This window comes from Eleginops maclovinus, chromosome 2, assembly GCF_036324505.1.
Source record: "Eleginops maclovinus isolate JMC-PN-2008 ecotype Puerto Natales chromosome 2, JC_Emac_rtc_rv5, whole genome shotgun sequence".
NCBI lineage: Eukaryota > Metazoa > Chordata > Actinopteri > Perciformes > Eleginopidae > Eleginops > Eleginops maclovinus.
In genome coordinates this window covers 9,577,613-9,638,560 of record NC_086350.1, presented here as the reverse complement: position 1 = coordinate 9,638,560, position 60,948 = coordinate 9,577,613, and the positions used below count along the sequence as shown (strand labels likewise).

Here is a 60,948-nt window from a genome sequence, read left to right as displayed (position 1 = left end):
AATCTAAGAAATTCCCTTTCATAGGTAATTTCCACTGCGAATCTCTCATGGTGATGTCCGCTCTGTGTTTCTGACCACGACACAAGATGTTCTTAGATCAATGGCAGCCATCTCCTGAGGGTTTATAGGCTGTTTTCAAAATCTACGTGCTTTGCTGGCAATCACTCTCCACTTTCAGGCACCTGCATCATGCATTCCTGTTCAAAATTGCTTTCTGCCTGATTCCCCCTCAAGAACCAACTCAATCCCATCTTTCTCTATCTACTTTTTGTATCCAGTGAGTTGACCTCTTCCTCTCAATGGCTGCTGCTAGACATGTCAGCACTTGTTTATGTCTCAAGGTTTATCGTCCTTGAGACTGGCTACACCCTTGCAAAATGCAACATTTTTGGGAGATGAGAGCACGTCGTGAAGTGTTTATACCATTAATCAAATCCTTCATGCCCGACCATTGTTTGCCTCTCTTGCTGTTGTTTGCTCAATTTAGGCTGTACCATGTGTAATCCAGTGAACAGTACACAATAATATATCATATTGACTATTTTGGCAGATTGCATTTAGAGACAAATAATATGTGAATAAATGGATGGAAATGAAAAGAGAGGAAGATTCAAATTTGTTGAAAATCTCTGGCAAATTCACAAAACACTTACAAATGGAACATTAAGATGGAACACCTTTTTAGGAGATGGAAAAATGGAAAAGCATTTTCGGAAAATGAATTAAAGCAGGCCAATTTTAGAGCAGATAAATCCAAAGTCACTTTGAGTCTGTCAGGCTCATCTTATATTCCGCTGTTAGAAGTTTGGGCAACCTCAGCTCATCCAAGATGTTCTGCACACATTGATTTGTCCCATATCCTGCTGACAGGCCGGTTGTTGCATCGATGAGGAGAGAGAGAGTACTAGGAGTCCTGTCTCCGTCTTGCATGTCCAGGAGGTGAAATGACACCCTGGCTGACAATATCGAAGTCTCCTCTGCCTCGTCAAAATAAGACTGGACTCCAGCAGGTGAAATCACATAATGACCTCTCATTCAGGTATATGAAATATGGACATTTGTCCCCCGAATTAAACATTTGTAATGACCTGACATGCTTCAGTCACATGTCTTCTTAAACTGGGTCTGTATTTTATTTGTCACTAAACTGTATCGCTTTGCAGATGCTTTGAGTACTTATTCCTTCTTTGTCATTTTAGTGTGTGTTTTACAGAATTTTCAACATGAAGTTGCTTGATAAAGAGAAATACATAGTTTGATCATTTTTACAAAGCAAACTTTTATAAGCTATGAACTTTTTTGATACAAACTGGAGCCAGACTGACCGGTGAGACAATTATTATGAAGATTGCATCAGACTGTCTATAAAAGGAGACTGTTCCGCTGATTCTGGTTTCTGACAGAAGATGCCCTTTGCTCTCTGGAGACAAAGACACAGGGACAGCTGTCTTCTCTTACTTTCAGTGCCTTTTCCATGGATGAGGAAATGGTTATTTTCTCGAGTTATTTCAGGTCAGCTATGTCTTTGTACAACGTTAACAGAGAGGAATAATTCCCAGTTTCTTTTCAGTAAAAGTTTGTTATTGAAGTACTTTTCTCTGTGACTCACTAGATGTAACAATGTGAAAGTCACAGTGAGTTGTAATTGCAGTAATATTGATAAACCCTCAGCATCAGCAAAGGCATCATGTGACAATTTTAATTTGACCAATTCCTGCCAATGAATGACATGAGTTTTGTGCTAGTTAGCAAAATGTTAACATGCTTGAACACAAAAATACATTGTGAACATGGGGAATATTATATCTGTTAAATACCAGCATGTTAGCATTGTCATGATACGAATTTAAGCATGCTGAGGTTAGCATTAAGCTAAGTACAGCCTAGCATGGCTGAAGTTGGAAATGTACCACAATGACAATATGGTGGATGAAACTCTTTAGAGTATTAGCTGCGTATTGCTGTTTTGGACATAGTTGTCATTGTATAAGTAAGTGCAGAATCTTTATCTAAAATCGTAATATAAATTGGCTGCACATGTAGCAAATTTAGAGTGCCTACAGAGTGCCTACACTAAAAGATAAAAAACTCTTCAACTTTAAGCCTAAAGCCTAATTTGGAGGTAAGTGTTTTGTTTGATAAGTGCAATGTGAAGTATATATTTTTAAGCGCCAAATGCATTTTTAAGGGGAACACTTCCTACAGACTTGCTGTATCTTTCAACAAATAGGCCATGTAACTTTTTTTATTTGTCTGCAAAACTAAAATGATTGAAACTGTAGAACATTATTAGTTTGATAATATTATTTGTCTTCGTAGAGTTTCCAGTTAAGTAATCTTTTGGTCAAGATAATGAAAAAAAAAAGTATGCCAAGGGTAGGCAGAAACAAAGACAAGTGTATTCAGGTGTGACCCTCCTGCTGCCCCAGGGACATATGGGAAGGTATTTACAGTTTGCCTTGAGACTCAGTTTAAGATGAGAATAAATCACTCGAGTCGGCAAAAGCTTGGAGGAGACGAATGACAAGTTTTAAGGGGAACATGAACTGTGTACATTTATAATGTGCCTAAATAAAGGATAAAGGAGGAACAAGCGAGTGCGGTGAAGATTTCATTTTAATGTGTGCTTCATTTGTGGGACTCATCAGAATCACGCACAGATCATATTTGACAGTTTTCGTAATAGAAATAACATCTGCTATAAATTACGACCTGACAATGAATACACCCCGTACGTGTAGCTTCTGAGAAACAGGGATATAATATACCCCAACTGAAATATGTGGCATAGTTAGTTTTAATGAAAAAAGCAATGACTGATTCATCTGAAGGCTCAAACTGCCACATACCAATTATCTTGAAAACCGAAAAAGCCACCTTTCTTGCTTAGTGATAGAAACCCATTCAACACGACTTAAAGTAGTCCCAGGAGAGAGGCAAGGAAAATGAAATTGTTGGATGATTACACCGAGGATACAATGCACTACCAAACAAGACTGATTGCTGTGGGCTGAATTGATGGTCTCAGGCCTGCTCGCTTCATCTCTAGGTCAGAAAACTGCTGCGGGGAGAAATGCCAAGCGTTTCCTGGTTCTCTATAGTTCAGCGCCTGTGCCTCCGCTCCGGGTCAACAGGTCTCCTGGCTGACATTTTGATGAAGTGGGTGGAAGATAAACGTGATGACACATCTCCCAGATTCACAGATCCAGATGTTTAATAAATTAGTTGTGTTGATTGTTTCCACAATGCAGTTACTCCATAGCCTTGGCTGTCCGTTATTGATTTATCAATAGTTTTCTAGCCAAGAAATAACATGGCCATTCTTCTAAGTATCTGCAATGTGCTCTGCATATGAGAGCAATAACAAGAGAGAAAAAAGCCACCATCCAGCATCCATTTAAAATGTTAAGTTAAATCTCAGTTTCTTTGGTGAGTGTGTGTTTGCTGAGCAACCTCCAACACCAGAACAAGTGACTACGTCAGGGGTGAAAGCAGAAATCGAAAGCCCCCCCCAGCTGTGTCTGTCTGAAAAGGGACGTTTCAGGATGACTAGAGCCAGAACTGGTTCAGTTAATATACTCCTATCGGGAGTCCAGAAAGACAACTAAAAGGAGCTAGAAATTTAGAAATACCCACGAATGGTATTTTGTTTGACTAACAATTGAAATAGGTGCATCTAAATTACCCTGCTGGAATAACTCCAACACGTTTATCATTCCAAAAAAAGAGTGGTCTGTATTGTGCCTCTACTGTGACATGTTTACATGCTTTAAAGTTCAACAAGTGCTTTATTTTTTGCACACTGCCTGTGCTGTAGCACCTCTTTATATCCTCTGTGTGAAACCAGAGCCCAGTCTGCTCTGATTGGTTAGCTGGCTCTGTTGCGATGTAAACCACTTAGAATAGTCCTGCCCCTTCGTGGCAGCCTATTGCGTACAATGTGTTGGTGCGCTAGCCAATAGAAGCACCAGTGTTTCATAGTGATGTCCCTATAGGGAAGTAAAACAAAGGAATCCAATGGAGGTGTTTCAGGCAGGGGGTGAGTGTGTGGGAGGGAAACTCCCTCTGGAGGAAACACAGGGATGTTAGTCTTTGCAGACCATTTACATGCACAAAAACTAATAAACACTATAGGAAGTGGGAAAACCCCCAAAAAGCAAAATGGGGCATCTTTAAAGTCATTATCCATTACTGTTAAGGGATAAAAGAGATTGAATCTGTTATGGGAAAAAACTAGTTAGAAAATGAGATTGAATCTGCGGCATTGTGTTGAAAAACAAGATTACATTTCATTCACTGAGATAAAAAAAGGGATATTTTCTAATCATATTCTGAATTTATGACAATGAAGGTTTTAATGTTAATATTGTTTGTTTTTGCGTTGCATTCACACTGCTTCATTCTTAAAGCCTAGAAGAAGGAACCCTTAACGGTCCCACAGGGGAAATTTACCATTCTGCATTTGACCCATCTTATTGTTAGGAGCAGTGGGCTGCCATATGTACGGTGCCTGGGGAGCAGTGTAGGGAATGGTGCGTTGCTCAGGGACACCACGGTAGCACTTGGTCTTTCGGGGGACTGGAAGTGGTGACCTTCCAGTTCCCAGGCCAAGTCCCTATAGACTTTGCCACCACCGCCCAACATATACACTCACAGTCCATCCAACCATGTACTGGGTTAGATAAGATGGACCTCCTTATAGTCCTTATGAGAAACATCTTCTATAATCTGATGGTTCTTTATTACCTGATGTTTTTATGATTCATGTAACTGTTTTGAATTCCATGTTATTGTGAAGCTATAAATAAAAGCAATTATATGAAATAAAATACAAATAAATAAACAAGTCACTGAATCCCAGCCACCATGTGAGGCCCTATCTACCTCTGACCGTGCACTCTGACCCCCCCCTGCAGAGGGGCCAAGTGAAAAGACCAGTAAGTAGGCAGACAAATAAACATACATGAGGCTAATGACTGCAGAGGAGAGATGGATGGGGGTACAGCACTTGGGATGAAGGAGGAGGAGGAGGAGGAGGAGGAGGAGGAGGAGGAGGAGGAGGAGGAGGAGGAGGAGGAGGAGGAGGAGGAGGAGGAGGAGGAGGAGGAGACACAGGCACCATACAGCTGCCAATAGTGACTTTGAAATAGACTCTTAATGTGCTGACATATTAATAGTTGAAGGGTAACACCACTTAATGACAGATAATTAAACACAAAGAGTGATATATATTTATGTCATTCAAGTAATTAAAGTTCACTGTGCATGATCAGGGTGGTGCAAGCTTTGTATGCATTACAAATTACACATTTAATAATTACATTCAATTAAAATGGGATTGAGTGTAAGTACCGACAGATTTGAGATTTGTATTTTATCCAATTGTATTTTATCTATTCAGCGCAGGATGACAGACAGACAGCACAGATAGAGTCGCTCATGAAAGTCATGAGGACGTTTATTTTTTTCTGTGAAACCCAGAGTAAATTGATTTGCCTGGGGAGAGGTGAAGTGAAAGAATAGGGATGTCGCTCAGCAATAGGCCCTATACACTTCTTGTGTCTCAGATTTCCGTGGACCCTGCCAAGCCTGGCAGGTGACCGGGTGAGACATGCAAGACTCCCCGCTCACCTGAGCTCACCCACTGTTTCCATGCCAACAGGAGATGTGGCCACAAGGCATGAAGTGTGCTTGTGCGTGTGTGTGTGTGTGTGTGTGTGTGTGTGTCAACATATGGTAATAGTCGCACAGGCAGTGTGCTTACAGTGTCACTCAGTGCTTCACAAAACAAGCTGTAGAAAAAGACACATAAATACAGTGTAGAGTTATGGTAAACTCAAGTGAGTAAAATATAGCCTCAGCACCTCCAATGTGAAATGCATGCAAACTGGCTGCAGGGGCCCTTACTCATTTATTTTAGGGACTGACCTGATTATTGGCTTGAGTAATTAAACTACTTTTTGGTGTGTGATTAACACAGATGTATTCTTGGCAGTCTTAAATTGTTCTAATATGACATAGAATTAATAGGTGGTGTAGTTGCAGCCCAGAAAAAAATGGATAAATAAGGTGGGTTTTTTTATCATTCAAATGGAGCACAGACATGTTTTAGGGCCTATGATTGAGTCTTCAGTGACATAATAGTATATGTCACCAAAAATCTGCCTTTCATCGATGCATAACTCTTCTTCTGTAGGCTTGAGAGGTAAAATACACCGCTTAGACCTAATATGCTTTCTTTATAGAGGGAAAATGAAATGCAAACGACTGCCGGATTCTTGAACAGCCTTACTCTTGGAAGGATAAAATAAACATGGAGGAGAGAACATCCTGTCCTCTCTTTTTCACATGGGTTTGAATATTAATCCAATGTGTAAAGTTTAAGACTGGTGTGATGCATGAGCCGTGACATCTCTAAAGCCTTGCGTTGAGAAGCTGTTGAAGTGGATACGTGCTGATTTCCTCCCTCTGGATGAAGATGTTGTCCCACTGCTAATAAGTATATGCCTTCTAATGAGCAGAAACATTGATTAGCATATGTCCAATTACTTCACAGCCAAGGTTCCAGGCTCTATTCAACAACTACTTGTTGTGGGAGCAGATGAAATACTTAAATGGCTGGTAAGTGCTTAACTAGAACCATGCTTGCTGTTGTAAATAAATAGTGCGAACTCTGTCATGCTTGTTAATTATGTATTTTTGGTGATAAAGCGTCATCTCTTTCTATAAAATGATTTAAAGTTGTTACTATGCAACCCACATATGTACCGTTCATGTATCCAGATGATCAGAAGAGTTTTTGAGGACTCCTTTAGAACAGCTTTAAGTATTGAATGAAGATTGATGGGTGACTCTTTTCCTCGATATCTGACACTGTGACTCGAAAGCAATAATGATGATGTGCAAATTTGGGCTATTAAAACAGTTGATGGTGTTCTTGGTTGACTATAAATGTAACATTTGACATGTTCAGTGACTCAATTTGTGCTGCACAGCTACTTTTACCTCAGCATGTGACAGAAAAAGAGGTGTTAGTGTTCAGAGGCTTTCATCAAATGGCAGCATATATCCAGTCAGAGTGAACTGGAAACTTGATGGTTTTTTAACCATCGGACACCTTTGACTTTCATCCACCGATAGAAAAAGACTTACATTATGTGAAATAAACTGAAAGGCTTGCTGTTTGAATGCTGATATTTTATGCCAGTCCACTTTTCATCCTGACCATAATGAGTGGTAAAAGCATGCAGTCTGGGAGAGTGCTGCAAATGACACCCACTTTGACTCATTTGCTGTACTGTTCAGTACGCAGTGACAAGGGAAAGGAATTATCTTTGCATGAACAAATTACATTTTTGTTTAAAAAAAAGTCTCAATAGTTGGATGATTCCAGATTCTTTTCATAAAGTATCAGTTTAAAAAGCAAAATAACACCTTCTTTTACCTAGCTTTCCAGTACTGAGCTGTACTTGATATGTTTTTTTTTTCTTGAGAACATCAGTGAAAAGAAAGTATATATGACTGTAAATCCCAATTTTTTACTAGATTCTTACGTCATTTTATTTCAAAAGCAGCTGCAAGGCAAGGCCATGTCCTCCGAGTGTTTTTATCAATGTAAATCATCTTGCCAGAGAAAAATGTATTAAGGGTTTTCTTCTTTCATATCCCTCTGAGACACGAACCATTTTCACCTCAGCACTCATTGATATGGGTATATGATGACAATTACACATTAGTGTTGTCCCATTGGCTGCCTAGTCATCCAGAGCTCTCAATATTGTATTGGTAATCTAAATACAATAGCTATCCGTCACATAGATATCTGCCAACATGCTACAAGCCCTTAACTCTTCATTTTTTAATGGTAGTCTAGAAAAGGTGGAAGAGCCTGACTGGGAGACCGTTGGATTGACATGGAGAGGAGAATTTAATTATTCTGAATCCCTCCCTCCCTCCCTCTCAGACATGTCTTGCCTTCATGCACCAGCTGGAGCAGGGAAAAAGACGAAACCCACTTAGGATTTTCGACTACCTTTGGATCATGTATCTGCAAGTAGTGAAATCGTTGCCATGGCTGACTGGTGCACTTCTGAAGTGTCAGAAACGATGCCCAGTAAAAGTATGTTAAGAGTGAAAGACATTTAGGTGAAATTAGTTAGTTTGAAAAGATAATTAAAGGTGTTGATTAAACCTTGTTATACCCCCCCCCCCGCTCTATTTCAATCAGTCTTTTTCACTTACACTACATTTACTTCTGTCGATTGTGAGGTTTTCCAGCTGTTCAACAAGTTTGGATAAACCTTGATCCAGGGCCAGCTGTCCCTGCACGACTGGCATGCTAGTGCTCTACCAATCATCCAGAAGTTTATGTAAACACCACTTTGATCCCTCTGTGACGTCAAGCACACAGACCTCCAGTCAGAATAAATGATCCCTGGAGATTGGAAGGAAGGGAGCAATTGAGCAACTGAAGGGATCTGTGAGGCTGTAGATGAGTTTGAGCCCAAGGCAGTGTTTGTTGTGGGTAAAGTGCTGCGGGCCAGTGGGAGTTCAAAGTTAGCACACCAACTATCACCTGTTTGGAGGGAAACACACCACCCAGTCACCCACCTGTGTTTCTATTTAATGATATAAAGACGAGTCGTAATGCTGGTTTACTTTTGCTTTTGAAGCTTTTATTATTGTAAAAAGACAAGGGAAAAATGATCAGATCAATGTATCTGTTTGTTTTTTCCAGATCTAAAAGCAAACGCATGAAGATAAAACATGTACAAAAGATATGCTGCATTTGTGTTGTACAGTGAATGGTATTCCTGGTATGTAATGCTTCCAGTACTATCATGTTATAAATGTAACTTTGATCCCCGAGAGTTTTAAAACATAGTGGTTTTCACATATCTAAAAAAGGCACATAATAACATGTACATTTTCAGCACAACTGACATGGCAGTATGGTTTATGATTGGAAAAGATCACAGATGGAGAGTTTGGTTTTAGACACAGACAAAGCTGGGAAGAGAGGATCAGTAAACCTGTGCTTGTAGGAATGCATCAAAGTTAGACTGCCCCCTGGTGTCACATTGAAGAATGACAAAATCCCCTCCTCAAAGTCGAGGAACACTCCCACCCGCTGCAGCCCGTCTGCATCCACAGGAACCGCCACCTTGTTGTGCAGAGCTTCCACCTTTTTTCTGTCAAAGGCCAGGCACCAGGAGTACGAGTTGAAGCCCAGACGAGAGTTGTCCTTTTGGCCTTTCCTCTCTATCTGACCCTCACACAGCCCCACCTTCCAGCGGCCCTCATCCTCAGGCACATTCACCTCCCAGTACCAGCGACCACCCTCCATGACAGAGGAGGCCAGGACCTGTGGGAATGAGCTGAAGCGAGCCTCGTGATCAGTGTAGGCCTGCTGGGCTTCGCTGTATGTCACCCTCCTGTTGTTATCAGACAGCTGCAGCTTGGGGTGGGCTGTTTCTGCATCCAATATAGGGACGGTGCCATCTGTAAACAGTAAAATACATTTTAGATGAGAAGACTAACTGAATATGCCAACTTTGGGCCTACAGGATGCATCTAGTCCTTTTGATTTAGATGTGATTGGAAAGTAAATAGAAAATCATAAGAAAATAACACTTGACTTACAGAGCAGTCTGTAGAGGTCTCCATATTTGCCTGGCACAGTGATGACGACTTCTTCCAGGCGTTTCTCGGTCCACCTCTGCAGGCATGCCAGCCGAGCCTGATCCACTTCCTCTGGAGTCTCTAACTGTCCCACACAGCTCCCCATGTTAGCAGCCCTGGTGAAGAAAAGAAGAGGGGGTTGAGAGCATAAAGATTTAAGACTGTTACACTTCACTATGCCTTGATGACCAATCAGAGGCATTGGAACATAATTACACATAAAATAAAGATACATTTAACAATTAAGTGGACAGCAGCACTTCTAAAGGGCAAATACAAGTCATTTTAAAGATAAGTATAACAACAAATTTGCAAATGAGCCAAAATCCTTCTGTAGTAAATATTCAACAGTAATAATATATTGGCATAAGTGGCATGTTTATCAACTTATTTATCTTCATGTATTGGAACACTTTCATACAGAAACTTAACTATTAAAGGGTTTTTCCCTCGCCTCGTTTTCATTTATCTAACAATGCAGATAGTTTTGATTTACTTTGCAAAAGATTTAAGAAATACATCTTTAAGATCTTTAAGTATTTACTTTTAAGGGAAGCTACCCTTTAGGTCTTAACAGCCTGTCTACTTAAGCTTTGTTATTTTGGAAGCACATTTTGACATAGTAAATCAATTCTGTAAAAGAGGAAAACTTACAGGTGGGCTATCTTGCTGTATTCCTGTCATGTGAAAAAGAAGAAAAAACACATTTCAGTGAGTTAGTGTTCATAAGGCAGCATTAGATCTTATATTTAACCAACAAACGGACAGGTTCTTCTCCTAACATCCATCTCACCACGATGAAGACCTGGTCCTGAATGCGTTGGTCTCCCTTGGCATCCGCTAGATCCTCCAGGCCGTGGAGGCCTTGCTGGATGGATTGCAGGGAGCTCTGGAGGTGGCTCAGTTTCTCCTCTAGCCCCCCCAAAACCCTTTTCTCCTCCTTTGCCACACACTGGAGAGCTGACTGCTCCTCCTGCTCCAGGGCCTCTCTGATGGCTCCGTATTGCTGCTGCACCCCTGCTCGAGCCTTGCCCAAAACCACCTGGAGAGACAATAACAACCAACGTCTTGTAATGCAATCCTTTCAATTCCTTAATATCTTCTCATTGCAGTTCGAGGACTCCGATGTCCATTTTTTTCTCTACAATGCGAACAGGTGTTTATTTCTAAAGCAACTATTCCTCGATTGAGAATGTTATTCAAGATGTACCGTGAGATTGCCATATATAAGTTTAACTTTCTGTAATTGAGGATTGACCTCAAGGAGGAGGACAAGTCAGAGGGAATTGTGAGAATGGTACACCTGACTTGAAATGAGTTCGATTTGTAGCTGATAATTTCATCAAAAAACTATAATCTCAAAGCAATGCTACATGTATGGTTTAAGGCAATGAATTTATTCTATAGTAAAATAATCTTCAAAATAGCCTTCAGTGTATGTGTCCAATCCTGGAGTGTGCATGTTTGAGATGCGAGAGCGGATCTGTGAATTTTCACAACCCAATTTTAGGTTAGGATTGTGAAACTCCTGTTGTCTGAGCCCAGCGTTAGAAAGCAGAAATGATTTAAGTGAGAACTTAAGAACTAAATCTCTTACGCTGAAGGTCTCTTTCTTCTGTGTGAGATCAGCCACGTTGTTCTTCACTTCCTGTTCAGCCTGCTGCAGTTGTTTGATTTCATCTTTTAGATTTCCCTGTTGCACAGAAATAAAAAAACAACACTTATTTATTGCTCAGGCTATATTTAAAACTACTGCAACTTTACCAAAATTGACAGTGTATCTACAGTTTATATGGTGCTGTATAGAGACCACCTACCCTGAGCTCTCTCTCTGCCTCCCTGATGCTGACGCAGAGATGGTCACGGTGGGAGCCGATGACCGTACACACCGTGCACACGCACACTCCACACTGCCGACAGTATATACGGTTCATCTCCTGGTGCTCCTGGCACCTCCAGGGGGAGAAATCATCCATGGCAGGAACCAAGGTGTGATTCTGGAAGACGGGGGAGTCCAGGTGGGAACGCAGATGCTCTGAACACATGGAAGCTCCGCACACCAGACAGGTCTTTACAGCGGTCTGGGGCCTCATTTTAGGGCAGTAATGGCAGGGCACAGGGATGGTCTTTTTCCCCCCTGACAGCGGGAAGATCCCAGCACGACCTGGGGATCCTGCAGCTACAATAGGAGGTTTGGTGGATATCAGGGGAGACCTGCTGACGTTGTGTACAGGAGACTTACCTGGAGTTGAGACCCCAGGGAAGGAATCAGAGTTGGCAGACATGGCAGGTTTCTTTGGTGATGCATGAATTCCTGTGGCTTGTGTGTCTTTCTTGGGGGTTGCAATAGCAGGTGCATCACATATATCTACTTCGTCGGAGTTGTCCGAGTCATTCAATGAGACAACATCTACTGATTTATGCTGGTTCCACTTGGTTGAGATGTCATCATGTGGCACATCACTATAAGGTACTGCGTTGCTGTCAGAAGTGTCACCGGAGGATGCACCTTTACCACCATTAGACTGTGTGGATTCTGGTTGCACTGCTTTCTTGGATGTCTCCACACTAGTCGACTGTGCAGGTGTATCTGAGAAGGAAGTGCTGGGAGTCGCTGCGTCATTGGACCACTCATGTGGAGACGCCACAGTTGATCGCTTTGTGTTAGGTTGCTCTGATACAGGTGTGCTCGCTTTTCTCTTGCCAAGAAGTCGGCTGGTGAGGGAGGGCCGCCGCAAATTGTCTTTTGTATTTTGTTCAGCAGATCTCGAGGTGCCTTTTTAAATAGCATACAAACAAAGAAACATTTGTTAGAGAGAGGGTTGACTAAGTATTACTGAACAAAAACAACTGCAAGCTGCCTTCTGCCCAGCACAACTCTACACAACTCATACTGCCTACTGAGAAGTTAGGCTACACTTTAAGTAATTTGAGAAATGATCATCTAACTCAATTTTTTTGTGAGTTACTATGCTGCCTTGTTAGTCTACGGTCTGCGATAACTGACTAATGAAACTGGTATAAAAACACTATACATAAGAAACTGTTAGGTAATGGCATGGCTGGTACCTGATCCACTAAATAAAGTCAGTATCAACATGGATACTTATATTGAATTTATGATGGGTGTAACTTTTAAGATTGGTATTCAACTTAAAATGACTCTCAGTTAAACGTTAGTCATAAGCGGTAAAACAAAAAGTAACTGTCACTCCGTCTTTAGTCCACAATAAAGACGGAGAGGAAGTGAAGACGATAGTGTATCAGCGTGCCAAAGTTATACATATTTTATTAGCTTTTGACAAGCACTTAAAAACGCTATTCGAAACTAAATAATGTAACTAGTTTGTTCAACAGGGACATGCCAGTTTAAGTTATCTTACGTTGCCTTACGTTTAGGTAACATATGGGAGGGAGACCTCTAACGTTAGCTAAGTTAGCTAGCTTTAACTGCTGCATTCGCTTCTTAATTATCCTTTATTCTAACCGCGTGTTTACCGCCATAGTTGCGATAGTTTCAACTGTACCTGCAGCGTTTTGAGGCTGAGGAGCCCAGCGGAAGTTGCCGGGCAGCAGTTTCACATCAAACGGCAGAGTCTGGTACACAGTGTTACACCTCCACTCCGGACAGTGGTACGGTCCGTCCGGGGTTACACTCCACAAGTCTCCGATGCACCGCTGGCAGAACTGGTGGTTACATCTCAGGGTGACGGGTTCCCGGGTCAGCTCGTTGCACAGGGGACAGGTCGCCGGGGTGTCCAACGACGCTCCCATTTTGTTTGGATTGATTTTGGATTACGTTTCTGTTTCCGCCTCTGTCGAGGCGCAGGGGGCGGGCCTTCATGTTTGAATCCCGCTCCCCCTCCTGGTAGTGCCTTGTCTAAAGGGACATTCCATGCATTTGTAATCAGTGGGGAAGGAAGTACTGTAAACTATTTTAATTTTGCACTAAAGCACTACTATAAAAATACCCCATTTCAGATACAAGTCCAGCATTCATGTAAAATAGTACCAACGTGTGGCAACAAAATGTACTTAAAGAGTGAAAAATAAAAGGTAAAAATGAGCTGCAAAAAAGAACGTCTAAATGTGGTATTTTCTTTTTTTCCCTTTCTCCCCCACAGCATTCCTATCTTTTTGGTGGTCTAGACATGTGACTTGAAGTAAAAGCTGTTGTTACTTTTGAGTTAGAGGTTAATCTTTCATAATCTCAAAGAAGTTTTATCTTTCAAAGAGATTCTGTTCTTGCTTGTGTGGCCTGGATATATGAAGAGTTGTGACCAATCACGGAACAGCTACATTCAAATGCTGTGCAGTATAACGTTAGGCTCATGGAATTTGAAGTTTAGCATTAAATAAGAAGTGCATTTAAAAAATGTAATGCCAAAATTAATAATAATCCCTTAGGGATTACTTAAAGAGCATGCTTTGCTATTCCTCTAACAGGACTGGACTGATTTCTATTGTTATGGAACAATAAACATTTGCAACAGAGGTTAAGATATTCTGACCTTTGGTTCATAGTGTCAAACTGGTCCAAAACACAGGATCCTACATTTCCCAAAATGCAACTTGATCAATTTACAGAGGACTTTACTTTTCACAGGCTGAGTTGTACTAAACATTATCAATAATATAATAATCATTTGGAAATATCTCGTTTGTCAAAAAAAGACACACAAAAGCGATTTACAGTGAAAACCTTTATTAAGTGTTCATATATTCTTAAAGGAATCTCTTTACTTGTTCTAGATTAACCTCCTCCATATTTGCTAATTGTTTGGTATCTATAGAATATTTATTTACACAGAAAAATATCCACAGGTGATGCTGGGACAGGCCTTACTTATCCATTACCAACACATGTTACTCCTCAGGCACACCAGTCACTATACATTATACTCGAACTCCATCATGTTACCCTGTATGTCCCAACAAAACAAAGCGAGTAAAAGGGGAGTTAAAGAGAGAAAACGGAAAGAGGGAGCTGGAGACAACGACAGAGACACACACATTAAGCTACACAACAGGACAATTGTCTGTGAGGCTGGTATATTGGTTCTTTAGGCCAACTATAAGAGCACATTCACACCAACACTCACATGTGCATGCACTCACTCACACTCACTCACTCGCACACAAACAGACCTTCCATACACACACACATACAGAAGCACACTCACACAGCAGCCATGGGTCCTGCAGCACACAGTCCTGATAGCCCCATCACAGTGTAGATACCACAGACTATAAAATATTAGATTTCTTCTCAAACTGAAGTGCTGTGCAAATTTAGCTAGCAGGGCATTGAATGGATTTAGTTAAAATTCCTAGAACATCTTTAATATTCACTGTACATACTTTTAAATACAAGTTTTTTTCTCTTTTAGATGATAATATTCTTATATAAAATATCTTAATTTTTTTTTTCTTCCATTAAATGAAGTAGAACAATGGGGTGTATGAGCAAAAGAAAAAAGAAACTAATATCTTTAATTGTCAAACCTTACAAATGAAACACAATAGATTTACATCAACTCGATAATATCTGAAAATGAGCAGTTTCTTTTTTTTTTCCACAAATAAAACATGACACACATTTTGACGGTGGTTCACACGGCTAAGTGTTAACATAGTTTAATACTTGTAATTACAGAGTTTCTCGACGTTTTCTTCAAATGGACTGTATGTGCGTTGAGCTGTGTTTGTGCATATGAGTGCGGTGGCGTGTGTTTTGTGTTTGTGTTTGTCTGTGTGTGTCTGTGCTCGTACTGCAGGTGTACAATGTCAACCCTGTGCCTTCTCAGGTAGGTAATGGGAAGTCTGTATACTTCTCGGTAGAATAACAGTCTCTGCCCCTGCCATGGTCTATGCAATGTTGTGCAAGGGTGAGGTCTGTAGACACATTGGGGTAGAAGTGCATCGGGCTCCATCTAAGTGCTGGGGACGATTCAGGGACGGCAAGCAAAATGGATGGACTTTGAGGGTAGGGTACACTGGGTTTTTGGCAGGTAGATGTGAAAGGCAGGCTGGCTGGTTCCACAGTACTCCTCTCCTCCACAGAACTGGATGGCCTCTCTCCTCTAAGCTGATGTTGAGGGTTGACGGGTACTTCATGAAAACAGACACATGGAAATTCAGGAACCTGAGAGAAAGAGAAAGATAGAGGATTTATTTTGTAGGTGCTGAAGATGCCATCGATTTTTTTTCTAGTTCATGCTTCTTTAAATGCCTACTGCACTCAAATCATAAAATGTTTGTTTACATTTGTCAAAAGTTTACTCGACATTTTTCTGAATTCACAATTACTTCAACATTATTCTGTATTTAGCAAATGTACTCATAATAGAGTATTTGTTTTCACATCAGTGTTTTTACTTGAATAGAGGATGTGGAAACTTCTTCTACCTCTAATATTAATACTTTTATTTGAGTATTTAAATGTTATACTACATTTCAGGGTAAAATACCATTAAATCTACCTGACAAAGTTGCTACATTGATGACTATTTTACATTGTCAACCTATGATAAGCTCACACATTGTTATATGATATTCTTTAAGGTCAAACTACTCAACATTCTAAAGTAATTTGAATTAGCTCCACCTCAACACTAAAATATCTCGATAATTATCGAATAACATAAAATAACACCACCAGGGGCCACCATTATGCTGCATAATAAATATTTTACCGGTAGTACTTAAAGTAGATTTTGTTGATAATACTGTACTTTTAATTAATGAAGATAATCACTGTATGAGTTTTCCAGCATTGTGGTATTATAGTAAGTATCTGACTACTTGTTTTATTGTCTGTTGAAGGGGGCTACAGGAGTAAAAGAGTGATGAAGAGTGTAAATGATTAAATCAATTTACATTTAATTGATACTGTTGTACTGGGAATGTGGACACACAATGCATTCCATGGTAATCAAATATGAAAGAACATTGATAATGATGGCTGACAAAAGGTCATTGACTGAAAGATGGACATATTTAAAGATGATTATGATGACGATGATGTTTGCCCTTACTTACCTTAAGATTTTGGTTAGGCATTGCCTCCCTCTGCAAAAACATAAACACAGAGTAAAAGATAAAAGTGCTAACACGGTTCTCAAGGTCAGGCTATAATAAGACTCCGTGTTCACGTCCTTCACATTGACTGGTTGGTTGTATTGCAGACAAACACCAGTAGATGGCACCAGGGATGAGCTGAGGAGTATTTAACTGTAGTCAGATATTCATAAATGATATTTCCTAGAGCCCTAAACTAAGGAATGGTTAATTGGTGCAGCAGAGAGGCTTTTTATTGACTTGGTCTGTTACTGAACATAGCATTCAGAGTTTTACCTTTTAGATCTGCATCTCCTTTTATTCTCTCAAATGTGTCATTTGAATATACCATAATTTACAATAAGAAAATATAAATTGTACTTAGTGCCAGTGAGCTTTGGTTATATTACTCTGTAGTGAATAGTTGCAGCTGCATGCACAGATGATTTGACAATTAACCTATCATTATGTTCCATATTTGCCTCTCTTGTAATAACAGAGTGACATTACAAGCACCTTCTACCCCTTTCAAGTATTGTCGTATTTTCCTTTTCTCCTCTTCATTCTTCTTCTTTCTCCACACTTCAGTTTGATGAGTTGTTGTTTGCATATGCCTGCCTGGTTCCATTAAAATATACACGGCATCGTCAAACTAATCCAATTTCCCTCTGGGAGACATACCTGGATCAGGGCCTTGTCACAGTACCTCAGACCTGTGATAGTAATGCAGTCATTACATATGCATGGACCCATGCCTATAGGCCAGGCCATTTCCATGATTCAATCATGAAAATGGGATTTGATGGTTCTATAGTCAGATTTCCAACTATGTTTGGATCATAGTAGCGAGCAGATATGTGACTTGCAAGGAGATATTTAAAATGAACTTTAAAGGATGTTAAAAACCCCTTCACTAGCAGAAGACCAGTAAAGCAGTTTGTTACCTTAGATTGGATGGCGTCTGCTTGAATCCTCTCAACCTTGACAAAATATACATTGTTTGACAGCACATTGCCCTGTGACTCAAACTGTGTAAATGCATTTAATATTCCAATATTTCGCTGACAGCTGCTATTTTTTGCAAAAGAGCAAACAAAGTGAAATGGTAAAGTAATTTCAAATTAGGTTCAAATTATTCATTGCATATCTTGCGGTTGCAAAACAGTGCATTTTGTCAATGCCTCAATATTAGTGCACATCTGATCTGATTTATTTTAGTGTAACTAACACATTATTCAAAAGTTGGCTCATGCAGCCTCATTTTAGTTATGCACAAATTCATTTATAGCTTTCTAAATTTAGTTATTTTGTTTTTATAAAGGCTGCATCAAAACCTTACTCTCAGCTGTCATAAATGAAAGGACATTCAAATGATAAAGTTTGCCAGGCTGAAATTCACATGGTTTGTGTAAATTAGATTATTATTCTTAAAGCAAGATAATCATTTACATTAAGTGTACGCTTTTTGCGAGCGCAATATCGCGTGCACTTTTAGGGCAATTTGTCTTGTGGCCAGCCAAAAAAACACCTTAACACACATAAGTGAATCTAAGATTTAAACCGTTATGCAATTTTTGAAGGAAAAAATCTGTTTCTAGATATACAGATATAAAATCAGTTTATTTTGTATATGCAAACATATATAATTGCGTACAAATATTTAGGATTCCATGGAATTAATTTCAGGAATAGGAAAATAGATTTGGTGAGGAAGGCAGTCTTTCCTACACTATACATTACGGTAATCATTTTAAGTGGTAAGTAGCAGACTTGTTAAAGACATTAAATCCCAACATGTTCTGAACCTGGCTCTGACTTTCAGCACAGTGCTCATGCCAAGAGCACATTTCCTAAAGGAGTTCAATAAAATATCACATTTTGTCAGATTAGATAGTATATTCTCACCCTTGCTCTCAGCCAGCAGCTCTTCTGACATGAGTCCGTCCTGCCGGTTCCCGAGGACGAAGGCCAGGAAGGAGAGGATGAGAGCGTCCAGGATGCCCATGATAGCCAAGATGTAGGCCCAACGCACTGAGCAGGCTCCCAGGCTGTATTTGTCTGTCTGCTCCCCGCACATCTTCCGTACCTCATCACTGTCCCAACCATCAGGATAGATCATACAGCCCAGCACCAGACAGACACCTAGTGAGAGGCAGAAAGAGGGGAAAACATGGAGGAAAAAAGGCCAAGAGAGTTAGCATCATTAGTGAGGAGGAACAAAAGGTATACACAGAACCAAGATGAGTTTGGGGAGGGGGGTGCAGTGTAATAAATGAGATCAGAGATAATGAGATTTTGTGGGGGAAATGAGAAAAGAAGAATGATCATTTCAACAGCTTTTAAAATCTTTACCCAAATGTTTTCCTCTCTGGAGGGTTCACTGCTTTTGTATTGCACTTATCACATTGATTTTCATTCACTCCCTTAAGTAGAGATTATTGTGTAGATACAATGTGTGCAAGTGGGAAAGCAGTAAACAACCACAGCCACAGACAGACACAATAACAGCATGATTATTTGAGTGTAGTCACTGTTCCGATTACATTAAATGTGTTGAAAAATGCCTTGAATTTCATCACATTCACACAGTTTGCTTGTATGGTAACACAACGTCATGACTGCCTCTCTCCTTGGTTTTTAAGTAGTGGTAATATTAGATTTAAATGGCTGCTCCCCATTCTCAGTTTTTGCCCAAAGGGTAAAGCCTCTTTCATCTTCAGTTTGAAAGAAATGCTTCTCTGAGGTGATGCTGCGGCAGAACAGTACACGAAAAAGAAAAAAAAAGCTCATGCAGTCTTGCAGCCTTTCTCTCTCCCTCTTTAGATTTTTAACTAAGCTCCTCATTCTCAGTTTTTGCCCAAGGGGTAAAATCTCTCTCATCTTCAATTTGGATTAGGTCTTCCTTTGAGGTGATGTTGCAGCAGAACAGCAGAGGACCTGGAAAAAGCAGCTGACTGCACAATTATCTGGAGTGTATAGGACATTAATAATAAAACATACACTCCCTACTTCTAATCCACAACTCTTCCCTATAATCTTTTTCCCTGTACACTGCTTGTTGGTGTTCCAGGCTTTTGAACATTATTTTGTTACTTTAATGAGTTTGCTAAACATTTAATCTGCATTTTGCCTTTTTACGTACATGCCGTTAAACAGAAATGTATGTGTATATAACTTATGGATCATTTTCCTGTTGTACCTTCTCCCTACAACCTAAATAGAAATCAATATACTCTTTACTCTCTTCTTATGTGCATACACAGACTGCTCACAAATATGCATTAAAGCACACACACGCTGCGGTTTGTACAGTAAGGCTGCAGTCTATAACAGCGCCCAAAGATATCAGTGGGTGTTGAGAAATGTTACAGTCAGAGAAAGAGAGTAAGAGTGAAATAACAGAGCGCTCTATGCTGCAGATTCACTGCATACCTAACAGAGTAGAGCATATCCAGTCCTCTTATACCTTCCCCCCGTGGCTCTAACTGTCATAACAAATTCATATGCACGCCGAGGTTCAGAGAGCAAGGACTCAGGTTTTTATTTAGCCTCAGATGGACGGATGGTGGAGTACTGCAGTGACCTATTTCACATATTTCTTTGCCATTTGGCAGGGGAAATATTAACAGAAACTTGATTTAGTGAATTTGGTGTTCCCTAGACGTATGTCATTCGGATCACTGTGCACAGTTTATCATCACAGCCTGTCAAACATCATCGAGAGACATGATTCAGCTCCTGAGTGAGAGTCACTGAGGCATTGATGTACATTGTCGCCAGTGACAGGGTCCACGTGTGCCTGTGTCCTCTCGCTAACATGTCTCACCTGACAGTTTATTAGAGTATGTCTGCAGAATGTTCTGAACAATCTGAAAACATCTTCTGAAAGTGGCTCAGGGCAAAGCAGAATGTCTCTGGTCCCACTACATAACTGAGACATTCCTCACCAGTGTAGTTATGGTTTGTTCAGCCTTACAAGATCTGACAGTTGACACAACACCAGCTGCACTGTCTCTAATGCAGAATAAAGGAGAAATAGCTGCCTGTGTATGTCCTTGATTGCACCCACAATGACCTTCAACACAAACGGTGTTTAAAGGCCACCAGCCATAGCATTTTAGGAGTGTTTTGCACTGATTTGGAACTTGAAGTTAGGTTTTCTTGTTTAAACATGTTATGCATTTGAGTGGGGTCATTTTTGTAGATGCAGAAGTCAAATAAAATCAATGTTGAGGGTTACATCACCGAGCACCCTAACATGTTCAGACTGGGTTTGATGAAATGTGAGGAAATCAGATAAAACAATAGAAAGTTTATTAGAAATATAACATGATAGTAGAACTGACTTTGACATTTGCACTTTTAAAGGGAGCTGTCCATTTTTGGATGGTGCTGAAAGCTGAGTCACCAGTCAGCTGTCATGTTATCAGGCAGGACTGCGTACCTAAATGTAACATCAGGTACAGGAACAGGTACCGGTACAGGTGCGGACCTGTACCTGTACCTGATGTTACGTTTAGGTACGCAGCCCTACCCTGAAAGCTTTGTTACGTGATCCCAGACCTTACTGGTCTTCCCACGTGGCATGACAAACAAATTCACTCCACGCAGTCCGCAGGCCTTTAACTAACACAGCAAAATTACACAAGGCAACACAGGCCGCCAATGCCAGCAAAGGAAAAAAGGCTGACCTGCTTTTGAGTCTTTTTGACCAATCAGAACGCTGGATCAGCCAAGCTCTCGCAATGTCTCGTGAGACTGTTGCGAGAGGATCTCAAATCAAAGATGGCTCTGATTTTGAGTTTCAGCGCGGCATTTTATGTCTTTTCCAGTGCTAAAGTCTTTGTGGTAGGATTTACGCATCTTCAGTCACAAAATAAGCATATGCTTGGTGTAAATTTGTATCGATACAGTACCGGTACTTTAATGATCTGGTATTTTGGACCTGTACCGAATCGATTTTCACGGTACAGTACCGGTACCGGTACGCAGCCCTATTATCAGGTGAGCTGAAGGGAAAGCTGTCTTTGAATGGGGGTTTGAGAAATGGTCAATCATGGATAGTGGTGCATGATATAAATCATTTATTTTCAACTTGGAACAATGGGATCCACCCAACTGTGGTGTAATAACTGCATGAATGCTTTGCATATTATGGGGGTTTATGTAACAGCTTAACAGAGGGAGTGCCTCGGTAGACCGTGCAGCTTTTGATATTATGTAAGTCAATACATGTTTATTTCCTCCCTCCCTCATGATGCATTTACTACAAAGGTAACAAAAGCTTTTTCTAGATCCTTCTGGGCATCTCCTATACTCCATCATGAATATTACATTGGAGCTCAGGAGGAGATAGAGTAGGCGCACACAACGCTTTGGAGCAGGTGCATGAGAAGGGTGCAGGAAAATTATGAATAAAGGAAAATGTACACTGACAAATGCTGAAAGAATAAAGGTGCAGATATTAAAGTCATGTCCTAGTTCTAGATGCCATAAAAGAAATCTACCCCAATCCACTGGAGGGGATTATACCAACAGAGGGTGCCACATATGCTGCTCCTGTTTCAAGAAACAGCTTGTGGGTAATTTAAGTTTTGGGAACCCCCCCCTGACAGAATGCAGTTGTCAGTCGGTTTGGAAACAAGATATTAACTGACGACATTATCATACTCTTTCAGCTTTGCCCTTCTCTCTGTCAAGCTGGAGAGCAGCAGACAGGCTCGGAGAGAGGAGAGACCGATCATTAGGGAAGGGCGAGGCAGAGAGAGAGGAGAGGTGGGTGAGAGACAGCACCCATGTAGGGTGCCTTGTTCCAGCCCTGTGTGTGGCCGCCAGCAAGTACCCAGCACCTCACGTCTTCAGCACCGGCTACCGTATGCTGGAACCCCTCGGCGGAGCTATTCTTAGCATCTACTCCTTTTAGTTTTTTCCACAAACTATCAGTATGTCTCTTTTTCTCACTGAGAACCCTGGGACTATGTGAGTGGAAACCTGGACTGTGAAATGCGTGTTGGCTCACCACAGCTTATGTAAGAGACGATACGTAGGGCAGATTAGGTGCGAACAGCTCGACAGGGGAGTCCGAGGGCAGACCAGCAGATGGTTTGGAGCCGTTTGATGGCAGTACGTTTGTCAGAAGCACATGGGCTCTTTTTCCGTAAAGAGACTAAATCCCATCGATACTAAAATAATCCCATTGCCAAAGTGTGGCATTTGCATGTAGGTGACTAGGGACCCAATCTAACCACCAAAGCAGAAGATAGTGTTGTTATTTGGAGAAAACTAAAATAAAACACAGTTACTGCCTCCATAGCATCTTGTAATTTGTTTCACTATAACTGCAGTCGCATGTCTGGGTGTGTTGTCAGTGTTTCAGCATGTCATTGATTGCACTGGGTGGCAGATCCATCTCTTACACATCTGCAGTACATTTAAGCAGCCATGAAAAGGGATTCACATTTTGTAACTCCCACAGTCCTTTTTGGATCCATTTCTTCTCCCCAACTGTGACACACTAAATTATGCATACATACGTCCCAAACTGCAATCTCGCATGGATCCAGTTGTATCACACACACACACACACACACACATACACACACATACACACACTGGTAAACATGCCCCTCTTTGTGTAAAATATACACTGCAGTTGAACATAATTTGTCACTTTTCATAGTGACCCATCTTGGCGCTGGTGAGTAAAAGAGTGTGTTTACTGAACTGTCAGCCTCTCTGGCTCATGAGCCCAAGGCAGTGGCATTTAAGGTAAAAACTAAAAGTCAGCTCAAAAAACAAATCAGCACAGATGCTCAGGGAACAGCTTTGAGTGTTTATCCCAGTAGGGTGTCTCATGAATATGCATGAATAAGTTTGCTTTAATCTTTCACTCCCACAGGTGAAATGGTGACCTGAATGAGGCGCACTCTTACTAGTTTAGTTCAAAGGGTTCTTTGTGCACTGCAGTCTTTTATGTATCTTTAATGAGATACAAAAAGACAGTCGCATCCAAAAAGAACAAAATAGCAGCATGTGATTGTTATTCATTGGGTAGTAGTGTGATCCATAACCCCTAAAGACATGATTTATCTGTGTTGCTGTTACCAGCATTGAGACTGCCAGTGCTGAGGCCTGGTGTGGCTATGTGTTTGGATGAGTCGCGTTACTCAGACTAGAGACGAGCAGCCCCAACACCACTTAGAGGGATCGATACGGCATGTAACCTAAAGATTCAAGGATCAACGGTTGGTTCTGCATGTTTTAACAGCAAGGTCAATGGCGTATATTTTGCACTCTGCTAAGTTTCCTCCAAGTACTTGAATGCACCAATAATTAAGAATGTTAGAAAACATTGCATGCTCATCACTGCCTTTATAGTATTGTTCAATGGTTTTGGGAAAAAGTTAATCAGGCTAATCATGCTCGTTTTCTTAGTTGGCAACTAACTTAATGAGAATGCTTTCTAAAATTGTTCACTATGCCTTGGAAAAGGCCTGACAATAGCATCAAGCACACTTGTTTTTGTAGTAGAAATATACAAACTGACCAAAAGAAAAAAGTATTGTCACTTAAAAAGACATTATCAATTTACATTTTTAGTCTGCAATTTGGATAATTTAGTCCGGTGAGAAGTTATATGCTGTGTTTTCTGGGATTAAATATGAGGAGTCTGTCGGAATAGAAAAGGACTGTCTGAATGAATCTTGCTCTGCTACTAACCCTTATGTTTTAACCCTCAACTCAACATGTTTTCACGCTCTAATAAGCTCTGCAGTTATTTCTGGTATTCTTCTGTTTGCACTTACAGGCTGTGTATTATGTAGGCTTTCATAAGCGTAGATTTTCTGGTCGGTGATTGGTCTTCCTCCTATAATTCTCATAACCCAATAAAGAAGCTATGGTTCTTTCCTCTCTTTTGTGAGCTTTATGCAGTCAAATGATGGGGGTGTAGTATGAGACTGATTAATCAAATCTTTCCCCTGACTAGTCTCGACTAATGAAGTGTGGTCTGCATCAACTCCCTCTTCTTCACGCTGGACGATCAAGACTGCTCTCTGGTCCCGAAAGATGAGTCAAGGAGATGGCCTAAGACTATGACAATGATATGCCGTAATTGCATCAAGATAAATGAGGCAGTTAAGAGTGTATAATCTATATAGAGTAATGGAGTGAGAAATGTGTCGCCAGTAAGTCTATTTCTTGCCCGTTCTTTATGGGGTCAAAAGGGAACAAAGAAAGAGGATTATAAATGTGGGCATATCACAGAAACAGTGTTACTTTGTAAGTGTTATCATATAGTCAGTGTTATGGCTATACTGTAAGTTCAAAAATAATAATAGTACAACTTATATATAGGAGTGAGAGTTTCAGTTTCACACAAAATAGACCAGAGATAAAGATTTGTTTAGACGACCGGCTGGACACAAGCTGAAGATAGTTCCCTAGTGTCAGGAATACAGTTGAAAGTGGATCAAATTAAACTTTTAAAACAAACTCTTAACTGTCTCCCCTGAAAGATAAGAAACATGCTTCTTGAGATGAGCTGTCTGCAGTCCAACTCTATTTCTGGCTCAGTTGCTGGCAAAACTTGATGGTTGCTGGAGGGGAGTAAGGAGCTTCCAGGCATCCTCTTTATCCCACTCTGTCAAAGTCTTTAGCAATTTTCTGCACAACAATCACAAAAAGCCAACAACCAACTTATCAATTCAAAGGATAAGAAGAAGCAGTAAATGAATTTTAAATCATCTCTGTTCTGTACCATAATGTGTCTAGGAAAATGTTTCCACATGAACATATTGCATAGTGTGCTGTTGGAATCGACTTTTCCACAGGGAATAAAAGTTAAGAAGAACAACAGCTTTAGATATTTATGTACTACAACACACCGATAAAGAGACTTCTCTATGTAACTCAAGAGGGTGACATATTGTCCAAACTGATGACTTACTCAAGGGTAAAAATGAATAAATAAAACCTTTATGTAATGCAAGTGAAAAGCAATCATCAGTCTAAACAGGAAGGGATGTTAGCATCAGTAGCGGTAGCCTAATGAAGAATACATGGAGAAAAAGCTAACCTAGCTGGTGTTATTAGCAAGCTAACATTAGCTTTATCAGTTAGCTTAATTGTCAACATTACAGCTATTCGAAAGTTGGTAGATGTATCTGATAAACACTAAAAATCACTTTTCTTCTTCCCCCTCTTTTGCATTGTCTCTTTCATCTTTAAAAACCTTTTTGGAATTAAATCATGTGGCCTAATGGTGTATTTCCAGACAGTGTGTGTGCTCTGACTCTTAATGTCCACACATAACATCCAGTGAGACGTCGTCTCTTCATAACACATTGATTAAAGCTGGCCTCAGAAATGAGAACAGGTGAAGGAGGACATGTAAAGGAAGGACACAGTGTGCTTTGAAATTATCCAGTGTCTACACTAAAGTGCTATAAGGTTGACACAAGAGTGAGACATGTGCCTCTTTAATGAATGTAGCACTTCAGGTTAAAGCAGAGGTGTTGATGCGGAGGTGGAGGATGGAGGGAGGAGTGCAGCTTAAACCGCAGTGAGCAGGCCGGGGTAGAGGGCTTATGTAACAGGTCCAGATGCAGCCTGTACCTAGAGGATAAAGATTGGCAAGGGCAATGGGGATCAAAAGAGACCTTTTGAATTCCCTATGAAAATACTGACTTGGCCCACGGTTCAGCGACGATGCAACAAACAGCCGCTGCTTCGGTAGGGTTCTCTAAGTACACAGTTTACTCGCGATTCAATGAGCAACAACCAATGATGACTGAATCATTTCTACAGCAAATGGCCACATGCATTTCAATTTGAAATGCACAATTCCATTAATACTCTCTCCAGCCACCATTTTCTAACATGAGAGCGTTTTTTTTTTTTACTTAAGCACAAAATACTAGCCAACATAAAGCAGTTTATTGTTCTTTTATATGTTTTGCATATGCAGTGGTGGAAAGAGTAGGTTATTTAAATTGATTACTATAATTATTGAGGGACAATGATTATTAAACCCCTGTCAATTACATATTATCATCTTAATCAATCATTATTATTGATTGTAGTGGGTTGAGAGGCTTCAATTTATAACTATCTGTTGTGTTTTATAAACTGATCTTATGTTTTGTATGTAAAATCACGATTTGAAGAATTTCTTGGAACAATAGCTGTGTTAAATACATGTAGAGGAATTCAAAAATGAAATTCCCTCTGAAATGTATAAGTAAAAATCTTAAATGGAAATCATCAACTACCTAATCATTTTACTTAAGGTATTTGCAAAATATATTTAGTTGCTTTCTGTCACCGTATTTCTACAAACGTCATAAAAAAAACATGGGAAGTAATTTTTTCATGGGTCACAGTGTCCTTGCCACCCCTTCCCTCCCCATGTGGAATAAATCAGCAGCCTCCACAGCCCGAGCGCCGGCCACTCTGAGATCACAGCGATTAGTTCAAATCTATAGTCCGCACCCTGCAAGGCTACAGGGACACGAAACACAGGGGAGTCATCGTGATGACTCGGCTGGCCTTTAGAGTTTGTATTTCACAGCGCTACACACAGACTCACAGGCTCACAGGCAAGTGCAGGCTAATTAATCAGCATTGATTTGTTTGGTTTGATGTCCAAAAACATGATCTCAGGGTGCTTAAATCAAAACGAATGAGCATAACATCAACAAAAGTGCAGAACAGCAGCATACTGCAGCCCTCCCTGTGAATCTCTTGCTGTGCGAAAGAGACTTAACCATGGTATGTAATTACTGGAGGGAAATACATGTATGGTACATGCATATAAATGAGTGTGTGTTCAATATGCATGATGGTGTATATCCATCAACTGTCCTCCCCTCCTGCTGTCCACCAGCAGCAGGGCTGTGTGCTGCATTGATGATGTGTCCCCTATGCCTCCCACCAGCCATAATTAGATGGTTCTACTACATGTATGTGTTTCTAATTACTAAAACTGTTGAAAGCTGTTAATGCAGAGTTATTTTGAAACAGATTTCCTGTGAACTAAGATGTGAGGAAATTTGGCAAGAAGCAAGATTGATAGTTCGTTCATTGCCATTGTGCCAAGTCAGGTTAAAAGACAGATACACATGTAGACAGAAAAAAGAGCAAAGGACAGCCACAGAGATGAGTTAGTACTCCACAGATCCTCCCTGTATCATCTTTTGATGTCGAGCAGCCTGCTGGGAATGTGTGTTGATTAGTGCACATGGCAGATTTGAGCATCCAGTTGAATTGATTGAACAAATGTTGTGGGTCAGCACATTCAGTTTCAGCCCCCTAAAAAACCTGTGGGAAAACAGATCGGCTCTAAAATTATCCAGAACAAATTGTCACCACTTTTACTTTACCAGCTGACTGCCAGCCGCCGTGGTAGTCTTAATGACCACATGGATGTATGAAACCTAATTAGATTTGAAAGTCTAATGTTGTTTTCTTTTGTTGACATTCTTATGTTTTTGTTATCTGGTGTCACTGGCCTGCTGGGTATCTGATCTGACGTGCTGTAGAGAGGCATTACTCCTTGCTCTGGGTCTGTATCTAGCTGCAGCATCACAAGTGACTGGATGCTTTAGACTGTTTCTAACATAATGATGCCCACCGGCAGCCCCCAAACTGTCAGACTGCTGCAAAACAACAAAAGTGGTCAGAGGTTAGATTTACCTACTGTCGCGGCCTGCAGTTTGGATTTTTTTGTTAAACATTTATGAATGTTTTAGCAGCCTGCATGTTAATACAAGTGGACAGATTCAGAATACTCTGATTGTATAGAGGGGAGGTGCACTTACTGAAGTTACTTTGACAGGCTGCAGGATCGGGGGGGTTACCTTGAATTGGTAGGCACTTGAAATGGTGAAATCTCTTAATTTATTTTTTAAATATAATGAAAATGATGTTGCAGTTCGACAGGGTCACTTGTTTATTGCTCACATTGTCCATCCACTTACCATTAGTCCCGTCACACTGCTTTCTAAAGTTATGAATATCATCATTGTTTATCCGGCAGTTTAAATAATGTTGATGCAGATAAAAACGTTGCTTGACTGCATTAACATTAGGCTTCAAAGTACTTCACAAGGTCAAACCAAATTGAGTTGAACTACGGATAAAAATAATTAACCGGCATTTATGGAGTGGTCATCTTTTAGCATGCAGATCAATAATGTGCATCTATCTTGTAAAACAAATTAACTCAATGTTATAGAATAAGATGCACACATAAACATACAAACACAGGAAGCAAAGCAAAATTAACAGAATCAACCTTTACCTCAGTCAAGCACTACTCTGCATTTTAAGGCCTGATGGGTATCGAGACAAGAGTGCTCATTTGCAGCTTTATCTGAGAGCAGAGCACACAGGGCTGGTGCTGCCGCAGTGGAAAGTGCAGCTCTGTGACGGCTGCCGCGCTCCAAAACTTTCCACCTCTCCATTCAACTAGGCTTTATTGCTCCTTTCAGAACAAGCCTCTGAATAGAGCTAATGGACTATGGGAGTGAGAGCCTGGCACACAAAAACATACATAATGTTACTTATAGGGAAGGAATGAGATGACCCAGGATGTGTTCGCTGGTATCTGATTTGTTTTTCAGCCTTCCCACCTAATACTATGTCCCACTTCTTTTTCCTCTATAGTGTCATCTCTGTGTACCCTTTTTGTCTTCCAGCTGTCCTTTCGCACCACTGTCAGGCAGCTGAAGATTGTGCTGTATTGATTCAACTTGTTTGATCTTTATCCATCTTCATCCAAAGAAGGTTTTAACTTCGGGCTTTATTTGCTGTGGCAGCACACTGAACATTAATATGCATGTTTAGTAATATACTGTATTTCATATACCTATAAGTCATGACCCATATTATCCATCCATATGTTTTGACCATGCCAATGCACAGGCGTGTGCGCATTCTGAAAAAGTCACTTTTAACTACCAAAGAAATCAAAAACAAAGCAAAGGATATTTCTGAATGCAATATTGTTTTGTTTATGAATTCTAAAGCAAACCTTTTTATATCAGCAAAAAATGAAAAAAACATCCACACAACCAAGCCCACACTGACGCAACAGACCAAAACAGAGAGAGAAAAACACATCCAACCCATACCTAAATTTGGTCTTTTGAAAGCGGTCTGTTCCTTTCCAAATAGGCCACCCTCAGTCTGCACATTTGTTGACTTTACAAAGCTTCCACTTTGCACATTCACAAGTATGACTCATATGTTTTTGAAAAGAAACAGACTCTAGAAACAGGATAGCAACCTTACAGTACATAGACGTGGGATAAAACGCTGAAGTAATTATGATTGACCTCACAGTATTCTTAGTTAATTGGCATGCCGAAAAAAACTGCAGTTACAGGACAGAAAATATGAGTGAGGTGAAAATGAGCAGGTGTTACAAGTTGAGTTGCTTAGGAGGTTGTTTTGTGTAGCAGAACCAGAAAGAGATACGGTGAAGGAGCTTGTGCATTGTGCGTCTTACTGTGCTCGGCTCTGCAGAAAATAAAACATGCTTACATCTGCATGCCATGGACTTGAGCAGATGCATGGACAGAAATAGCTCTAGTGAGGTAAAAGAAGGATACAAGTCCATCTAGGGCAGGATGGACGCAGAGGCATTTCTGCCCTCGTCTTTGGCTGTGGTAGACATTTTGAGAGTTTCAACGCGTCCTAGCTCATCAAATATTCAGTCTTTTTTTACATGGGATTCACAGAAAACTCTTCCTGGAGATGATTAGAGAGTGTGTGCCTGCTCTCACTGCCTGATTCACTAGAGAGGAGCTCTACGCTGCAACGTAAATGTGTTATGTGTTGCTGAGTGTTTAAACACAACATTCTGACCTCAGCCCAAGGGGATTTGTGAAAGCTGCTGCTAGAGTGTCTTACAATATATCACTTAAATTACGTATGGCCAGCACACACTGTATGACCTTGATCTTGAGTTAGTATGTCTGAATAGGCCTTTTACTAAATGAGGCATGGTGCGTCTGTTTGCTGTTTTTCATATGGTATAATTCTGTAAGGCAAGGGAAGAACCAAAAATATGGAGCTTAAATTAGCAAACAAATTGGGCATGTATTGGTCTGGAATGACATTTGGCATACCATTGTATTGCCATTATGTTTAAAAGAAGGAAATAGTGCATGAAGGAAAAGGGAGTAGTGAAGATTTTTCCTCTTTTGCTTGAACACACATTTTGGACATTAATAATATCATCATATTGATCATTTGTACCTCCCTATCAAAACATTATCTGACAGTAGGGAGCCTTTTACAGATGCCAGTGGGCCACCTGTCTTCACAGGGCTTGTAATTGAAGGCAGCGTGTTTTAACCTTCAGCTATGCGTAATGAAGTTTGACAGTGCTAAGCAGCTTCCTCATTAGGCATCCCTGTGCCAGCTTGCCGTGGTCAGGGTCTCTCTTCTTGGCTTTCTCTTTCATCTCTTAGCTACAGAAGCACAAAGCCCGACGGTCTCCTCATTAAAGAGGCTTATTGCATTAATTCAGCCCAACATAGCACACTGAGCTGGAGCTGTTCCAAATAATCCCCCCTCATTTGTGTTTGTTGCGAACAGGAAATCGGCTGCGTCGACCGCTGGGTTCAGCTGAGCAGGCTGATGTTTGGCAACGTTTGGACTCCTTCAGATGATGGAGGCCTCAACCCACACTGGATGATATTAGCCCATAGTAAGAGTGACAACATGCTACCAGCAGCTGAACCACCACTGACCTCAACCACATCTAAACACTCTCAACACCCCTAACTTTACCACACACACACACACACACACACACACACACACACACACACACACACACACACACACACACACACACACACACACACACACACACACTTCTTACAAAAAACTGTTGATTGTATTTGGTTGCATTGTAGCCTTACATCTTTTTTTAATTGCCACTATACCAGCCTAATTATGCATTTAAGGGCATGTTTTATGTGGTGATCCAGTCTCAATTAAATTTGGAAATGTTACCTGTTTTAATCAGTTTCTCAATATTGCAATAGGATTACATTCTCCATTCACGCTAGGCTAAATTTGTTAACCCACAAAAAATTGATATAACTAATAAGCAATCAACATTCAAAACACAGGATTTAAAATGAATAATGCACCCATCCAATTTCTTCATTTCATGTCATCTTTTCAACACGGGACAGGGTATCTGTGGTTCCAATTCAGAGAGGAAGTGTTTTGAATAATAACTTTGACAAAAAAAAAATCTCAGAACATTTATATTGGTAACATCATGGCTGATTTGATTATATTGTTAAAGCATAATGAAGTCACATTTTTTGTTGCTAACGGTGTGTTTATACCCGCATGAATTATAAAATGTTACACGCTTTCAAATATGTTCAATACCTTTGAATGAGTTCACAAACTCTTCATATGTCACTACACCTGTAGTTAGTGGTAATGTCATCATTTTCAAAGAAACCCATTCAGCACCATGGACAGCACGGTCAGTTCAGCAGTATTGACTCCAGGAGAGATTTGTATTGTTTTATTTTTACCACTGACAATTTAACTGATCAAATTCAAATCCACTCTACTTTAAGAGTGTCACACCAAGGACCCAAACAGATCAAACCTAATATATTATAGGTTAACAGTGTTTAGTGTGGCACAGAAAATAGGACAGTAGGACGTTATCTAAACACAATTCCTCCTTACATCTTGTGAACACAGTAAATAAACTCCCATTTCAAGGTCCTTTCCTGCCTCTGCACCCCCACTGTAGGTACTGAAAGACCCTTACCTGATAATGCCTGCATCCAACCGCAGATCTTGTACACGGTGGAGGTTCCGAGGAGGAAGAAGAGGCTGAAGCACGCGATGCAGGTGACTATCAGCATCATGGACATACCGATGAAAAAGGAAGCGGCCTTGAACGCGGTGGAGGGGATAGCAGCGAACTCGGTGAAGCTACCCTGGCAGACCACGTCTCTGGAGATACCGTCACCGACGCAAAAGTGAAATAGGCCGAAGTAGCCGGCCTGCGGCGTATCCACGCCATCTCCAACCCAGTATGGCTGAGAGAAGATGATCACGTTAACGATGCCAAACAGGATGGTGAAGATGGCCCATAGGAGTCCGATGACACTGGAGTTGCGGACGTAGTTGGTCTGGTACAGTTTCGCAGCTTCTGCAGACGGTAGCATTGATGCGGCAGATCCAGGTATCATTTTATGCAATCCCGAAAATTAAATGAATGCTGCGAGCACGACGCGAGGATTTTAACATTAATCGCACGCCCCGTTTTACACAATCATGCCCCCAAAAAAAGCGAAAGCACGCGGAGAATTCAGCCTGTGAAACACAGCAACATCTGTCAGATCAACTCATGACGTCTCGTCCTAAAGCCAGGCGCTGAACCGAGAGAGGAGCCAGAGTAGAGAGCCTGGATGTGACGATAAATCTGACCAAATCAAAGACTACAGCAGTAAAACGGCTCCTTTCCTCATGCTCCGTCTATCCGTGAGAAGTGCACATCCCTGCCGCACTGTGCCGCTCACTGATGCCCTTGGAAAACCTCAAAAAAACCTCCAAGTGAAACAGAAATGTATTATTCACGCCGAGCGCGGATTCACAGTGCACGATGCGCAAATGAAAATAGCACCAACCGTGTTGTATTAGGCCTCTGAATGAGGTTTAATCCGATAATACATTAAATAGTACTCACAATTTAACGCAGCCAACCATTAAAACCATTCCCAAAATACTACGGCCCCCTTCACGATCGTTAAACGGGATTTATTCTCCGGTTTATGACAGCATCACCCGGGCTGACAGGGATGCTGGGAGCCGGAGAGGGAGGGGCACTGACGGTACAGACGCAGAGCCCGTGATGTACGTGTCTGTTCCGCGTAACACACCTCCTGGGTGCTGCTGCGTCAATAACCACCGAACTGACGAAATATGTCAAAAATGCAGATGAATAAGGGAGAGAATAATGTCGAATCAAGTGGTTTTATGTTTTCCACACAGGTTAATGTGTGGCGAGTCTTCCCTGCAGTGATACCTGCCGTGTTGGAGGCGCAGCTTCACGGAGGAGGTTATGTAACACCTCATGAAGCTGCACATGGTGGCCTGGATAAGCACATGCTGAATACAATGCCTATATGAGCAGTGAGTTTTCAAGAAAATCAAAGCATAGTGTGCTGTCTGTACCACGGTTTGTATCAAAATTACTATTAGTCATTTACACTCCCTTTTCTACAGAGGTAAAATAAGTCATCCTACTGTATAGAGAACATTATGCTAATTTTGAAACCTTTTGCAGTAATCATGGTTGATTTGTATTTGAGTCATGCACTTACAAGCGACCAACTTGCATTGATATAGGACACCAGTTGGTGTTATAGTGGTGAAACAAAGGAATGGCAGCTTGCATAAAACATTATATTGTATGCACAATATTTGTCCTCTTTAGTGCTACAATTTAACACAGAAAAGGCAACTAGATACTCAACTTAAATATAATTGTCATGCAAGCAAGCTAAGAAAGCAGAGATTGTGTACACAGAAATATTACTTTTCATATTTATTGAATGAGGAGAAATAAAGGGTAATCTTCTATCTCACTTATAGCACATTACCATTCAAGTCTATGTCCCCCTTAAAGCACACCATCAAAGTAATGTGTAAAGCCAGTGGTTTTGTAACTGGTTTTGACCTTTCTATTTTTTGCCCACTTGATGACTCTACATAATGCCAGTTGCCTGTGGATTACAGCCCCAAGTAATTACTGATAGTTAAACACTGATTTTTAAAAGCACAAATAGATTGAAGTCCATTCATCAGGGTAAGAAAAGACATTCGACCCATGATATCAGTGATCTCGCTCCATTGAAATATCATTGTGCATTAACAGTATGCATATAGCATAACAACAGATGTATGAGCTTAATCCAGCCCTTAGAAAAAGTAGTAATTTTCCTAATCCAGACATCCATATGAATGTCAGAGACACTTAACAGCAATTTCATAATTTAAATGACTGATATTTTTGGGGAAATATATAGATCATTGTTTCACTTCATCTAATTTAACAAGAGCTTATGTATATCTGCATCATTGTTGGAGATAATAGGCAGCATAATGAGCCTTTGACTTCTATTTTAACACATTTAAGCCAAATAATAAATACCTTTTAAGCATCACTGAGTGCTCTTTATTCTTCAACATGAGATAAATAGATTTTGAACTGGCAGCTCTGTTTGCAACTAAAGGTGATGCGACTATATATTTACATTTAGTCCTTTCTTTATTTACAATCCTCTCTTATAATGTGCGTTAATTGTCAACACATGTAGTATTTAGAACATCTTTAGAATGTCACCACCACCGTTCAGCTTGTAGACTTCATGAGAATTTTCAGACATTACTTTATTTAGTTCATTTAAAAAGTCAGGAGCAGACCGGAACTAATAACTAAAAATGAATAATAAAAATACAATGAGGGTAGCCCCCTTAAGTGTATGGGACCAGGCCAGGCAGCATGTATGGTTCTTCCACGGGCCCCTGGCTCCTCTTCTGCCCACTCTCAGTGCGGTCAATCTTCTGCACGACTCACGGTCTCTGGGACCTTAAGGCAGCAGCAGGTTGGGAGGCAGCACACCAGCTTAGAGAGGGGGACACACAAACATTACGCCACAGTCAGACACAAAGCTAGCACTTCCTGTATGAGCTGAACATTGTTAAAGTCTGGCTAGAAAACTTTTGTTGCATGTGATCCCTGTCTCGGAATAATTGAAAAAGTGTCTCACCTGTCCCCACAGAAGGCTGCCGAAACCCAGAGAGGAACAGTACAGCCACTGCTGCCAGCTCAGAGCAACACAGCTGAAGGGTGAACCCCCAAACTGCACAATGATGATCTACAGAAAGAAGGGAGACACAGCATCATACGGCAAATCTCTAATCACTCTACACTGTGAACCAGACCGGGTGTGACGGCAGCCCTCGCGGGTTACCTGGGTGAGGAGGGTTCCCAGGAGGATGACGCAGAAGATAAGGTTTTTGAAAACCCCCTTGAACACGTTTCTCTCTCCGTGGATCTTGCGTGCGTTGATCTCATTGAAGATTTGCAAGAGCACAAACGTGTTGAACACCATGGTGTAGTGTACAGAGGGCGGGGCGTGGAGGGGGGCGTTTCTGCCACTCGGGATACCAAGTAAAACCTCACCTGTGAAAGGGAGGGTCAAAGTAATCAGGCTATTTTTAAAACGTTTGTTATTAGGAGGTTTTAAGTGAGTCTGTTTTAGACCACTAAGCTGTATTGCGTTTACTGACCGTAGTAGATCATGGTGAAGATTACGATCAGCTGGTAGATGGCGTGTCCAATGATGTTCTTCGTCATGGTGAGGGAAATGAGCGGCTTGTCACGCCCATAGGGTTTCCTGAGCAGCAGCGCGTCGGTCGGCGGCTCGGTGGCCAGAGCCAGTGAAGCGAAGGTGTCCATTATGAGGTTCACCCACAACATCTGCACAGCTTTCAGAGGAGAGTCCTGCGAACACACACACACACCTTCTGTCAGAGTCGGTCAGTGTACATGGATATCCAGCACTTTTGCACTTGAATTTAAAACACTCAGTTTGATAACATTTAATTAAGAAAACAGAGACCCACATCTTTGGATCTTTGACCATAAATGTGTAAAACGTTTTCTTAATTTTGCATTTGACGAATACTAGGAAGTTATCTCTTTTAGAATGTCATGCATTTTATATTATCTGTCATGTTTAAAAGAAGAAACAGAGATTTCAAATGAAAACGTTTTGGTTAAGTATAACCAGTGTAGTTCACTGATCCACACCATCCATGAAGCTTTGAAAAAGAGACCGAACCATGACATTGTTCCCAATGGCCCATCCAGCACCTTAAGGTAGCCCAGCAGCCTTTTTTTTTAGCAACTCTATGAGTGTTTGGGTGAATATTTTAGGTTGTTCTTTCCACCCATCCTGTAGGCAGCATCGGTGTCAGGAGGCTGTCACCTGGGTGATACAGGCTCCGGTGAAGGCCACGATGACGGCGACCACATTGACGGTGAGCTGGAACTGCAGGAACTTGGAGATGCTGTCGTACACATTCCTGCCCCACTTCACAGCCTGCACGATGCTGCTGAAGTTATCGTCTGTCAGGATGATGTCAGATGCCTCCTTCGCCACGTCCGTCCCTGCAATGCCCTGCACAACACAGCATGCTGGTTAGTGAACACAAACCTTACACCAAAACCTAGAGCCTATGTTTGGATTAGGACTAGGCCACAGGGGGGTCAGGTCTTTTTAATGCTGTTGCATCGCAGGTGGATAAACGAATTTATCAACAAAAAAATATCTTAAAGGAATAGATAAAAATGAATGATAGTAAAAAATATAAATTATTCAGAATCAATCATCTTGTATTTACCGTTTCCCAAATCAGTTGTTAATGTTACAAAGTTTGCTATAAGAAGCAGTCTGATGACACCAACAATCTTTACCATGGCGAAGCCAACATCCGCTTTCTTGAGGGCAGGTCCGTCATTTGTTCCGTCTCCAGTTACCGCGACAACCTGCCTCTTCTCCAGCAGAGTGCTGTCGATAATGCCTGAGTAATGATAAAAAGACAAACAGCTTAGACACACTGAAGGGGAAAATAATAATGAAGCTGTAACTCTGATGGTCTTTGAGAAACACAGCTTCGGTTGTCTCGAGCCTTTCTTTTCCATTTTGTATCTATTTCTTAAATTTAAGGTTCAGGGCTTCCTCTGAATTTCTATTGGTTTTGATATTTACTTTTGAGTAAAGCACTTAAAACGGAGTGAAACATTGTCATATTTGTCCCAATACCCATCTGTGTGACCCCCACGACTCACTTTGACCTCATAAAGTGTGTCTCACCTTTGACCAGATTGTATTTGTCTGTCGGAGACGATCTGGCAAGCACTCTCAGCTTCGGCCAAACTTTGTCCATTCGCTCCTGCTCAATCTGCACAAAAACCGAAACGACATAAACATGAAGTGTTAGCTGAGAAACATACATTTAATTCAGTTAGCAGACAGGAAATTAAAAAAAGACAAAAGTCTGCGACACAAAATCTGAAATTCAGACCTTTCACAGAGTGTATAGAGCCAGAAGTCCTAAAATGTGAAGTTGGTAGCGCTACAAAGAAATGTGTGGGGTCTTTAGAAACTGATGTCTTGTGATTCAGTCTGTGTTCGTCTGACCTCTCCCTCACTGTTGCGGATCCGTCGGTTGAACTCCTTTCCGTCCATACACAGAAAGTCTTCTTCAGGTTGCAGGATGCCACATTTACTGGCTATGGCCCGGGCAGTACTGATGTTGTCCCCGGTCACCATGCGGACAGTGATCCCGGCCCGCTGGCACTTTCTGATAGCTTCTGGCACCTGATCAGAACAACGGAAGAAACAATGAGGTATTTTTGCTCAAAGATTGTGTTGATACAGTCAGTGTCATAAATTGTTCCCAAAACATCTCTCCTTCAACAGAATGTCTCTTCCTGACCTGTAGAGGTGATCTAAATATCAGTACAGGTAGTTATCAGAACTATTTACTAATTCCACTAGTTTAAAACCCTCACAAAGTGCTTAAACACTGTGAATTTTTACTACAGCTGACGTACCTCAGGTCGTACAGGGTCTTCGATGCCGACCACAGCAAGGCAGGTGAGGCCGGTGAGGATGTGCTCCTCGTCTTCCCAGTTAGGCTCTCCGTCAGCGGCGGGGAAGTCTTTGTAGGCGAGGCAGATGGTCCTGAGGCCCTGAGACGCCATCGGCTCGATCACCTGCTTCACCAGCTCTTCTCGTTTCCTAGTTCTGAAGGGTATTGTCTCGCCGATGGATGTCATGATCTTAGAGCACCTGGAACAACAGGAAAGAATCATGTGATCTTCATAGAACTTAGCCAGAGTTGTGTGAGCAGTAGCAGCAAACCTACTTCTGGAGCAGGATCTCAGAGGCCCCCTTGCTGAACATTCGGTAGCTGCCATCATGGTTGTCTAGCACCGTGCTCATGGACTTCCTCTCAGAGTTGAAGGTGTAGACCTTGAACAGACTCTCTTCTGGGATTTTGTTGCGGATGGTCTCGTAGTCTCGGTGCATTTTGAGGGAGAATCCCAGTAAGGCACACTCAGTCTTGTTTCCTATCTGGCTAGGCAGCCCACCCTCCTTCTCTGGAGGCTGCAGGAAACAGCAGCAGAGAGGGTGCCAAGTCACAGCAGAAGTTTAATTTCTTTCATTACACAGGTTCTTTACATGGTGTATGAATCAAATGCAGCAACACATGACAATAACATAAATCCAATAGCATTGGCAACACACACTTTTTAACAAATACAAAACAGATAAGTGTTGAAAATGTTTTCCAGGGCCTTGGATAAAAATAAGACAATTTTGAGATGATGGGTAGGAGGACCAACTTTGGCTTCTTTAGTAATTAGTAAACACTGGTATGCTGTCCATAACCATATGCCAGAAAATGATTAAGAATTGCAGAATAACAGGACCAACCGCTTCCTGGATGGACGGGTATTTTTTAATCTCACCAGTATCTTGGAGGTGTAAGCGCAGTTGACCCCAATGCCTGTGGCGAGCAGATCCATGGCCGATGCAGAGATGTCTTTCATCCTCGGCACCCCTTTGTAATAGTGCCCTGTGATGTAAGCCTGCACGACCGTCATGCGGTTCATAGTGAGCGTGCCCGTCTTGTCGGAGCAGATAGCTGTTGCATTGCCCATGGTCTCACAGGCGTCCAGGTGGCGAACCAAGTTGTTGTCCTTCATCATTTTCTGACAAACGAGGAATTCAGAGTTACCCCAACTGCTGCTGTTGACTGTGCCTGAGTGACAGGCTGTGCAGTGTTGTGTACTAACAGACCTTGACTGAATAGGCCAGGGAGATGGTGACTGCCAGAGGGAGACCTTCAGGCACGGCCACCACCAGCACCGTCACGCCGATGATCAAGAACTTGACCAGGAACTGCACGTAGATGGGCATACAGTCGCTTGCCCAGGGGACCCCCTGAATCCAGAAGGTATCGATCACGAAGCGAGTGATGAGGATGATGACGGTGAGAGACGACATGAACAGTCCTGAAGACACAGACCAAAAGACAGTTTAGTTCAATGAGCAGTGAAAAGTGTTAAGAGACCAAATTGAGAGTGAACCTGAGACTGAAACCCAGAGGACGGAGAGTTATCAATAAAGTGTCTACATTGATTTTCAAAAAGGATAAGGAACACCCCTGTAAGAGAGTGGGAGGTAATTGTTTCACAGCACACTTCAACTCATAATGGTGAAATGATGATGGTGTACGGTAGTTGTGATTTGTATTATTAGAAAAAGGAGAGAAAAATATGTGTGTGTTTGGGTTTTGTTGTACACAAACAATCATGTAGTTAAGTTATTAAAGTCACAAACTGAAATAGAATGCCAAACAATGATATGATATATTATAATAAGTACCAGCTTGGCCGATCTGCATGGCCATTCTGTTCAGCTTGGCCTGGAGGACTGACATCGTCTTGTTCGTTTGTTTTTTCTTCCTTTCTGGCTTTCCATCCTCGTTGAGCGGCTGTATGTCCATCACAGCGCCATCATTGTTTTGTCCTACAGAGGATAGGAAGGCAGTAACACAAAAGTAGAGTCAATTAAGCCAGGTTTAACCCAGCATAGCATACCAGGTGATGTTTGTTAATCTACTGAGATGTATGTATTGTTACTACCTCAAAATCAAACTTCAACTTAGACTACTTTTAATGAAGCACTATAATGATGATGATTAATGGTAAGTAGTCTCTAGAATAACCTGATTGCTTTATGTTCTGAACTTACCTTTCTTGTCCAGCTCCTCTACCTTTTCTTTGTCAGCATTCTCATCACCATCTTCGTCACCAGCAGCGAGCAGCGCGAAGATGATTCCAGTCTGAGAGTTCACTCCTACAGCGGTGACCAACATCTTGCCAGAGCCCTCCATCACATGGGTACCTGAGGCAGAGAGACAGGAGTTGATCATAACGGAAGCTGCAGACAGTAGGGCTTTTGGATTATTTTGGACCATATTGAGATAAAGATTATTAATAAAAAATAAATTGACTTGAAATAATATGTATGTTGTTTATCTGTCATGGTCCTTTTTCCTGCTGTGTTTTCATTTGAATAGACAAGAGTGAAGCACCTGACAGCAACATGGGGTCCTTGTCCACACTCTTCTTGACATGATCCGACTCCCCGGTCAGAGAACTCTCATCAATCTTCAGATCGTTGCCCTGGACCAGGACGCCGTCAGTAGGCAGGAGGTCACCTGGAAAAACAAACAAACAGGTACACTGTAACAACAGCTCACCCTCATCAGGTCATCTTCACAACATTGTATCTGTCACATGAAAAAACTAAAATGATTGTATTGAAACAACTTTCTGACATGATTATTCTGAGCGCCAGTGTCTTTGTCACATTGAACTGAGAGCGTTACTAAACAAAGAGAAGATTTTCAATAGTAACGCAACAAACGTCCAAAACGACTAACAAATATAACGCAAGAAAGCAGTCAAACTCAAAAGGAGCAAAAGCTGGATGTCATGTCAAATAAGAAATTGCAACCGTGTCAAAACTAACAACGGAAAGCATTTTCAAATAGCTATATTGCAAGCAGTTCTTTTGGCAGTCATCGTCAACTGCAAGTTGTGTTGATCCACTTCTTCCCTCACCATATTTGACTTGTGCGATGTCTCCGACGACCATCTCCGACACCAGGATCTGGATCACCTTCCCTCCTCGGACCACAGTGAACTTCTGCTCCTGATCGATGCGGGTCTGGAGTCCGCGGAATTGCTTCTCTTTACTCCAGTCATTAAAGGCTGTCACTATGACGACGCAGACGACAGACAGGAGGATGGCTGCACCTTCAATCCATCCAGCCTCCGCCTCACTGTCCTCCACCACTCCGCCAGCTGCTTTGCCACAGTCTGAACAGAGACAATGTGTATCAACATTACATTATTTTACCTTGCTTATTTAACTGCTGACCTACATCTTATGCATGTCATAGAAGAGGACAGTATATATCTAACGTTTTAATGTGATCGTTGAAAAACAAAAATGACGATAACGCACCCATCTGTCACTCAGCTTCCAACCCACTTACAATCTGTAGCCTTAATTTAATATAATTAAAACAGCAATTTTTTGGACCTGAAAATAAACTGTGAGTTGTCTACACACAGGTTTAAAATAAAAGTCACAGAAAGATACTTATCTGAAGATGTGAAAGTTTAATTTGATTGTTTCAAAGCTAAATCCAAACTCACGCTGTCTGTCAGCACTGGGTGGACTGTAGAAGGAAAGTGCTAGTGAAATGATGGCTGCCACTTGCAGGATGATGAGTGTGACATCATTCAGGGCTTTCCACACCAACTGCAGAAAGGTTTTTGGTTTTTGAGGAGGGAGGAGGTTTTTTCCATACTCCTGTTGCCTGCTCTGGATGTCCTTGGTATTTCCAGCCAAACCTGCAGCAGGAGACACAAAGACAATATCAGAGACATGTCCTCCTTTGATCCTGGTTGACATCATAAGACCAAGTACAATTACTTTAACCATCGTTGATCCAAAATAACCACAATTGAATCATAATTTCACATGTTTTGTTTTTTGAGACCCTCTGGAATATATATCTTGGGAGACTCGTATAATTTGTCTTAATGCTTCGCTAACAATACGCGTTTTCAAATTCGAGGGAGGGTCAAAACGTTTCCATAGATTCCAAATCTATTGGGCTGTATTATGGGCAAATGTGTCTAATATGATACCAACCTACATGTATTGTATAATATTGTCTTTTGTTGATTTCAAGGACTTGAAGGATTTGTCTGTCTTGAAAGTGTTTTTCATCATATTTACCATTGACAGGTGATGTTCCCAGCCGGGAACACAGTCCGTTGACATCTGTATAACACTCCTTGATCTTTGTACAGGATTCTTCTCCTCTTAGCTCCATGAGGTTGCGCAGCTCCTGCAATGAGCAGCCGAAATTCCCCTCCTTATGCTTCATTATATCTCCTTCCTCTGGGACTCGCCAGAGACCTACCAAAAACATAGATTAAGTAGTTAGCCTCAGGTGCAGAGCTGCCCGATAGGGATTCTGTGACTGTAGGGGTTACATTTCATGTCATGAGAAAAACACACAAGTACCTGTAGGAAGACATTTGAAAAATCGCTACACAGAGACCTGCTTGAACAGTGAAGCAGGACTCCAAGGTCAAGTCCTGGATATTGTTTCTCAGAAAGTGAGGATTACATATTAAAAACAGTTTCTTTTATCATTTCAAGTAAAAATAACTGCATAATAAAACACAATTCAAAACAGGGAACTTTCTAAAAATGTGTATCTTAAAATAAAGTGTTCAACTTAAAAAATAAACAAATAACAATGGTTATTTATTTTAAACAATTGAGTTTCACTTTTCTTCTTTTTTGTTTACTTTATTCAGCATTTTAACAGTCTCAATCTCATTTTATAACAAGTAATCTTAACACATGTGAACAGCTTTATCACGTCCCTTCAACAGACGTGTGGATAGCTGGCCATGACAACCCTATGCTTTATTAGCCATGTACTTAATCTGATTAGAATGTTGCCTTTGCCTAGCAGTGCCATGGGCCCAAGAGCTTGAATATAAACACCTGTTGCTAACACTACCAATAGGAGTAACGGTTATAAACCGTTATGTTTTGAATTCCTGCAGTAGGGATTCCTTTATTCAAATCAATCAGTGTACTAATACTCAGTAGACTTTAGGTAGAGCCATTTAACTAGCAGTTGACCAGCTCATTTAACTCCACCTATGATTGTCATCATTTAACGTTAGCTTCTTAATTAATCTGAAAAAGCAAACGGTACTGCAAAGCAGGATTTCTTACGTTTTTTAAAAACTTTTAATTCACCTTGGATGCAGGAAAGTTACTTATTAAAATAGGACAAAAAACAAACAACGTAAGGGATATATTTTGTCAGTCTAGTGTCAAAGAAACTCAAATAATTTGGTGGCGTTTAACAATATACACTTTATATTTATTACATCATTTAACGTTAGCTTCTCTGAGTCAAACACATTAACATGGATAAATGTCAGCTAACTAAACGATATCACCAAGGACACAACGACGTCAGGTGGCGCTGTTGAATAGCCCAAACAGTTGAACTAAATCTCACTTTACCACAATTAACACTTGCTAAATAAATCTGAAATTCATACACTACTGAAAACCTGGATGTTTAGAGTCACGTACCTTTACCAACAAGTTGGATGCAGATGATGATGAAGCTGGTAGGTAAAGAAACTAGGACACAAAAACTTCTAAATGTATAGTTTACACCCCTGTTGTTAAGGACGAGAGAACGGGAACCCTGTCTCGAGTATCTTTTAAATTGAGTGTTTCTTCATTCTACATAATATACCCATGACATTGTTTACATACGAAACCGTTGACAGCAGGGGTTACCGTACCTTAGCATGGAGAAAATGTGTCTCTGGTTAAAATGTAAATACAGTTTAAAAATATGTTTTGTCAGTCTAGTGTCGATTCTTCTATAAATTAGTGGCTTTAGTGATACACATGTTATGATTGTCATATCATTGATGTTTATTCTATATGAGTCAACGCATTAGATTAATGTTAGCTAGCTAAGATAGAACCGATGTTATGTTAGCTAGCGCTGTTTATTACCAAACAGTTAATCTCATTTAACTACATTTAACACTATTAAATTCATCTTAAAAAGCAAATAGTTTAACAGCAGTATTTTCAAAGTGTTTAACTTTTTAAAACACCGTAGATGCATAAGAGCACCTTGTGAAAATAGTGCTAAAAAAAAAACGTCAGTTAGCTTAGGACAAATCTCTGGTTAAAATTCAGTTTAGTTTATTTCAGACTATTTCTAGTCTGAAATAAACTAACATAATTTGGTAGCAATAAACGTGCTTTTCATATCATATAATTTAAGCTTCCTGAACAGTCGAACAATATGAATGGTAGTTAAATGTTAGCTAACTAAATGATAGCACCGAGGACACTGTAGCGTTAGGTGGCGCTGTTTGATTACCAAACAGTTTGAAACACACCGAATGCTAATTGAATAGAGAGAGCAAACATAGTAACTTACCTTTACCAAGAAGTTAAATGCCGATGCTGAAGAAATTTGAGAATAATGAAAGTAGGGCTGAAAGCTTCAATATATACACCCCTGCTGTTAAGACAGAGAGAACGGAGACCCCGTCTCGAGTACTTTTTAAATGTGTTTTTCTTTATTCAGTCATATGAACGAAACATTGTGCATTGTTTACATACAAACCCGTAAACAACGGAGTGCACAGCTTCATTGTAAAGTGGAAGAAAGGAAAACAAAACAAAAGGTGTTCTTTTATATATATATATATATATATATATATATATATATATATATATATATATATATATATATATATATATATATATATATATATATATATATATATAAACAGTTAGTTAATTCATGAAGTTTTGAAAGGATAACTTGATTTGAGCAGTGTGGCTAATATCTGAACTACAATAATATTCCAACCTTACAATACATAACCACCTTTTTTCCAACTAAAGCATCACCTTACTGTATATTGCTAAAGAAAAATGTATTTTGTATTGCATTTGTAGTTTCTTGTAAACAAGAATAAACTACATATTTAATTTGTTTCAGCATGAAGTGGCTGGAACAAATTGTGTTCAAACTCATACATACTATAAGTATAATACATCGTAATGGGGATAAACAAAATAATGTTTTTCCTATTTTTGTTTAAATAATAATTCCCTAATTCACCTGGAGATGGAGCTATCTCATTGTCTTATAAACAACACATTTCGGAAGGTATCTAATGGTGTGCAATTAGCTTTATATTTATATAATTTAAACCAGCCTAAAACTCGTTTTACCCCAAGGATTGATTTTATAAATTTGACAATTTACAATACATTTTGAGCAACTAGCTTTTCTTGTAAACACAACCAAAGCTCAAGTGTTCTGACTTGCTTGATTTACAACGATGTAATACTTTATCTGACCACCAAGGATCAGTATAGCCTAACATTAGACTGCGGTACAGGATTTAAGGTTGACTCATTTCCTCCATTCAATGTAGTACTGCACAAAAGGCGTCCAATAATATTCATTACATATTATAATAAATATAGTTTACCAAAAATGTGTACTTGTGTCATATTATGTTATGTTTTTAGCTGTTGCTTTCTGATGTACCAAAAGAGGTTAAAACATTTCGGAAGATGATGTCACTAATCTCTTGTAATCTTTTGTCTGATCCCTGTGAGAGGGGAGGCCCAGTTATAAAGGCCATGCCTCTTGTGCTCTGTGCCTTCTGGACCACAACTCTCACTAAGCCTGGGGCTGTGTAGAATGATATCAGAACATAATAGAGAATGTATTTGGGAATCAGCTTTAGCTTTCCCATTGTATTGCGTGATGATGACCAGCGACAAAAAGCGGATGGAGTAACTAATTGAAGTTGTATTATATTACATAATAGTACACTATTCACCACAACTAAGTTGTTACTCTGCAAACCTGTGCTGCAAGATGCATACTTAGTTACTCTTGCCAGGGTATGGTTAATGAGAAATGTATCATCACACTAGCTTGAAGCTTCTTCAGTTGAACTAGATTATTTGGGGACAAAAAAAAAAGCCACTTGTCTGTAAAGAGGCCAGAGAAAATAAAAGATACGGAGTGTGCTGTGACAGTAAATTGTTCAATGTTTTTTCAAAGAAATGGGGAGATTTTAGAGGCAATGCTTGGACAGAAGAGGGGATGCTGCCTTCGAGAGTTGAAAAGAAAGAATGGTTGGTAGAGGATGAGAGAGATTTGCCTCGATGAATTTTGGGATGAAAGATTGGTGTGTGTGTGTGTGTGAGAGAGTTAGAGAGAGAGTGAGTGAATGCCAAAGAGAAAAAGCCTGGGTGTGTTGAGATAAGCGTGGGTCGTTGGGAGGTTGTTGTTTTCCAGGCACACTATGTTTGAATGTGTGTGCTTGTTGTCTTTATGTGTGCACAGAACGGTTGTTACTAGTTGTTGAGTACTGATTTGGGAGTGCACACAGTTTTTGTCAGCTATAAATGGCGCCACTCTGTAAGCGTCCCCCCTCCTCTCTCTTACTCAGTCTGCTGCTCTTTCTTTTTCCCAGAATTTTTTTTATCAGAATTGAATGATTATGTGAGAAGTTTCTCCACTGTTGTTTACTTCTTTTTTTTTAAATTGTGGGCAAAAGTATATCTTATCTACTTCATGCTGAGAATACACTTGTTATGATGTCTTCATGCCATGTAATCACATCTCGATCCACTACACAAAGCCATAAAATAAAATACTTCATTGGTTTTTCTGTGATGGTAAATGCAAGGACTATGTGGGTTTGATCATCTGTTGATTTGAAATTTGAAAGTGAAGACAGGAATGTTCTATCTGGACAGTAAGTTAAATCCTTTTGAATTAGCAAAGTTAATTTACCACACATTAAGTTCAGCAAATTTCAAGTATACTATAGTTAAACTCAGTAAATGCCAAAACAACCTTTAACCAGAAGTACCTCCAACAGATGAGTAAAAGGGAGAACATATTAAGTTAATATTTCTGTAGTGCTCAAATTGTTGCATTATCTTTAAATATAATGTTTGGAATAATAATAATAATAACAGCGCCATCTCATCTGCAGAATGGTGAAAAAGGACTCAGCAAATCTATAAAAGAACCCATGAAGAGCAAATATCTGCCATTTTGTATTCATTTATTTACAATAAATGGATCACAATTCATTTTCTGCCAATCAATTGATCTATTATTCGACTTTTAAGTATTTTTAAACTTAGCATTTCTTTTATTTAAGGAAAAACATACATAGAAACAAAAAACATAGCCTTTAAAAGCACCTCTAAAATGGTTGTTATTGAGATAAAGGGAAATGTATATCATCATGCAGAAATTAAGTCCTATCTGTTGGCCCTGATTTGAAATCAAATATTATTCATTTATGACTTCTAAAGCAAAGAAATTATGGAATCTGGCTGATGGTAATCTTCTATTTACTTTAATAATAATTAAATCAGCCTTTCTCTGCTCTATTCTCCATGCTTTCTGCTCGAGTAAACCTGTTTATTGATATTCTTTGGCATAACCTTGTCGTCTGCGCTTTGTTTTGTTTTTTTCTTCCTCAACATCGAAATTGTCTTGTGGTTTTGTTGATACTTAATCAGTCCGAGCCTGCTGTGTGCCGACTCACTGCCTCAACTTGTGAATGGGCTGGTTCAATTGTGAGGAAGTTTTCCAGACTTTTTATTTCCCAGTTGAAACTCTTTTCTAGAGGTGACCCCCACCGAGTCACACAAACACTCCCTCGCAGACTGTTTACCATCACAATGCTGACACTGGCACTTTCCCTCGCTGTCAGGAGGACTCATATTTATGTATTTTCATTGTAATTAGATGGCAGTGTTTTTTTATGTCCAAAATGCCCTTGTTTTCCCCCACTGGCGCTTTTCATCCACGACCACAGATCAAATGGTGCTTCTGCCAACGCTTTGCTTCCCAGAGCCAGTGAGAATAAAACCCACCAGTAAACAAAAGATAAAACACCCAAATGAAAGCTGGAGAGGGAGCAAAATCAACACAATGAGACGGGTTGTGTGTGTTTTCTCTCCTGTTGGCTGGTGTCGGAATTTGTTGATTAGTGGGAGTGTGTATGTGTGTGTTTGTGTCTCTCAACGTCTTTGTGCTTTCTCGGTTTAGTAGGATTATTTGCAATGTTTTAAAGCTGGATGACTTTTGGAAAATAGTTTCCGGAACATTTTTGGCCTGTTGGGAAACTGATATTGTCATATTGCTCAACAACATACTAAATCATTTTATATTTTTCATATTTGCAAGAATTCCTATTAAAAGACCAAAACCAACAAGCCTTGGTCTTATACTATGGATCTGTGCATCAGAGCTTCCTTTTTGTGCAAAAACACAGCATCACCTCACAGGAATGGCATGGCCTCTCATTATGATGAACACAGGCACTGCAGTTTATTTTAGCCTTAGTAAATACCCGCCAACACCCCGAATCCCCAGCAGGAGATAGTCCCTAACAAATACAAATTTTACTCCTACTTGAGTAAATTACACGGCTAACAGCTGTTTTAGCCATTTTAGCTATACTTTACTATTAAGCCTTTTAAAAAAACTGGTATGGTTTTGACTCATTTTTAAAGACCTTACCTTGGAACAAATGGGCATAGATTTGTGCCACAGACAGGGTAGGGAGGTCAGAAGGTAATGAGAACAAAAATCACCTATTTTTGGTTTGGGACTTTACATGGGATTTTTGCGAATCTAAAATATTGCCAGCCTTATCTTTGAACAGACATGTAGCAGTGTACTATGTGTTGAAGGGTCTGCAATCTTCTACAGTCTTCTGGGATTTGTTTGGGAGGATAAGAAGTCTGTTCTGTCTCTTTTTTCCCAGCTCTGACGCTCTACTGTCTCCCTCTGATCGAAATGTTTATACTGCTCTCATTAGACTGATATCGCCTTGCACCATAATAATGAGCTTTGTAACATCGGAGTGTTTGCACCCCTGAGAGTGTGCACTTTGCTTGTACAAGTGTGAGAGCAAATTTGAATTTGAGGCATGCATTTGTACGTCTCAAAGGGTAATGGTAGACAAGGACATGTATTTGTTTAGGGCAAACAAACTGTAAAAAATAAGATCACAATGACCTGGTTTTTAATGAACCTTCCCTGAGGACTTTGATGTCATTTATTACAGGCTGAGAGCTTCAGTGTGGCAAAGAAAATCAGCATCACGAAGCTAATGTGACTGATTTCGTCCTCTATGAGTGAATATTGGATCCAGAATCGACATTTTCTTAATTTTCCATCTGCTGTATTATAAAGTATTCTTACAGTGAAGGTTGTTTCAGATTTTGGAAGGTACAATTCCCTTAACGTATTTCTTAATAACCAAGTCCACAGTGTATGTCTTATGATGTACCACTAGATGGCATCCTGACAGAGGCCTTGTCACCCCAGCAGCACTGACTTGTTTTCAGAGTATAGGAAAAATAATGCTTCATAGACTTACATTTAAAATGTGCCTATCCTAATATGTGATGGACTTGAGCCTCTTTGCAATGAGCTCTTTTTTTGTGAGAGTTTACTGTATGAATCTCTGTGTTATTTTCCCTTTTGTGCAGCATTTTTGATTTTCTCTGTCATTGCTTTACATGATTGGGAGATATTATATTGCTGGTGATGAAACCGTGATAATTTCTAGGGGAATATTTTGCACACGAGCGGATAAAATGCTGTCCCTTGATGCCGATGTGCAGAAATACTGAGTAGACTTGAAGATAGCTTTAAGATCTTCTAAATGCTTTTTGTTGAAACCACTAATATATAATAAGTGAAAGATAATTGTCTGTTCTAATCTTCCCTTCCACACACACACATAAAATCCTGCAAAATAACTTTTTTGTTGTTACTCATGTCCTCTGGTTAAGTGTCCCCATCTTCAACTTGTTACCTCTGTCCTATGAGGCTCTCACGATATCTGTGTTGAGCCTTCAGGAATGTTAGAAATGGTGATTTCAGCTAGTTTGACATTTTTCAGTGGCAAACAGCCTCTTGAGCAATGAATGTTCTTTCATTGTAACAAATATATGCCCTGTGGCAGTGGGTTGATGAGAGCTTTGTGTGTGTGTTTGTTTGTACATGTGTGTGCTGAATGTTTAGCATTGTGAAACAGAACAAGCTGCGTTTGCTGTGCGTGACTGACTGAGAGCAGAGCACCAGCAGCAGCCAGCTGTGTACACCTGTGGACAAAGGCTGCACTTCGGGGAGAAATGTTTCACCACAACAGGTCAGATCACTGCACCCCTTCTTCCCCTCCATGTCTATTAAATCCACAGGCACTACTGCTCTCTTGCTCAATCTGTCTCCATCTTTCTCGCTGTGTCCATCCGTACATCATACCCTCCATCCCCCTTCTCACTCCCTTTCTCTCCCCCTCAGCTCAATCGCACCACACCGGCTCTCTTTTCTTAGCAAACCTTTCTCTCATCCATTATTGAGACTTGTTTTTTTTCCTTGAGTCTCAGAATGAATAAGGGGAACGGATCTTTTGAATTTTTAATATCCCACATGAAAAATGTAGCTCCAGTCATTTCTCAACCATTCAAACTGATAAACTTTTAGCAGGACACAACACCCCAAGTCACGAGATGATGCGAGACAAGAAGAGAAAAGTCCCGTGGCCTCAGATGTGGAAAGGGAAGGGATCGAGAACAAAAGGAGATGGAGAAATATGCAGGGAAATGTGACAGGAAAGTGACAAGGTGAGGTTCACTTTGAACAAATCTGCAAACACAACTGTTAAAAATCATACATTATATAAAACCAGAAAATAAATAAAAAGTAGCTCAAAAACTGAATGAGCGAGTCAGGCTGATCCACATGTTTACTCAGAAGGTTTCATCTCAAGCACAAGGAGATAATCATATTCAGTAATACCTGGAATGATGGAATGATTTGAATCCCTAAGGTGGGAGGTACTTTATAGTGGATTTTCCTCGTGGGAGTTTGTTATGCATCAGGAAAACCTGTTAGAACCCCCAACTGAGCCACAGAGCATGCTCCACAGCTCTTCAAACAGCAGCCAGGTCAAGGTCAGTGTTGTGAAATGGTACCAGCCTTTTCTTGAGAAAGACTCACTGCCACTGATGAAGTCTGGACCATATATTCTGGCATATGATTGGATTTATCACGTCTCAAACAAAAGACATTGTACTGCGACAGCCAATCGGCGAAGGCTGGTGGAGAATCAAATTGGTATGCCACATGGTCGAAAAAAAAAGGGAAACGTAGTGCATATTTATGTATAGTAAGTGTATGCTCACATCTTTGGACCAATTTTGTTTGTGTTTTGTACCATGAGGTACAGAAGGAATTTATGCCCTGGCAGGATGCTGAAAATTATAGAACATATTATCATCATGACTTCATGTTATGCATCAGCTGACGATATTGTATGTACATAAATAGCTACATAAATAAAAGTTAATGCCATTCATGGAATGGCATTAACAGCTAAAGTGGCTTTCTGAAAAATATACCCTAACTCTATGGATGCGACAGGCTGATCGGGCCTCATCTTGTTATCCACATCATAAATCTGACTCTCTGGAAGAAAAAAAAAGAAGCTTCACTGCCTTCCCCCTCCATCTCTGTTCCATACATATAAGCATCTCAGGGCTCAAGGTGGGGGAAGAAGCAGAAATGGACCTATAGCCTGAGGGGGTCGTATATTCTTGCCATAAGCCTCCAGCGTGTCATATATATTTATGCACTCATTTAGTTGTTTGTGTCTGCAGATTGGCCACAGCTTGTAGTAGCTCATAAATAATCTGCAAAATTGATGTAATGTAGAGTAGCCCAATGCCCCTTCTTTACGACCTTGCATAATCTCAAATGGGAATTTACTGCCATATATTGATACAAATGAATGAATTGATGGATCAATATAGGGATGAATTAATGTGTGATCAGTCTCCATTTTCACAGTGATATTTTAAATATGTATGCAGTGGGAGGCCTTCAAGGGAATTATCTTGATGAATGTGTAAAATCATCTAGATTGAAAACTTGCTGCTACTTTTTCAAATGTTTTTGTATTTGTGTAAATTATTTTGTCCGTAGTGAAAGTCAAGGGCATTTTAATTTTGGTTGCTTTGATTGCGTGTTTGCTGTCTCTAGTAGCCTTGGTCAGATTGTGGTGGACTGACAGCCATTTGTCTGTGGTAGAAAGGTAGTCTGGAGGACAGGGACAGGGATGGGCCACCTGCTCCGGTCTCAGGAGTCAAATTGACATCAGGATGTTTTTGCCACAGGCCTTCGTTGGTTATGACAGTCAGGAGGAACCATTAAGGGACATGCCCTCATCTATAACAATGTCTCTGTGAACCCCTTTTAGCCAGAGGTACTTCTCTCACAAACAGCAGCCAGATTGAAGGACATCAGGAGTGTGATTTATTTTCTGTTTTGGCCAACAATGATCAATTAAGACACAGCAATCACTGTTGAGCTCCACCGGGTTACTTTAACCTCTCAATAATTCACCTGATGTTAGAAGCTAGTTAGTTTCCTTTGTCCAGGAAACCAGATCTAAAACTGCTGTAGAAAAAAACAAAACATGCTGTATGTAATATTTTACAGTGTGCATTAAAAGCAGGTGTTTCATATGTGGGTTTCATCTGTACATGCACAGTATGCGCAATGTATAGCCTGCGGCAATGGACAGAAATAGATCCAACAGCCTGGCAATGAACTGTCAAGAGACAAGGAGCAAAAAGGTTCAAATGAGGAGGAGGAACAGTACAGGCCCAGCTAATGAAAGTGAGACTGAACCACTGAAATTCCTCTATAACAACAGGAGGGAAACCAGAGTGCATCTATAATCCTATGTGACGAAGGTGAATGTCTTCTGTCTTCATTTTAACGCTGTTCCATTCCCTCGCTGATGGCGATGAAGCTCTAATAAGGAATTGATTTTTTTTAGTGAGAGGGTAGGCAGTTAAAATTGTGACCTTCTGACCCCATTGCTCAGTGTAGGTGCATCAGGAGATGGGCCTCATCCCTGAGAATCGATGCACCAGGCCTGGTAACCACCCTCTGCCGATTCCAGAGGCCCAAATGTGTCATCAATGTGTCATTGAGCATAAGTCTTAGCCAGAGGCGACAGGACATTCCCCGCCCGCCCCCCTTTCGGATGAGAGGGCGGAGAGTGGCATTTCCCCCAATTCTGTGAAATGGTGCAGAAAACCAGAGAAAGAGGGGCACGCCCCACAGTGTCTATCAATCCTCAGTCTGCAGCACTGACCTCCTGTGAAACTTCATCTAGATGCTCTCATCTATCTGTCAGTGAATGGGAAAGGAGGTAAAGGAGGAGGGGGTGGTATTGGAGCCAGCAGCCAATCTCCCCTCCCTTCTCAGATGCATAATTCAGTGTTTCTCTCACAACAGCCTGCGCTTCGAAGGACTCAGCTCCCCCAGCCATGCGGCCGGCAGTCTGCTAATATGAAAGAAGCTCAGAATCCACTCTGTTGTTCCTTCAGGCTTTCTGGCTCTGCACTCTCAGTCATACTTGTATGATTTATTCAGCTTGTTCATCCATGGCGTGAGACTCGGACCCCTATGGACGAGTTGGGAAACATTTTTGTCCTTGTCAGAATCCAGCCGCAGAACTTGGCAGAGGAAGTGTGTCGGCATCACTGTGGGTTGTCAGAGTGACACTGGAGTAGCCTAACCTCCCACTGGTGGTTAGTTTTATTGCCTCTTCAGAGAGACTCACCGCTGAGCCTGTGTAGAGCAACCCTGCCTTGGCCTCAATAAGCAACCAAGGAAGGAAGCATAGAGGACAAGAGCACAGGGTGACTCTTCCTGTTCCTCTAAATCCAGTCCATTTCTGCTTTGGTCATTGGAAGTTCATTGAGGAAAACTCTACCTATGCTTGTTTATATATTTCCTTCTGTGTCTAACAACTTACTAAGTATGTTCATCTCTTGTACAGATGAAATAAGTTAGAACTGTGGTTTTCATTCATATTCACAAAACATTTCCCCTCTGAGACCTTGGTGGTTTGTCTATTGAGGGAAGGAGGCCAGCTGTTCATAGAGTTAGACCCTGAGTAGGGGTATTGCGTTGGCTGAGACCCAAAACTCCACATAGAAAGCCTCCTCACCGAGCCACTGGACTACTTTTTATCTCCCTGAAGGGGGTATATTATTGAAACCTGGCACCACCACATCCATGAAACTGTGTGGATAAGTTTACATTTGCTACCACAATGCACTGCCTTGGAGAAAGAAATGCCAAACACATAATGATTTTCTAGGACAAGGGGTCATCAGGCAGTGTTTTTTTCTGTGCTATTCGTCGGGGGGTGCAACTCAAGTGCAGTCGAGTCATGAATCATGACATAGCTACTAATGCTTTTACAATTTGTTTGGAAATGAAAGAGCTGGGTTCATAAAACAGTTTGTTTAATGTTCTTTGTGCATAACTCTACTCAAGTTCAAAAAGGCAGTTTATTGAGACTTGAGGTTTTGACTGTGAATTGTATAGTTATAGGTATTAGTTGTTTTGTAATATCTACAGCCGAATGTTTTAATCTCAACTGGGGATAATAAAAGATAAGGAAATATAAGATTTAAATCACCATGGCAGAGGGCCAGCTTGCGGTAAAGCCACAACTTTGCCGTCCTCTGTTCTTCGGTTCTGTTTGACCTTTGGCTTCTCATTACGTTGTTGTTTCCCTCATGTATGCAGGGCTTTATTTCTGGTTGTGAAGGGCCTTGCTGATTAATATGTGAACACATTATTTCACTTTCTTATCTCCCCTAGAACAAAATACTCTCTCCTTGAATGCTTCTATAATCTGTTTATGTTTTGCTTCAGCGGCAGAAGTTGATGGTGATTCTTTAATTGCTGCCGGGCTCTCGCTGACCCGACTGCCCATGTGCTGCTCCAGGTCAAACGACCTACTGTGACGTCAGATGTAACGAAATGGAATAATGGCTTGTTAAATAGCTTGGCATAAATGATGGTGAGCAGAGGGCTGGTGGGGGTGAGTGCGCCTAGCCTGGCATTGTGACAGCAGCGTTCAGGCTCATAAACATAATCCATCAGCCCCTGCTCATGATGAGATTCCCTCTCCCAATTCATGATTGGAATTGGTATTTAATTGCACAGAAAGTTTCCACCCTGGTCCGAGCAAATGGGTTTGATCTCACTCACTGTTGTGTGAACATTTCATATCCCACCCTTATCTCTCTGTCTCTGGTGCTCTCTTGATCTTCTCTCTAATAGAGAAGAGTGTAGCTTGGGGAGCAGGTTAATTATGAAAGAGCTCATTACTCATGTTTAATTATTGCAACTAGATTTTTAGCTGATCAAAATGTGTCCTCTTTTTCATTGTGTAGAGGGAAATTACTCCATTGTGAGTTTTAACACTTCAGTGATTGATTTTCTTTTAGCGGAGTATTCTTTTCTTTGACAAAATCTCTCTTCATTAATCCCCAAAGATCAGTTGAGCACTACAAAGCATGCCGAGTACATTTTTTCGAACAATTTTTTTAAATAAACAAATAAAAAGTCCCGGAGCAGATAGACATTTTCAGTTTAATTTTTAACAACACTAAACATCCATAGATGTACCTATGGGCTGATTGTCACACAGTGTAGGTTATCCAGAGGCTTTTCTTTGTGTACGCGGTCTGTGTAGGACTCGGTCATTAGCTGACAGTCATTAGCAACTTGTTTAATTGAACTCATTTACAGGCTGTGCTAATCTGCTGGGGTGACCTTGATTCTGCGTCTGGGTAATGTTTATGCAGCGCAGCAGAGTGTGTCTCTTTTTATGCCATTATGAGCACCAAATGCTGTTAGGCCCATGTTTGGCCGTAAAAGTCTGCACTTCATTAGTCATAATTACCTTTGCTGTTGCCCAGAGAGGTGATGAGTTTTCTGCGCTCTCACTAGACTGATGCCAGCAGAGGAAAACTCATCAGCAGAGGTGTGGAGGGCATGCAGTGCTAAAATCTCAGTTCTCATCTCTTCCTCTTTTTCTGTCCTCTCTTTCACTACTCACTGTATATCAACCTAACCTCTATCGGTGAGCAGAGAGGTAGTAAATCTGGCGTATTCGTGCCGGACAAGTAGCAAATACATAGTGGGGGTAGGGGTGTGGGGGTACTTGTTGGAGTGATAGATTGATGAGGCATGGCCTTGTCTGTGTGAGGTGCGTGGTTATCTGTATAGGGGATTTATGGTTTTGCCATGTATCTTTCCTTTGTCACCCATGCTGTCCACCTCCCCTCTGTATCTTTACTTTTTCTTTGGATTTTGCATCGTTTGATGTTTATGTTTTAACAGTTATATTCAAATATTTAGCTGAGCAGATTTTGTGTGAACTATAATGCTATAAAAAAACACCAGTGAAGGATGAAGAAATACTCCAGTAAAGATGTGTAATATTGCTGTTTTCTGTATCACAAAGCACATGTTGACACAGTGACATAGTAACACAGTGACTGCCACACTCAGGATCAACTTTCCTGGCTAGTTACCAGAAACAGACTCACACAGAGGGAGAGAAATAGATTTTTCTTTTCTCTAGGTCCAGCAACTTGAAAGGGAGAGCTTCCCTCAGGGCAAAAGCTAGAGACATGTGAAGGGTAGAGGGTATAAGGAAAGAATAAAGGAGGGAGTAGGAGAGAGACTGAGTGAGTAACTGTGCATGAGCGTAGGAGAGAGGGCAATGATTGAGAAAAAGGGCAAACAGAGAAAATATAATAAACGAGGAACTGCAGCAACACTCGGAACAGTATGGAATACCAGAAGAGGTGGGCAAATGAATTGGAAGAGGATTTACATTTTTTTTCACAACACAACAACATTTGCTGCTTTTTCTTTTACATATAGGATTGGCCCGAGCAGGGAAGTGAATATACAAAGAACATAAGCGAGTGATTGGCAGACACATTTGTGATGAGACAGACAAAGAAGGAAAGCTCTGTGAGCACAGTCAATAGCCATTTAGAGGAGACGAAGTAAGAGATGACAGCTGAGCAGAAGGGTGTGAAGAGAGGAGGATAAATGAATGAGGGAAATGCTGGGAGGATGGGGTGAAGTGGGGGAGGTCCTATTGTATATTGTGGTACGATGGGACTGTCTTGTGACCTCTGACCTGTAATTGAATCAATGAGTGTATGGAGCACTGTGCTGAAGGACCTACAGTGAAGGTTCCAGCAGACCATTTTATTTTACAAAAAGGTGTGGCTGTTTGTGTCTATATGTTCCTGGTAATGTGTATCTGAACCTTGCTGTTAATTACAGTGTGTATCCATCATGGTGATGGTTAGCAGGTGTTCTCGGCTCTCTTTGTCATTGGTACACTGTCCTCGAACGGCTATTATCCTTGGTTTTTATGATTGGAAATTCATGTGCGTTCATTTTTGACTGTGATGTTCAATAACTCAATCGTCATCTTTTTCTCTTGTCTGTAAAATGACCATTCTGCGCGTGCTTTATTCACATTTTGGCCTCATCTTTAATTGACTCCCTTGAAATAAACTAGATGTCTGTGTGTGTCCGTGCATTTGTTTGACTTGTTGATCCCTGCCATGTGGGACCACCGGCTCCTGGTCCACTGACCCATATAATTAAGGGCATAGGCCTCCCCTCCTTCTATTGGTAGCCACAAAGATGAAAGGCTCATTATCATCTGTATCATCTGTCTTACTTGGTCCCCACTAAGACCTCCGTCTGTCCTTGTCCGTATCGTATCTTGCTCCGTTGGTGGTTTTAGAGAGTACGGTTGTGTGCTATGTTCAAGAGATGTTGTGTCATGTCTGACCAAATCTGTTTGGTTTACCCAGCCCAGGGCAGGATGTTCATCCATCTGTGTGGGGTTTACATGCCAAAACAGCCGCGATCCGTTGTGTCTCTCCAGCATCCACACCCACATTACCCACATGCCCAGAGCCACTACTTATCTCTGCTTGTTTATACAATGTAGCACAATATGGATTCAGCTACAGCAGGGCTTACATGAGGTGGTGGGTTGCAGCGTTTAGCCTGTAGAACTTCACCAGGCTAAACCTAGATGGTAAATAAGAAGGTTGCGTGTTGACTGTGTTATTTGGAGTGGAATTTATAATCTCCCACGACATCCATGTCTTCCTCTAATTGGCATCATACTACCAGAGCAACATAAGAAACAACTGGTGAAAAAATATAGCCAATTGAATTTATTACAGTAGATTCACACAAACATGGACACTGTGGACCCTGAGCAGGTTTAATGTCATGTGTCAGATCCTGCTGTGGTCTTGTACTGCCAGAATTAATTTCAGAAGAAATACTTGCCAAAACAGAGTCAGTGCAGCGCTCCTGGTCCATGTCTCTGGAGGCCCCACGATAGGTGGGATGGATGGAGCTGGAAGAGATGAATGCTAGGTTGCCAGTCTTTGTGCTTCTCCAGAATGCAACCTTGATCAGGGATATAGGGAAGAGGAGAAGGAGAAGAGCAGGGAGGAGGTGTGGGCTCCAAGAGGGGGTGTGAAGCTAGTGGTTTAAAATGAGATTTTCACTTATTTATTTATTTATTTAGCTGAGCTCATAGCTCAAGGCTGTCTGCTTGCTTTTTGTTGTATGTTCCATGGCCTCAGAGCCCCCTCCCCCCTCCTCCCTGTGTTTTTAATGTGAGTCTATCTGCAAGTGTGTGTGTGTGTGTGTGTGTGTGTGTGTGTGTGTGTGTGTGTGTGTGTGTGTGTGTGTGTGTGTGTGTGTGTGTGTGTGTGTGTGTGTGTGTGTGTGTGTGTGTGTGTGTGTGTGTGTGTGTGTGTGTGTGTGTGTGTGTGTGTGTGTGTGTGTGTGTGTGTGTGTGTGTGTGTGTGTGTGTGTGTGTGTGTGTGTACTACTACTGCTTCTGGTATTTGTGTGTATTTCTGTAGCACGGTGTGTTAGGGAGAGTTGTTGTGCATCTAAACAGTGTGTATGAGCATTTTAGCACTGCAATCTCTGCATGTGTGTTTATGCACCCGCTGTCTCGTATGAAGTGAGAGCCTGAGCTGGTGTCTAGGGATGAATGGTATCTTTTGGGAAAGATCTGTTTTATTATGTGTGTGCCAGACATGCTGGGCATCTTTAGCACACACAAGAAAAGCAACGTCTCCCAGGCTGTTGCTGAGCACAATGCCTGAAAACAGCTCAGATTATGCAGGATACAGTAGAGTGGGAACGAGATGTTTTGTCCTTTTTTTTTTTACAAGTTCATCGATATTTGCACCAACCACACTAAAATCAATATTGTTTCTATTCGATGTTAAGGATTTTTGGTGGTAGCAGAAGTTTTTATTTTTTTATTTATCATTGATTTTTAGCTATTCTCAAAGCCTGTTTTTCTCTTGAATGCCAGCAGGTTAAGAGATGGGAACTGGACCTAAAATGCAGAAAAGTCCTTATAGATTAGTTATGTAAAGGAAACTAGTCCCATGTCAGCTGAGAAAATGATACCTCAGGACCAAAAAATACACATATGCGCCTCTAAAAAGTAAACCATATTTTTAGCTTTTTTGAACGCCACTCAAAGAAAATAATTCCTGTTTCCCTGGACTCTACTCTGAACCACAGAACGTCTGCCTCCTGTCCTTTGTAGATGGTTGCTTTTCTGGATGTCAGGATGGGGAAATGTCTGTCTCTGGTGTCAAACCACTCAACATTCACTCCGTCTGTCTTTGTCACAATGTGGCCATGTGTCTGTCATATCTCATGTCTCATATTCCCCGGCTTGTTCTTTCACAGCTCCGTTACCATGACTGCAGGATGGGAGGGGTGTTGCTGTGATCACAGTGAACTGGGGGGATGAACTGAAAACCTGGAGTTTGGAGAACAGATTTCAATGTCTAGCAAATGCAAAAGAGGTATAAGGCCAACTGTCGGTGGACACAGGCAGCCCTGAGCGACACACTAAGCCATTCTCCAAAACTCAGAAAGAACTGTGACTCACAGCTATTGAAAAATGCATCACACTTAATTTGTGCCAGGCCATGTCCCTCCTCCATCTAAACTTGCAGACATATACAGGCCGAATCCATTGTAGCCACTGTTGACAATGAGTTCTGTTAGAACTCCATCAGGACAACAAAGTGCACCTGTACTAGTTTAACCTCTTATTTCTGTGTTCGGTGCTCTTAATTTTTTATTTTGCAAGGAAGACAACAAGGGAACGATAGCAGTGCATTTACGACTCTGAAGTGTGTACTTTTCAGACGTATTATAATGTAGCTGTGTCCCAATTCATTCCCATGTTTTATTTTATGGCACTATGTACTTATCTTCACAACGAACAGAAGCTTATACATAATGAATTAAAAAAGGGCACCCAGTACAGTGCAAGTCTCAGCCAGATGAATACTAACCACTTAAAACCTGGAAAAGACTTAGCATTTGAACACCTTTGTTTTTAAGTAAACTTTTTTTGTGGTATGAAGCCTGAAGTAAGGTCTGAAGTTA

The 60,948-nt window shown here is 40.8% G+C and overlaps 3 protein-coding genes across 4 annotated transcripts; all 3 read right to left on the bottom strand.

Annotated features, from left to right (window-relative positions):
• Positions 1-8,649: 8,649 nt before the first annotated feature.
• si:dkey-29p10.4 (E3 ubiquitin/ISG15 ligase TRIM25) lies at positions 8,650-13,487 on the bottom strand. Its single transcript, XM_063906151.1, has 7 exons — positions 13,209-13,487; positions 11,499-12,457; positions 11,279-11,374; positions 10,475-10,723; positions 10,336-10,358; positions 9,643-9,797; positions 8,650-9,501 (listed from the first exon to the last, which is right to left on the bottom strand). The coding sequence occupies exons 1-7, from the start codon at positions 13,453-13,455 to the stop codon at positions 8,957-8,959; spliced, it is 2,274 nt and encodes a 757-aa protein (XP_063762221.1). The 5' UTR covers positions 13,456-13,487; the 3' UTR covers positions 8,650-8,956.
• Positions 13,488-15,243: 1,756 nt separating this feature from the next.
• Positions 15,244-33,793, bottom strand: LOC134879684 (LHFPL tetraspan subfamily member 3 protein-like). 2 transcript variants are annotated; one of them, XM_063906172.1, is made up of 4 exons: positions 32,555-33,793; positions 18,646-18,882; positions 16,723-16,752; positions 15,556-15,826 (listed from the first exon to the last, which is right to left on the bottom strand). In XM_063906172.1, exons 1-3 carry the CDS (start codon positions 32,979-32,981, stop codon positions 16,736-16,738), a joined length of 681 nt encoding a protein of 226 aa, XP_063762242.1. In that variant the 5' UTR covers positions 32,982-33,793; the 3' UTR covers positions 15,556-15,826; positions 16,723-16,735. The 2 variants fall into 2 exon arrangements, with proteins under 2 accessions (XP_063762233.1, XP_063762242.1); XM_063906163.1 differs by lacking the exon at positions 16,723-16,752 and having other exon boundaries at positions 15,244-15,792.
• Positions 33,794-35,267: 1,474 nt separating this feature from the next.
• LOC134879658 (plasma membrane calcium-transporting ATPase 1-like) lies at positions 35,268-44,967 on the bottom strand. The gene is made up of 19 exons (XM_063906148.1): positions 44,956-44,967; positions 42,693-42,875; positions 42,104-42,301; positions 41,504-41,761; positions 40,972-41,097; positions 40,629-40,781; positions 40,260-40,403; positions 39,672-39,886; positions 39,341-39,583; positions 38,734-38,975; positions 38,420-38,657; positions 38,004-38,183; positions 37,677-37,764; positions 37,277-37,383; positions 36,789-36,980; positions 36,088-36,301; positions 35,769-35,980; positions 35,565-35,672; positions 35,268-35,419 (listed from the first exon to the last, which is right to left on the bottom strand). Exons 2-19 carry the CDS (start codon positions 42,841-42,843, stop codon positions 35,351-35,353), a joined length of 3,138 nt encoding a protein of 1,045 aa, XP_063762218.1. The 5' UTR covers positions 42,844-42,875; positions 44,956-44,967; the 3' UTR covers positions 35,268-35,350.
• Positions 44,968-60,948: the final 15,981 nt, after the last annotated feature.

Excerpts from the sequence above, each read along its gene's own strand:
- LOC134879684 (XM_063906163.1), bottom strand. The coding sequence starts at position 32,981 with ATGATACCTGGATCTGCCGCATCAATGCTACCGTCTGCAGAAGCTGCG. Across the intron at positions 18,883-32,554 it reads TTGGATGCAGGCATTATCAG|GTGTCTGTCTGGTGCTGGGC; the intron begins GTAAGGGTCTTT and ends GCCTCTCACTAG. Across the intron at positions 15,793-18,645 it reads GCTGCTGGCTGAGAGCAAGG|TACCCGTCAACCCTCAACAT; the intron begins GTGAGAATATAC and ends GTTTTCATGAAG.
- si:dkey-29p10.4 (XM_063906151.1), bottom strand. The coding sequence starts at position 13,455 with ATGGGAGCGTCGTTGGACACCCCGGCGACCTGTCCCCTGTGCAACGAG. Across the intron at positions 10,359-10,474 it reads AGGACCAGGTCTTCATCGTG|GAATACAGCAAGATAGCCCA; the intron begins GTGAGATGGATG and ends TTCACATGACAG. Across the intron at positions 9,502-9,642 it reads AGACCTCTACAGACTGCTCT|ATGGCACCGTCCCTATATTG; the intron begins GTAAGTCAAGTG and ends TACTGTTTACAG.
- LOC134879658 (XM_063906148.1), bottom strand. The coding sequence starts at position 42,843 with ATGAAGCATAAGGAGGGGAATTTCGGCTGCTCATTGCAGGAGCTGCGC. Across the intron at positions 40,782-40,971 it reads GGACCCCATGTTGCTGTCAG|GTACCCATGTGATGGAGGGC; the intron begins GTGCTTCACTCT and ends TCTCTGCCTCAG. Across the intron at positions 39,887-40,259 it reads CATGCAGATCGGCCAAGCTG|GACTGTTCATGTCGTCTCTC; the intron begins GTACTTATTATA and ends CTGTGTCTTCAG.